Source organism: Anopheles nili, chromosome 2 (assembly GCF_943737925.1).
Source record: "Anopheles nili chromosome 2, idAnoNiliSN_F5_01, whole genome shotgun sequence".
Taxonomy (NCBI): Eukaryota; Metazoa; Arthropoda; class Insecta; order Diptera; family Culicidae; genus Anopheles; species Anopheles nili.
This window is the reverse complement of record NC_071291.1, coordinates 62,375,983-62,445,162: the sequence shown is the minus strand read 5'-3', so window position 1 is coordinate 62,445,162 and position 69,180 is coordinate 62,375,983. Positions and strand designations below refer to the sequence as shown.

Sequence of the window (69,180 nt, the reverse complement as noted above, 5' to 3'; positions counted from 1 at the left end):
GATTATGGAGATTCATCTAAAATCGAACAAATATGCTCAGCATCCCCCCTTCCTCCCTTGCTTGATCCCACCCACGGTAAAAGCGTAAATTAATTCTTTTTCAAGGCAGATTGTAGTCCTGAAAAGGACTGTTACTTGTGGACTGTCGTGTTGCGCATATGGCGCAACTGGTGACCAGGCCAACCCGAGAAGGGGTTCTAGGTGGCTGCAGCTCTTCACTTCTTGGCTGCGGCGGCCTTCTTGGGGGCAGCGGCTTTCTTCGGCGCAGCAGCCTTCTTGGGGGCAGCGGCCTTCTTGGCGGGAGCTGCCGCCTTCTTTGGCTTCGGTGTCTTGGGCTTGGCGGCGGCCGTCTTCGATGGCTTGGTTGACTTCTGCTTGGGCGCCACAGGCTTCTTGGCTGCCTTCTTGGCACCGTCGGCGGCCTTGGGCTTCTTGGCCGCGGCACTCTTTGGCTTCTTGGCTGCACCGGCCTCGGCCTTCTTGGCGGGTTTCTTCGCGCCAGCCGCCTTCTTCTCTCCGGCGGGCTTCTTGGCAGCGGTCTTCTTCTTCTTGTCCGCGGCGGACGCTGACTTTTTCGGGGCAGCTGCCTTCTTCTTCTCTACCGCTGGTTTCTTGGCGGCGGCCGAGAGCTTGAACGATCCCGACGCTCCTACGCCCTTGGTCTGGACCAGCTTGCCACTAGCCACGGCGGTCTTGAGGGCCTTCTTGAAGAAGGTGGCCAGCTTCGTGACGTCGGCCTTGTAGTTGGCCGCCACGTATTTCTTGATCGCCTGCAGCGACGATCCGTTGCGCTCGTTCAGGGCCTTCACAGCGGCCAGGACCATCTCGTTCACCGGAGGATGCGTCGCGGGTTGCTTCGGCTTCTTGGGGCCAGCGGCCGCTTTTGCCTTTTTTGGTGATTTGGCCACGGATGCTGGGGCAGCTGCGGCGGCTGGGGCTTCGGTTGCTACGGTATCGGCCATCCTAGATATTGTTTTGCTGGGTATGTTTATTTCGCGCCTTCACTTGACTATGCTCGAATTCACACACACACTACCGTTATGTTTATGCTTTTGCTGCGTATTGTTATGCTAGCTGTCAAACTGCGAGGAGGGTCCCTCGATTTCTAACTCTCGGATCGAAAATTACGGGAAAGCTTATGTCACTTTTTGTCAGCGAGGCAAAGAAGAATCGTAAAAATACTGCTTTACTTTTACTGCAACAATACCAATTTCTTACTCTACATGCTCATCGATAATGCATTCGTTGTATGCTTGAAATGTTACGCTATCGAAAAAATATCGTCAAAACCACCGCCAGTCCTTGCAGAAATTATAATTTTGACTTAAAGTAGCGATCGTATGTGGCCGCAACTACACTGCGTGCTATTATGCATTCAAATCCCTTTCAAGCGCCCGTTCGCGGCTCGAAACATTTTCTGAGTGATAATTTAACATGTTTTCTACACGATGTAATCCTTAAATCAGTAATAAAAGCTAATAAAGTGCTTCTAAATCGCGATTCAAAAAGGCACTATTGGACGTCAAATGCACCAAAATCGCAATGACATTGGCCAGCAGCGACCTGTCATGTCCAGAAATAAAGCAATGTTTTTACAATTTTGCCACTAATTACCCACTTTAAAAGTGCAGCATGAGATTTAGAATGTATTTCTGATCATAATTTGGAAAGTTTCATGCCTAAATTCGTCCAATTGACGTCGTAATGAGCAAACAAAGTTTGTTCTACGCAGTGACGTATGTCGATGCCTGGCGGGCCACGAGCGGCTCAAGCGATGCTAAGGTATACAACCATTTAGCAATAATTTTACGTTTCTTTTAGCAATATTTCGTACAATCCTCCTCAAACCGATACACTGAACAAGCTACTAGAGGATTCAATAGTATTTCATTAGTTATTTTCAAATTTCCGCCATACTAAATGCAGTCTCGAAAGTCCAGCCTCTCGCGAGGCTATTGGGTGGATACATTTGCTAGGACACGAACATGGGCGACGAAAAGTTGATTCTCTCTGTTCGAAATTTATTGAACAGATCCTAAATTGTCTATAGACATTTTCTTAGATTCCATCAAAAGCCTAGTATCCAATCTACTCCCAAAAATACTTTCTTTCGCCTTTCCAAGGCCATGGTTCGTCACATGGAGATACACAACGATGAAAGAGCCATGTCTATGGTGTTGGTAATCCAGAGGCTTATTAAATTAAAAAACATTGTTCACAATCGCTATCAGTATGCTGTACTCCTTATGGAACATGCAAGGATAGCTCGTTGTTGTTGGAATAATAATCATAATCATAATTGCTCCCATTCCTCGATGGCTACGAACTGCAGGGCTCGTCCAGTATGCTGTTTGTGCATTTTTAGGACCCTTAAAACATACCAAATTAATCCGTTGGCCTGAAAATGCATTCTTCCATTGTTAAGGCACATTCATGCATATTTATCTTGGCCAGTACTCCTAGATAAAACGACGAAAATTGCATTGAGGGCAATTGGAAGGATCAGTCGAATACTGGTCAATTTGAAATATACAAAAGCTCGTGCAGTTGCCGATTCATTCCATAGATGACGCTAATGTTTACATGCGTTTGCTTCACGGAAAGCATGAGAACCGCCAAATCGACTGGTGCATCTGATTGATGCAGTATTTTGTATTTATTTTATTATAATACTTTCTCAAATATATTTTTTTATTTTCACGCACCCAAATAATTTGCTATCTAAACAATATTCCCAATCAATTTGAATGCTATCATTGAAACATGTCAAAAAAAATGGGTGCAACATCTTGTTATGACAATGCAGTACGTATGCAGTAAAGTATTATGATAATTTAATAAATACAATTATCGTAATACTCACCTATCCCCGATCATTTCTGATGGCATCATATAAAAATGTCAAAAACATATATTTGCAGCGTCTTAGAGGATTTGCGAGGCAATTTTCCATTTGCTCCATTTTTAAGACTAACCCCGTTGCTAGGGAAATCCATCAAGTAGCCTGTGGTTAAAAAATGTCCTATGCGTACTGAACAAAGGGTAGTCAGTCACGAGTCAGTAGAGAACATAATCGAGATGGTCAAAGGCATGGGAGAAAAATAAAAGGAACATTACGAAATCAAGGACGAGGTTTACGGTTATAACGTTAGGCAGACAGGTAAGATTAAGCTGTATAGTTAGTCTTTCGCCTCACAGGTAGTAGTTTTCGATTACATGTTGTGCATTAGGGTAAAGTGAACCGTCTAAAAATGTAACAAACATGCCCAGCATCCCTTTTCTTGCATGCTCCCTAGGTAGAGAAGCAGAAATTCATCCTTTTTCAAGCTGGTAGCTAGGTAGCTGTATAGTGAGTCGTCCATCCCAGGAGTGTAGTCATCGATAACATCTGGTGCATCAGATTATGGAGATTCATCTAAAATCGAACAAATATGCTCAGCATCCCCCCTTCCTCCCTTGCTGATCCCACCCACGGTAAAAGCGTAAATGAATTCTTTTTCAAGGCAGATTGTAGTCCTGAAAAGGACTGTTACTTGTGGACTGTTGTGTTGCGCATATGGCGCAACTGGTGACCAGGCCAACCCGAGAAGGGGTTCTAGGTGGCTGCAGCTCTTCACTTCTTGGCTGCGGCGGCCTTCTTGGGGGCAGCGGCTTTCTTCGGCGCAGCAGCCTTCTTGGGGGCAGCGGCCTTCTTGGCGGGAGCTGCCGCCTTCTTTGGCTTCGGTGTCTTGGGCTTGGCGGCGGCCGTCTTCGATGGCTTGGTTGACTTCTGCTTGGGCGCCACAGGCTTCTTGGCGGCCTTCTTGGCACCGTCGGCGGCCTTGGGCTTCTTGGCCGCGGCACTCTTTGGCTTCTTGGCTGCACCGGCCTCGGCCTTCTTGGCGGGTTTCTTCGCGCCAGCCGCCTTCTTCTCTCCGGCGGGCTTCTTGGCAGCGGTCTTCTTCTTCTTGTCCGCGGCGGACGCTGACTTTTTCGGGGCAGCTGCCTTCTTCTTCTCTACCGCTGGTTTCTTGGCGGCGGCCGAGAGCTTGAACGATCCCGACGCTCCTACGCCCTTGGTCTGGACCAGCTTGCCACTAGCCACGGCGGTCTTGAGGGCCTTCTTGAAGAAAGTGGCCAGCTTCGTGACGTCGGCCTTGTAGTTGGCCGCCACGTATTTCTTGATCGCCTGCAGCGACGATCCGTTGCGCTCGTTCAGGGCCTTCACAGCGGCCAGGACCATCTCGTTCACCGGAGGATGCGTCGCGGGTTGCTTCGGCTTCTTGGGGCCAGCGGCCGCTTTTGCCTTTTTTGGCGATTTGGCCACGGATGCTGGGGCAGCTGCGGCGGCTGGGGCTTCGGTTGCTACGGTATCGGCCATCCTAGATATTGTTTTGCTGGGTATGTTTATTTCGCGCCTTCACTTGACTATGCTCGAATTCACACACACACACTACCGTTATGTTTATGCTTTTGCTGCGTATTGTTATGCTAGCTGTCAAACTGCGAGGAGGGTCCCTCGATTTCTAACTCTCGGATCGAAAATTACGGGAAAGCTTATGTCACTTTTTGTCAGCGAGGCAAAGAAGAATCGTAAAAATACTGCTTTACTTTTACTGCAACAATACCAATTTCTTACTCTACATGCTCATCGATAATGCATTCGTTGTATGCTTGAAATGTTACGCTATCGAAAAAATATCGTCAAAACCACCGCCAGTCCTTGCAGAAATTATAATTTTGACTTAAAGTAGCGATCGTATGTTGCCGCAACTACACTGCGTGCTATTATGCATTCAAATCCCTTTCAAGCGCCCGTTCGCGGCTCGAAACATTTTCTGAGTGATAATTTAACATGTTTTCTACACGATGTAATCCTTAAATCAGTAATAAAAGCTAATAAAGTGCTTCTAAATCGCGATTCAAAAAGGCACTATTGGACGTCAAATGCACCAAAATCGCAATGACATTGGCCAGCAGCGACCTGTCATGTCCAGAAATAAAGCAATGTTTTTACAATTTTGCCACTAATTACCCACTTTAAAAGTGCAGCATGAGATTTAGAATGTATTTCTGATCATAATTGGAAAGTTTCATGCCTAAATTCGTCCAATTGACGTCGTAATGAGCAAACAAAGTTTGTTCTACGCAGTGACGTATGTCGATGCCTGGCGGGCCACGAGCGGCTCAAGCGATGCTAAGGTATACAACCATTTAGCAATAATTTTACGTTTCTTTTAGCAATATTTCGTACAATCCTCCTCAAACCGATACACTGAACAAGCTACTAGAGGATTCAATAGTATTTCATTAGTTATTTTCAAATTTCCGCCATACTAAATGCAGTCTCGAAAGTCCAGCCTCTCGCGAGGCTATTGGGTGGATACATTTGCTAGGACACGAACATGGGCGACGAAAAGTTGATTCTCTCTGTTCGAAATTTATTGAACAGATCCTAAATTGTCTATAGACATTTTCTTACATTCCATCAGAAGCCTAGTATCCAATCTACTCCCAAAAATACTTTCTTTCGCCTTTCCAAGGCCATGGTTCGTCACATGGAGATACACAACGATGAAAGAGCCATGTCTATGGTGTTGGTAATCCAGAGGCTTATTAAATTAAAAAAACATTGTTCACAATCGCTATCAGTATGCTGTACTCCTTATGGAACATGCAAGGATAGCTCGTTGTTGTTGGAATAATAATCATAATCATAATTGCTCCCATTCCTCGATGGCTACGAACTGCAGGGCTCGTCCAGTATGCTGTTTGTGCATTTTTAGGACCCTTAAAACATACCAAATTAATCCGTTGGCCTGAAAATGCATTCTTCCATTGTTAAGGCACATTCATGCATATTTATCTTGGCCAGTACTCCTAGATAAAACGACGAAAATTGCATTGAGGGCAATTGGAAGGATCAGTCGAATACTGGTCAATTTGAAATATACAAAAGCTCGTGCAGTTGCCGATTCATTCCATAGATGACGCTAATGTTTACATGCGTTTGCTTCACGGAAAGCATGAGAACCGCCAAATCGACTGGTGCATCTGATTGATGCAGTATTTTGTATTTATTTTATTATAATACTTTCTCAAATATATTTTTTTATTTTCACGCACCCAAATAATTTGCTATCTAAACAATATTCCCAATCAATTTGAATGCTATCATTGAAACATGTCGAAAAAATGGGTGCAACATCTTGTTATGACAATGCAGTACGTATGCAGTAAAGTATTATGATAATTTAATAAATACAATTATCGTAATACTCACCTATCCCCGATCATTTCTGATGGCATCATATAAAAATGTCAAAAACATATATTTGCAGCGTCTTAGAGGATTTGCGAGGCAATTTTCCATTTGCTCCATTTTTAAGACTAACCCCGTTGCTAGGGAAATCCATCAAGTAGCCTGTGGTTAAAAAATGTCCTATGCGTACTGAACAAAGGGTAGTCAGTTACGAGTCAGTAGAGAACATAATCGAGATGGTCAAAGGCATGGGAGAAAAATAAAAGGAACATTACGAAATCAAGGACGAGGTTTACGGTTAAAACGTTAGGCAGACAGGTAAGATTAAGCTGTATAGTTAGTCTTTCGCCTCACAGGTAGTAGTTGTCGATTACATGTTGTGCATTAGGGTAAAGTGAACCGTCTAAAAATGTAACAAACATGCCCAGCATCCCTTTTCTTGCATGCTTCCTAGGTAGAGAAGCAGAAATTCATCCTTTTACAAGCTGCTAGGTAGCTGTATAGTGAGTCGTCCATCCCAGGAGTGTAGTCATCGATAACATCTGGTGCATCAGATTATGGAGATTCATCTAAAATCGAACAAATATGCTCAGCATCCCCCCTTCCTCCCTTGCTTGATCCCACCCACGGTAAAAGCGTAAATGAATTCTTTTTCAAGGCAGATTGTAGTCCTGAAAAGGACCGTTACTTGTGGACTGTCGTGTTGCGCATATGGCGCAACTGGTGACCAGGCCAACCCGAGAAGGGGTTCTAGGTGGCTGCAGCTCTTCACTTCTTGGCTGCGGCGGCCTTCTTGGGGGCAGCGGCTTTCTTCGGCGCAGCAGCCTTCTTGGGGGCAGCGGCCTTCTTGGCGGGAGCTGCCGCCTTCTTTGGCTTCGGTGTCTTGGGCTTGGCGGCGGCCGTCTTCGATGGCTTGGTTGACTTCTGCTTGGGCGCCACAGGCTTCTTGGCGGCCTTCTTGGCACCGTCGGCGGCCTTGGGCTTCTTGGCCGCGGCACTCTTTGGCTTCTTGGCTGCACCGGCCTCGGCCTTCTTGGCGGGTTTCTTCGCGCCAGCCGCCTTCTTCTCTCCGGCGGGCTTCTTGGCAGCGGTCTTCTTCTTCTTGTCCGCGGCGGACGCTGACTTTTTCGGGGCAGCTGCCTTCTTCTCTACCGCTGGTTTCTTGGCGGCGGCCGAGAGCTTGAACGATCCCGACGCTCCTACGCCCTTGGTCTGGACCAGCTTGCCACTAGCCACGGCGCTCTTGAGGGCCTTCTTGAAGAAAGTGGCCAGCTTCGTGACGTCGGCCTTGTAGTTGGCCGCCACGTATTTCTTGATCGCCTGCAGCGACGATCCGTTGCGCTCGTTCAGGGCCTTCACAGCGGCCAGGACCATCTCGTTCACCGGAGGATGCGTCGCGGGTTGCTTCGGCTTCTTGGGGCCAGCGGCCGCTTTTGCCTTTTTTGGCGATTTGGCCACGGATGCTGGGGCAGCTGCGGCGGCTGGGGCTTCGGTTGCTACGGTATCGGCCATCCTAGATATTGTTTTGCTGGGTATGTTTATTTCGCGCCTTCACTAGACTATGCTCGAATTCACACACACACTACCGTTATGTTTATGCTTTTGCTACGTATTGTTATGCTAGCTGTCAAACTGCGAGGAGGGTCCCTCGATTTCTAACTCTCGGATCGAAAATTACGGGAAAGCTTATGTCACTTTTTGTCAGCGAGGCAAAGAAGAATCGTAAAAATACTGCTTTACTTTTACTGCAACAATACCAATTTCTTACTCTACATGCTCATCGATAATGCATTCGTTGTATGCTTGAAATGTTACGCTATCGAAAAAATATCGTCAAAACCACCGCCAGTCCTTGCAGAAATTATAATTTTGACTTAAAGTAGCGATCGTATGTTGCCGCAACTACACTGCGTGCTATTATGCATTCAAATCCCTTTCAAGCGCCCGTTCGCGGCTCGAAACATTTTCTGGGTGATAATTTAACATGTTTTCTACACGATGTAATCCTTAAATCAGTAATAAAAGCTAATAAAGTGCTTCTAAATCGCGATTCAAAAAGGCACTATTGGACGTCAAATGCACCAAAATCGCAATGACATTGGCCAGCAGCGACCTGTCATGTCCAGAAATAAAGCAATGTTTTTACAATTTTGCCACTAATTACCCACTTTAAAAGTGCAGCATGAGATTTAGAATGTATTTCTGATCATAATTGGAAAGTTTCATGCCTAAATTCGTCCAATTGACGTCGTAATGAGCAAACAAAGTTTGTTCTACGCAGTGACGTATGTCGATGCCTGGCGGGCCACGAGCGGCTCAAGCGATGCTAAGGTATACAACCATTTAGCAATAATTTTACGTTTCTTTTAGCAATATTTCGTACAATCCTCCTCAAACCGATACACTGAACAAGCTACTAGAGGATTCAATAGTATTTCATTAGTTATTTTCAAATTTCCGCCATACTAAATGCAGTCTCGAAAGTCCAGCCTCTCGCGAGGCTATTGGGTGGATACATTTGCTAGGACACGAACATGGGCGACGAAAAGTTGATTCTCTCTGTTCGAAATTTATTGAACAGATCCTAAATTGTCTATAGACATTTTCTTACATTCCATCAGAAGCCTAGTATTCAATCTACTCCCAAAAATACTTTCTTTCGCCTTTCCAAGGCCATGGTTCGTCACATGGAGTCACTCGTCCAGTATGCTGTTTGTGCATTTTTAGGACCCTTAAAACATACCAAATGAATCCGTTGGCCTGAAAATGCATTCTTCCATGGTTAAGGCACATTCATGCAGATTAATCGTGGCCAGTTCTCCTAGGTAAAACGACGAAAATTGCATTGAGGGCAATTGGAAGGATCAGTCGAATACTGGTCAATTTGAAATATACAAAAGCTCGTGCAGTTGCCGATTCATTCCATAGATGACGCTAATGTTTACATGCGTTTGCTTCACGGAAAGCATGAGAACCGCCAAATCGACTGGTGCATCTGATTGATGCAGTATTTTGTATTTATTTTATTATCATAATACTCACTCAAATATATTTTTTTATTTTCACGCACGCAAATAATTTGCTATCTAAACAATATTCCCAATCAATTTGAATGCTATCATTGAAACATGTCAAAAAAATGGGTGCAACATCTTGTTATGACAATGCAGTACGTATGCAGTAAAGTATTATGATAATTTAATAAATACAATTATCGTAATACTCACCTATCCCCGATCATTTCTGATGGCATCATATAAAAATGTCAAAAACATATATTTGCAGCGTCTTAGAGGATTTGCGAGGCAATTTTCCATTTGCACCATTTTTAATACTAACCCCGTTGCTAGGGAAATCCATCAAGTAGCCTGTGGTTAAAAAATGTCCTATGCGTACTGAACAAAGGGTAGTCAGTCACGAGTCAGTAGAGAACATAATCGAGATGGTCAAAGGCATAGGAGAAAAATAAAAGGAACATTACGAAATCAAGGACGAGGTTTACGGTTATAACGTTAGGCAGACAGGTAAGATTAAGCTGTATAGTTAGTCTTTCGCCTCACAGGTAGTAGTTGTCGATTACATGTTGTGCATTAGGGTAAAGTGAACCGTCTAAAAATGTAACAAACATGCTCAGCATCCCTTTTCTTGCATGCTCCCTAGGTAGAGAAGCAGAAATTCATCCTTTTTCAAGCTGGTAGCTAGGTAGCTGTATAGTGAGTCGTCCATCCCAGGAGTGTAGTCATCGATAAGATCTGGTGCATCAGATTATGGAGATTCATCTAAAATCGAACAAATATGCTCAGCATCCCCCCTTCCTCCCTTGCTTGATCCCACCCACGGTAAAAGCGTAAATGAATTCTTTTTCAAGGCAGATTGTAGTCCTGAAAAGGACTGTTACTTGTGGACTGTCGTGTTGCGCATATGGCGCAACTGGTGACCAGGCCAACCCGAGAAGGGGTTCTAGGTGGCTGCAGCTCTTCACTTCTTGGCTGCGGCGGCCTTCTTGGGGGCAGCGGCTTTCTTCGGCGCAGCAGCCTTCTTGGGGGCAGCGGCCTTCTTGGCGGGAGCTGCCGCCTTCTTTGGCTTCGGTGTCTTGGGCTTGGCGGCGGCCGTCTTCGATGGCTTGGTTGACTTCTGCTTGGGCGCCACAGGCTTCTTGGCGGCCTTCTTGGCACCGTCGGCGGCCTTGGGCTTCTTGGCCGCGGCACTCTTTGGCTTCTTGGCTGCACCGGCCTCGGCCTTCTTGGCGGGTTTCTTCGCGCCAGCCGCCTTCTTCTCTCCGGCGGGCTTCTTGGCAGCGGTCTTCTTCTTCTTGTCCGCGGCGGACGCTGACTTTTTCGGGGCAGCTGCCTTCTTCTTCTCTACCGCTGGTTTCTTGGCGGCGGCCGAGAGCTTGAACGATCCCGACGCTCCTACGCCCTTGGTCTGGACCAGCTTGCCACTAGCCACGGCGCTCTTGAGGGCCTTCTTGAAGAAAGTGGCCAGCTTCGTGACGTCGGCCTTGTAGTTGGCCGCCACGTATTTCTTGATCGCCTGCAGCGACGATCCGTTGCGCTCGTTCAGGGCCTTCACAGCGGCCAGGACCATCTCGTTCACCGGAGGATGCGTCGCGGGTTGCTTCGGCTTCTTAGGGCCAGCGGCCGCTTTTGCCTTTTTTGGCGATTTGGCCACGGATGCTGGGGCAGCTGCGGCGGCTGGGGCTTCGGTTGCTACGGTATCGGCCATCCTAGATATTGTTTTGCTGGGTATGTTTATTTCGCGCCTTCACTTGACTATGCTCGAATTCACACACACACTACCGTTATGTTTATGCTTTTGCTGCGTATTGTTATGCTAGCTGTCAAACTGCGAGGAGGGTCCCTCGATTTCTAACTCTCGGATCGAAAATTACGGGAAAGCTTATGTCACTTTTTGTCAGCGAGGCAAAGAAGAATCGTAAAAATACTGCTTTACTTTTACTGCAACAATACCAATTTCTTACTCTACATGCTCATCGATAATGCATTCGTTGTATGCTTGAAATGTTACGCTATCGAAAAAATATCGTCAAAACCACCGCCAGTCCTTGCAGAAATTATAATTTTGACTTAAAGTAGCGATCGTATGTGGCCGCAACTACACTGCGTGCTATTATGCATTCAAATCCCTTTCAAGCGCCCGTTCGCGGCTCGAAACATTTTCTGAGTGATAATTTAACATGTTTTCTACACGATGTAATCCTTAAATCAGTAATAAAAGCTAATAAAGTGCTTCTAAATCGCGATTCAAAAAGGCACTATTGGACGTCAAATGCACCAAAATCGCAATGACATTGGCCAGCAGCGACCTGTCATGTCCAGAAATAAAGCAATGTTTTTACAATTTTGCCACTAATTACCCACTTTAAAAGTGCAGCATGAGATTTAGGATGTATTTCTGATCATAATTAGAAAGTTTCATGCCTAAATTCATCCAATTGACGTCGTAATGAGCAAACAAAGTTTGTTCTACGCAGTGACGTATGTCGATGCCTGGCGGGCCACGAGCGGCTCAAGCGATGCTAAGGTATACAACCATTTAGCAATAATTTTACGTTTCTTTTAGCAATATTTCGTACAATCCTCCTCAAACCGATACACTGAACAAGCTACTAGAGGATTCAATAGTATTTCATTAGTTATTTTCAAATTTCCGCCATACTAAATGCAGTCTCGAAAGTCCAGCCTCTCGCGAGGCTATTGGGTGGATACATTTGCTAGGACACGAACATGGGCGACGAAAAGTTGATTCTCTCTGTTCGAAATTTATTGAACAGATCCTAAATTGTCTATAGACATTTTCTTACATTCCATCAGAAGCCTAGTATTCAATCTACTCCCAAAAATACTTTCTTTCGCCTTTCCAAGGCCATGGTTCGTCACATGGAGTCACTCGTCCAGTATGCTGTTTGTGCATTTTTAGGACCCTTAAAACATACCAAATGAATCCGTTGGCCTGAAAATGCATTCTTCCATGGTTAAGGCACATTCATGCAGATTAATCGTGGCCAGTTCTCCTAGGTAAAACGACGAAAATTGCATTGAGGGCAATTGGAAGGATCAGTCGAATACTGGTCAATTTGAAATATACAAAAGCTCGTGCAGTTGCCGATTCATTCCATAGATGACGCTAATGTTTACATGCGTTTGCTTCACGGAAAGCATGAGAACCGCCAAATCGACTGGTGCATCTGATTGATGCAGTATTTTGTATTTATTTTATTATCATAATACTCACTCAAATATATTTTTTTATTTTCACGCACGCAAATAATTTGCTATCTAAACAATATTCCCAATCAATTTGAATGCTATCATTGAAACATGTCAAAAAAATGGGTGCAACATCTTGTTATGACAATGCAGTACGTATGCAGTAAAGTATTATGATAATTTAATAAATACAATTATCGTAATACTCACCTATCCCCGATCATTTCTGATGGCATCATATAAAAATGTCAAAAACATATATTTGCAGCGTCTTAGAGGATTTGCGAGGCAATTTTCCATTTGCACCATTTTTAATACTAACCCCGTTGCTAGGGAAATCCATCAAGTAGCCTGTGGTTAAAAAATGTCCTATGCGTACTGAACAAAGGGTAGTCAGTCACGAGTCAGTAGAGAACATAATCGAGATGGTCAAAGGCATAGGAGAAAAATAAAAGGAACATTACGAAATCAAGGACGAGGTTTACGGTTATAACGTTAGGCAGACAGGTAAGATTAAGCTGTATAGTTAGTCTTTCGCCTCACAGGTAGTAGTTGTCGATTACATGTTGTGCATTAGGGTAAAGTGAACCGTCTAAAAATGTAACAAACATGCTCAGCATCCCTTTTCTTGCATGCTCCCTAGGTAGAGAAGCAGAAATTCATCCTTTTTCAAGCTGGTAGCTAGGTAGCTGTATAGTGAGTCGTCCATCCCAGGAGTGTAGTCATCGATAAGATCTGGTGCATCAGATTATGGAGATTCATCTAAAATCGAACAAATATGCTCAGCATCCCCCCTTCCTCCCTTGCTTGATCCCACCCACGGTAAAAGCGTAAATGAATTCTTTTTCAAGGCAGATTGTAGTCCTGAAAAGGACTGTTACTTGTGGACTGTCGTGTTGCGCATATGGCGCAACTGGTGACCAGGCCAACCCGAGAAGGGGTTCTAGGTGGCTGCAGCTCTTCACTTCTTGGCTGCGGCGGCCTTCTTGGGGGCAGCGGCTTTCTTCGGCGCAGCAGCCTTCTTGGGGGCAGCGGCCTTCTTGGCGGGAGCTGCCGCCTTCTTTGGCTTCGGTGTCTTGGGCTTGGCGGCGGCCGTCTTCGATGGCTTGGTTGACTTCTGCTTGGGCGCCACAGGCTTCTTGGCGGCCTTCTTGGCACCGTCGGCGGCCTTGGGCTTCTTGGCCGCGGCACTCTTTGGCTTCTTGGCTGCACCGGCCTCGGCCTTCTTGGCGGGTTTCTTCGCGCCAGCCGCCTTCTTCTCTCCGGCGGGCTTCTTGGCAGCGGTCTTCTTCTTCTTGTCCGCGGCGGACGCTGACTTTTTCGGGGCAGCTGCCTTCTTCTTCTCTACCGCTGGTTTCTTGGCGGCGGCCGAGAGCTTGAACGATCCCGACGCTCCTACGCCCTTGGTCTGGACCAGCTTGCCACTAGCCACGGCGCTCTTGAGGGCCTTCTTGAAGAAAGTGGCCAGCTTCGTGACGTCGGCCTTGTAGTTGGCCGCCACGTATTTCTTGATCGCCTGCAGCGACGATCCGTTGCGCTCGTTCAGGGCCTTCACAGCGGCCAGGACCATCTCGTTCACCGGAGGATGCGTCGCGGGTTGCTTCGGCTTCTTAGGGCCAGCGGCCGCTTTTGCCTTTTTTGGCGATTTGGCCACGGATGCTGGGGCAGCTGCGGCGGCTGGGGCTTCGGTTGCTACGGTATCGGCCATCCTAGATATTGTTTTGCTGGGTATGTTTATTTCGCGCCTTCACTTGACTATGCTCGAATTCACACACACACTACCGTTATGTTTATGCTTTTGCTGCGTATTGTTATGCTAGCTGTCAAACTGCGAGGAGGGTCCCTCGATTTCTAACTCTCGGATCGAAAATTACGGGAAAGCTTATGTCACTTTTTGTCAGCGAGGCAAAGAAGAATCGTAAAAATACTGCTTTACTTTTACTGCAACAATACCAATTTCTTACTCTACATGCTCATCGATAATGCATTCGTTGTATGCTTGAAATGTTACGCTATCGAAAAAATATCGTCAAAACCACCGCCAGTCCTTGCAGAAATTATAATTTTGACTTAAAGTAGCGATCGTATGTTGCCGCAACTACACTGCGTGCTATTATGCATTCAAATCCCTTTCAAGCGCCCGTTCGCGGCTCGAAACATTTTCTGAGTGATAATTTAACATGTTTTCTACACGATGTAATCCTTAAATCAGTAATAAAAGCTAATAAAGTGCTTCTAAATCGCGATTCAAAAAGGCACTATTGGACGTCAAATGCACCAAAATCGCAATGACATTGGCCAGCAGCGACCTGTCATGTCCAGAAATAAAGCAATGTTTTTACAATTTTGCCACTAATTACCCACTTTAAAAGTACAGCATGAGATTTAGAATGTATTTCTGATCATAATTGGAAAGTTTCATGCCTAAATTCGTCCAATTGACGTCGTAATGAGCAAACAAAGTTTGTTCTACGCAGTAACGTATGTCGATGCCTGGCGGGCCACGAGCGGCTCAAGCGATGCTAAGGTATACAACCATTTAGTAATAATTTTACGTTTCTTTTAGAAATATTTCGTACAATCCTCCTCAAATCGATATACTGAACAAGCTACTAGAGGATTCAGTAGTATTTGATTAGTTATTTTCAAATTTCCGCCATACTAAATGCAGTCTCGAAAGTCCAGCCTCTCACGAGGCTATTGGGTGGATACATTTGCTAGGACACGAACATGGGCGACGAAAAGTTGATTCTCTCTGTTCGAAATTTATTGAACAGATCCTAAATTGTCTATAGACATTTTCTTACATTCCATCAGAAGCCTAGTATCGAATCTACTCCCAAAAATACTTTCTTTCGCCTTTCCAAGGCCATGGTTCGTCACATGGAGATACAAAACGATGAAAGAGCCATGTCTATGGTGTTGGCAATCCAGAGAATGGTACTCACAAATCATGGAAAATTAAAGGACAAATTACTTAAATGTTTTCCCTATTAGCGAGGAAAGTATTATGATAATAAAATAAATACAAAATACTGCATCAGTCAGATGCACCAGTCGATTTGGCGGTTCTCATGCTTTCCGTGAAGTAAACGCATGTAAACATTAGCGCCATCTATGGAATGAATCGACAACTGCACGAGCTTTTGTATATTTCAAATTGACCAGTATTCGACTGATTCTTCCAATTGCCCTCAATGCAATTTTCGTCGTTTTACCTAGGAGAACTGGCCACGATAAATCTGCATGAATGTGCCTTAACAATGGACGAATGCATTTTCAGGCCAACGGATTAATTTGGTATGTTTTAAGGGTCCTAAAAATGCACAAACAGCATACTGGACGAGTGACTCCATGTGACGAACCATGGCCTTGGAAAGGCGAAAGAAAGTATTTTTGGGAGTAGATTCGATACTAGGCTTCTGATGGAATGTAAAAAAATTTCTATAGACAATTTAGGATCTGTTCAATAAATTTCGAACAGAGAGAATCAACTTTTCGTCGCCCATGTTCGTGTCCTAGCAAATGTATCCACCCAATAGCCTCGTGAGAGGCTGGACTTTCGCGGCTGCATTTAGTATGGCGGAAATTTGAAAATAACTAATGAAATACTATTGTATCCTCTAGTAGCTTGTTCAGTGTATCGGTTTGAGGAGGATTGTATGAAATATTGCTAAAAGAAACGTAAAATTATTGCTAAATGGTTGTATACCTTAGCATCGCTTGAGCCGCTCGTGGCCCGCCAGGCATCGACATACGTCACTGCGTAGAACAAACTTTATTTGCTCATTACGACGTCAATTGGACGAATTTAGGCATGAAACTTTCCAATTATGATCAGAAATACATTCTAAATCTCATGCTGTACTTTTAAAGTGGGTAATTAGTGGCAAAATTGTAAAAACATTGCTTTATTTCTGGACATGACAGGTCGCTGCTGGCCAATGTCATTGCGATTTTGGTGCATTTGACGTCCAATAGTGCCTTTTTGAATCGCGATTTAGAAGCACTTTATTAGCTTTTATTACTGATTTAAGGATTACATCGTGTAGAAAACATGTTAAATTATCACCCAGAAAATGTTTCGAGCCGCGAACGGGCGCTTGAAAGGGATTTGAATGCATAATAGCACGCAGTGTAGTTGCGGCAACATACGATCGCTACTTTAAGTCAAAATTATAATTTCTGCAAGGACTGGCGGTGGTTTTGACGATATTTTTTCGATAGCGTAACATTTCAAGCATACAACGAATGCATTATCGATGAGCATGTAGAGTAAGAAATTGGTATTGTTGCAGTAAAAGTAAAGCAGTATTTTTACGATTCTTCTTTGCCTCGCTGACAAAAAGTGACATAAGCTTTCCCGTAATTTTCGATCCGAGAGTTAGAAATCGAGGGACCCTCCTCGCAGTTTGACAGCTAGCATAACAATACGCAGCAAAAGGATAAACATAACGGTAGTGTGTGTGTGAATTCGAGCATAGTCAAGTGAAGGCGCGAAATAAACATACCCAGCAAAACAATATCTAGGATGGCCGATACCGTAGCAACCGAAGCCCCAGCCGCCGCAGCTGCCCCAGCATCCGTGGCCAAATCGCCAAAAAAGGCAAAAGCGGCCGCTGGCCCCAAGAAACCGAAGCAACCCGCGACGCATCCTCCGGTGAACGAGATGGTCCTGGCCGCTGTGAAGGCCCTGAACGAGCGCAACGGATCGTCGCTGCAGGCGATCAAGAAATACGTGGCGGCCAACTACAAGGCCGACGTCACGAAGCTGGCCACCTTCTTCAAGAAGGCCCTCAAGAGCGCCGTGGCTAGTGGCAAGCTGGTCCAGACCAAGGGCGTAGGAGCGTCGGGATCGTTCAAGCTCTCGGCCGCCGCCAAGAAACCAGCGGTAGAGAAGAAGAAGGCAGCTGCCCCGAAAAAGTCAGCGTCCGCCGCGGACAAGAAGAAGAAGACCGCTGCCAAGAAGCCCGCCGGAGAGAAGAAGGCGGCTGGCGCGAAGAAACCCGCCAAGAAGGCCGAGGCCGGTGCAGCCAAGAAGCCAAAGAGTGCCGCGGCCAAGAAGCCCAAGGCCGCCGACGGTGCCAAGAAGGCCGCCGACGGTGCCAAGAAGGCCGCCAAGAAGCCTGTGGCGCCCAAGCAGAAGTCAACCAAGCCATCGAAGACGGCCGCCGCCAAGCCCAAGACACCGAAGCCAAAGAAGGCGGCAGCTCCCGCCAAGAAGGCCGCTGCCCCCAAGAAGGCTGCTGCGCCGAAGAAAGCCGCTGCCCCCAAGAAGGCCGCCGCAGCCAAGAAGTGAAGAGCTGCAGCCACCTAGAACCCCTTCTCGGGTTGGCCTGGTCACCAGTTGCGCCATATGCCCAACACGACAGTCCACAAGTAACAGTCCTTTTCAGGACTACAATCTGCCTTGAAAAAGAATTCATTTACGCTTTTACCGTGGGTGGGATCAAGCAAGGGAGGAAAGGGGGGATGCTGAGCATATTTGTTCGATTTTAGATGAATCTCCATAATCTGATGCACCAGATCTTATCGATGACTACACTCCTGGGATGGACGACTCACTATACAGCTACCTAGCAGCTTGAAAAAGGATGAATTTCTGCTTCTCTACCTAGGGAGCATGCAAGAAAAGGGATGCTGATCATATTTGTTTGATTTTTGAAGGTTTAGTGTTTTTCAGGGCTAGTTTTTGGTTTTGTTGTGTTTTTCTAGTTTGTCATATTTCGCTTTGTGTGCATAATGTTTTTCTTTTCGTGATCGATCGTGAGGGATCTTTTGCCTTTACACGGTGGAACTGGCTATGAAGAAAATTCTCGAAAAGTGTAATACATGCTTCGAACTGGACTAATGTTTACTCTATTCTTTCTTTTTTTTTAGTGAACGGCAATGTTGATGCGGTCAGCTGATCGATGAGATCGTAAACATTCAACCTCTGCGGCATGATCTCCTGGTAGTGTCGTTGACCTTTGCGGTCGCCAAATATTAAGCCATTGCGAGTGCCTCTATGTAACTTATTTGCGTGTATATTTTGGAAATGGTGGCTAGCGCCTGAATCTGAGAGACGTAGTGGAAGAACAAAAAGGAAAGGAAATATGGTGCTTTTGCTTGTGTTGGGCAAACGCCGTGATTGGTTCAATCGATCATTACCTCACTATGGTCCCATGCGTGACGAAAACAGATCGTATTTTTGCAGCGCTTGAAATCCGTTCGTTTTCGTACAATAAAGCTACTCAGTGTTATTGAGAACATTGGTATATATCACAGAAATTTATTGGACACAGCTTTCGTCTTTATTTTGAGTATCAAGATATTTTAAAACCAACCACAATCACGTGAGTAATGGCCACCGAAATCCCATAGTGTGCTTGCGACGATAAGCGATCGAAGCTAAAAGAGAAAGGATGCGGATTATCATGTGCCGGAGAGAACGGCTATATGGATTGATACCGATGGATGCTAGCGGGGATCGGCAATCATATTTCTTAATGCGTGGGAGCGAGATCACTGATCACACAAGGCTTACGATGAGGTACCAGGCTGGTAGCAACCTCTTCGTAGCATGTTCTCTTGTTATTATAGCTGGTTTCTGGATAGCAAAATTTGACGCCGGATTTCTTCGTTTCAACGAGCACGTGACTCGTGGCTCGAGCTGTTTGATAAGCTAGAGGGAGCAATCAAATTTGGCAATGCGTGGGAGTGAGATAACTGATTACATCATGCTTGCGATGAAGGTACCAGGCTGGTAGCAACCTCTTCGGGTCATGTTCTCCTGTTATTATAGCTGGTTTTTGGATAGCAAAATTTGACTCCGGATTTCTTCGTTTAAGCGAGCGCGCACCACGACGGGGTTCTTTCTTTCTGAGACCAGACCCAAATAAAAATCCGCTTTCTTCAGTGCTATTGAAGGGACGTTTTCGAGCGTTTAAAGGGCTCTTGCAATTTTTCTTTCAGACTTTTGGAATGCAGTTTTATGGGAGCCACCTTTGGGATGGTGAAAAAAATGATCAAACTGAACGTTTTCAACTTGCATCAAGATGCATTTCGTAAATGCTTCTTATGCTTAAATTTGTTCACATTTTATTTAACAAAGCTTTACTTTACTATACTGTACATAATTTTGTACAAACATTGCACTTCTTATGCTCTATATATAAATTAATGATCGCTTTAACAAACTGAACACATATCGTCAAACTTATACGTTTCTTCATGCTTTTATCGGCCTATGGATCTTTCTTTTTGACTTTTTCCGCTTAAAACTATTTCCCTTTCCGTTTTTTATTTGCATAATTTTCAACCCTAAACGCCTGCGCACGATAATGCGATGTTTGACAAAAGCTTTTATTATTTCGATCGGCACATTAGGAAGTTGACTTTGTATTTCGGTTGATATTTTTTCCACTTCTTTCTTCGCTTCTACAAAGTAGCCCTTCTTGTGGATTCTAGTGAATATTTTCTCCATTTTATGGCCCGTTTGCATAAACTCTTTGGATGGCCGATAACCACCTGTTGCTGTTATATGTTTCGCAGATGAATCTGGTTGCGCATAGCTATGGTCAATGGACAACATGACTGCTTGTGACTCTAACATCAGCTCTGGATATTTATGATCGAATTTTTTTGCGATATGTCCAACGATATAATCGAGACTACACCTTTCCTGGTCCGCTAACAGCATGTCAGTGTTACTAGCAGTGCTGCTGGCATCGCTAAGATCATGTTCCGTGATGGAGGGTTCATAGGGCAGCACATTTTGTATCTCAAAAAGCGGATCATCTAATTTCGAGTTCAAAAAAAATGTAGAAAATGAGCGATGCTCGCCATTTTCCTCATTGCTAGCTTCTTCAAAAAAGCTGCTTTTGGGGGTAATCTCGCTGCTGGGGGGTACGTTCACACTAAGCATGATATCGTCTAATGTACTATGCTGTCGATACATTTTCCTGGCGTATTTTTGAAGCGATGAAATCGATGGCAGAGGATAATTCAATTCAGTGGCCACGTAGTGGTATACTCTTCTCCCGAAGTATCGCAGCGTAAACGCGGAACAGATTTCGTGCTTACTCCACTTTACACGTGTTTTTTCCTTCAATATTAAATCGATCTGATTGGACGATAACGTGCCCCTCAAAAGGTTCTTCATTTTCGCAATCAACTCGTGCGGCTGAATACTATGCTTGGTGATCTTGTTGATGTCTGTTGTCAAAGCCTTGATTCGCTTCTTCAATTCTCCGTTTTCCACCCTCATGGAATTCAGCGTAGTTTGTAACACTTTATTTGCTTCACGCAAACGTTTGTTCTGTTGTATCATTTTGTGTAACTCGAAGGTAATTTTTAAGATTCTCTCTCTCGTAGTCAAGCCTCTTTTGCACGCAAATACATTTTCCGTGTTTTGTATTTCTTCTGGTGTGCAGATGATCGCACTGCCGGAGTCATCACTATCACAAGTGTCCGAGTCATCTGTCGTAGTTCGTTGTTCTACGTTCAACTTGTACACCCCTTTTATTGTCGGAAACGCTGAAAAAATAAACGGCAAAAGGTTAATAATCATTGTACATCGTGCGATACTTTCGTCTTGCGAAAGAAACAGCAAATATATTCACGCTTGCTTACCGTGTGGGTAAAGTTTTGTTGCTCCGCTTACTTTGCTGTTCCGGGGCAACATTTGATAGTCTTCCATGCGGAAGTGTGCCGAACAAATGACCTCATTCTTCTTCGGATTCCAAATGTTGTTGCGTTCGCAAAATTGTATCCATTTCGACCGCAATTCACCGTGAACAGGAAATTTATGAAATTTCACAGCGGAGCCTCCTCTTTTATTCGTTGCAGGTGAGTTTTTGCAAAATGCCACTGAACAGGAACTCGGCATGTTCGTTTTCCTGTTGATTGGTGAATTCGTGTAGTAGTACTAATTTCTTAACATTAAAAGAGCCACCGAACAGGTTAACATCTGAACTGGTAAACCAATATATCGATTAGCTTTGCGGCTTCCGTGTGTCAGCTCAGCACGTTCAAAACAAAATGCTCTTCATTCTGCATTCTGTGATACGACCTGTCAAACGCCGTTCGTCGACGCCCTTTGGTCGAGGATGTCGATTTTCGCGGCAGCCATCTTGGAAGCTTTATTATTGCTCGTACAATTTTGAATTTAAAAAATTTAAATTCAATTATCGAGAAATAAAGAACTCTTCTATGAATATTAATGATGTTTTTGATTATAGCTGTTTTTTTAAAGTAATTTACCAAAATACTTCACCTCACTCATCGTCATTTTTAAAATGCATTTGCATCCACGATCTAGTTTCTGTAACCGCTGTAAGTTTTATGCTTACTGAAAAATTAGCAATGTTTGCCTCAAAACCTATGGTATCAGAAAAAAAGACATTACCATAACCGCCGAATGTTCCTGAAGCCACAATAATTTAAGGCAGCGATTTGGTCAGCCTACGAGCTTTGAGTTTACGTTACACTTTTGCTTTCCAGAACATTTGATAAAAATTTACAGCACCTGTTAAACGCAAACTTCTAATAGGGATTTACGTAATCAAACGATGTATTCCAGGCAATCGCTGGACGGATAAAAAGCTGTCTGGTAGGAATATTTCTCGAACAGAACGTGATTATAAATTCTCAAACAGATTGTTTGGAATATATCGGAAACCCCTTTCCAGCCACCGCTTATCGGGTATAGTATTACAAATAATTTACCACTCGTTATATTAGGACACCATCCCAGGACACCATCTAGAGCGAAAAGAAAACACAAATAGCACGCCTCGTTAGTGTGATCGTCATATCAATTTCATATATATATTAATATACATTATACCATTTTTGCGTGCCACTTTGTCGCCTATCGTACCTAACGCTAAAAAGAGCTCCTATGCCATTTGCCTTACTCGTTTTAGTAACATGTATCGTAATGTGTATATAAAAAAAAGGAAGGTGAAATTAAATGGGGAACCGTGCCTCGGTATTCTGTAGAGTGAATCAAGGCTTTCCTTCGTCTAATCTTATGCTTTTGTTTTTCGTGATTTTCCTTGTCCGCTTAAATTCTTACTCTCGCCATTAACCGTAATCTGAAATGGTTGCTCGTTTTACATCCTTCAACAGCAAGTATAGTAAAGTGCTTTTTGTATGTGTCTGTTTTGTAACTGCCACGGCAAAGGTTGTGTGGATTCTCCCCCTCGATTTTGCACAATTATTTCATCATCTCATTTTGTTCGATACTATTTTCTTGTATATAGCAAAATATGCTGCTAAAATAATCGTCCGAAAATATATATAGATATATATCTTCTGCACAGACACGTTGTGTGTGTGTGTGTGTGCGCTCGCTGTATATAGTTCATGAGTGTATATACCTTTGATCCTAAACGGTTGCCTGTCTTTAATCGATTCGAGGAAGGTCAAGAAGTATCCGTTAACATGCGTTATGTTTTAACATGGTCATTAAAATAACTGTTTCCCTTCCATTAATTAACTATCACCTTATTGTTCTACTCACTTATCGTATCGTAAATGTTCAGAGTAGCATGGGTTGCCTATTCTATCAACTACACAAATCAATCCTGCCGCTTTCTAAAAGCTGCAAACTTGTCCTATTCCCTTTCCTTTTTTGTTCTACTCCAGTGCTAGCTTCCAGCGTAACTACAAAAAAAAAACAAAACGGGACTCTGCCGTCGCTCATAAAAAATAAATGAAAATGTACACATAGTAAACAGACGCCTGGATGATTCACACATTTACAGTATAACTGATCGTATCGTAATATTGCCGTGCGTAAGGCTCAACACAGAGCACGGTTGCACCACTTTTCTCTTAGAATGTCTTCGAATCGAAATCACGATTTGGTGGGGGCAAAAGGCCCGTCTAAAAAAAGTAATAAAAATAAAAGAACACTACCATCCAATACCTAATACTCGAATTAAACAAAGGACAAATAAAGTCTACCTATGCGAAGAAGAAAGAATGGAGAGGAAGAAAAAAGGAGAACCTATGCACGCACTGAACATGCTGTGTTTTGTCGATTTCCCTACAGCTCGTGTAAATTACGTTCAACTGAAAATGATGACGAGGTAACATGGTACGATGGGTTGCGGGCGACGTACGCACGTACGCCTCGCCCGCAATGTTTGGTTGCGCTATCTGCGCGCCGGCGATTGGAAACCACCGGGACACGAACGCCTCCAGGGCTGCTTTAGTTCATCCATTTCTTGCAGTTGGGCGCCCCACACATGCAGGATATCTTGTGCGCGTCGTCCTCGATGTCGAACTTGTAATCGTAGGACAGCTCCTCGCCGCGGTTGATGCGCCGTTTGGCGAAGATGATGATGCGCAGCTCGCGATCCACCTCGACAGTTTCCGTCACGCAGTTCGGGTTACAGGAGTGGTTGATGTACCGCGCCAAACCGCCACTCAGCGTGGCATCGACGACGCGCTCTTCGTCGAGCCGGAACATGTAGATTCCGCGATTCTGCGAAACAAAAAAAAAGAAACAGGCACCAAATGTAGACGATCGGAGGTCAGATGATCTGGCATTGGGAGGTTCCAGCGCACACTCCACCCTACCTTGGCCTCGTATTGCTTCTCGCGCAGTTCGGACACCTCGGTTCGGATGACCTCACCGATGTACTCGATCACCATGGTGTGCTTCTCGAGGTCACGTGCGGCATACAACCCGAGTCCCTGGATCTTGGAACGGGCCAGGAACACGTTGTTGCGCCACTCCTGCTTCATCTTCTTGTACTGCGAGCTTTTCGAGTGCACGAACTGCTTGCTGTACGGGCAGGCGACCTCGCCGGCAGGTGAACTCGTTGGTACGAACGTTGGCCGCTGGCTAGCGGAACCGGTTCGCTGCGTGTGCGGTTTCTTCCACGAAAGCGTGTGCTTCAGCTTTGGTTCCGTACGGGCCGCTCCGGACGGGTTGATGGCCAGCGGCAGCTCCAGCAGCGGGTTGCGTCCGTATTTGAAGCGATAATCCGTTAGCGTTTCGATGCCGGGCAAGCTTTCCAGGATGCGCACCACGGCCGGTTCTGTCAGCCCGAACAGATCCTCGCCGCTAATGTACCGCGGGAAAAGCTGCACGATGTGACAGTTCTTGCGCAACAGCGCCATCGGCTCAAGGATACGCTGCCAAACGGCTTTCGGTGTCGCATCGCGCAGCTCAATGTCTTCCTCGGACGATTCCTGCACCAGCACACGAAACTCTGGCCGCCCACAAACGTCCGCGATGGAACAAATGTACCGGCAGCGCTTGTTCGGACGACGCATTGACCAGTAGAAACGGATCTGCACGCAAATAAACAAACGAAATAGCAAGAAAAAAAGAAAGAAAATGAGAATGGTGTGTTCCGGAATGCCACTGTGGCCAGCGGCGGTGACAACACTTACAATTTTATAGCCAATTGGGTAGATGTAGTTGGGCGTGTGGAAACTCTGCAACTGGTGCGGCAACAGCTGACCGACGTTCAGGAAGATCAGACTGCCCACCCGCAGCAGATTGTTCGACTCGGAATGGTGCATGACGGACGCCACCTGGCGGCTCTCGTCCCGATCGACGTACACGCGCCGCTGCACGCTCAGTGTGGTCAGCTCCGAATCCTTTTCCGTCTTCGGTGCGTGCGTTTGGCACATGGTGGTTTTGTTCTTGTAAAACACGCAGCTGTCCTTCATCGCGCAGGTCAGGTGGTACACGTTGGCGCACCGCGTCTTGAAGCACTTCACCGTAGCGCCTAGATTGCTGCAAAATGCGCACACCGACGTGAGGCTTTGCTGCAGTGCGTTCTCCAGGTTCATCAGCGCTCCGTTTACGGTTTCGTACACACCGTCCGACCAGAGCGCACAGTTCAGGTGCACCCACTTGTCGACGTCGTAGTTGAGCAAACGGGACGGACCATCGGCCACCCCGTCACCGACCGTGTGGCAGAAGATACAGCGGCGCGTATCATCCGGCATCTTCGGTGCCGGCGTCACGGTGATGCTCATGCGGAACAACGTCTCCGTGATCTCCTTTTCGCTTGGCTTCTTGAACCGCTGCACGCCGAAGCAGTTCGGCGTGTACACCTTGTACCGGATGCCTTTCATCTGCTTCGAGGGTGGTGCACCGGATGCTGGGTCGTCGACGTCGGAGTGTTTCTTCTTCCGGTCACCGCTCTGTGGGGATTCTCGCACGCTGCCGCTGCTGCTAGCCGAGCTGTTCGCCGTGGCGTCCTCCATCTCGACGTCGTCCAATATTTCCTGCTTGATTTCCACGTTTCCAATGCTCGAGGAGTTCGTACTTGGTGCGTTTGCATCTTGCGATTTGCCTCCTTCGGCGGAGTGTGCCGAGTTCGCGGAGGCGCTGTCCGCTCGACCGTCGTCCAGCAGGATGCTTGTCGGGCAGGATTTGAACTGACGGTAGCACTGCTCACCACAGAAATACAGCTCCTCCGATTCCAGGTCTTCAGCACCGCCACTCGACAGCAACGGGAACTCGGAAGCGTTCGCAATGATGATGCTGTGCAGTATGACCACGTCGCAATGTCTGCAGAACCGCGCCGAACCGTTGAGGATGGTTTGTATGTCGATCGGGGCGCCCTCCTTGCCATCGCGGCCCTTCGTGCGATACAAACCGAGTTTCTGGCTTGTGGGTGATACCGTCCGTTCCACAATCTGATACGTCGAGGGTGGCGGAATCTCCAGCATGTGCGCGAGATCACGCAACACCCCGAAAATGTCCTCCACGGCCGATGACGTGAGTGTCAGCGTGACCGTCACATTGCTCGTATCCTTCAACGGTGTTGGTGGACCAAATCGCGACTTGACACCCAGCAACGTTTCCTTGAAACCTTCGTTTTCCTTGTTGCTGCCCGCCACATTCACCGCACCATTCGGACGCAGCGTATCGGCCGACAGGGTGATGCCTTTACGCAACCGGATGGGGATTGGCGCCAGGATCGGTATAACGGGTGACATCCGCTTGTACACGACCGCCTGATCCTCCTCGGCCGGGTCTTCCTTGATCAACCGCAGACCCGGAAAGCTGATGGGTGATTCCCACCGGATGCACTCCGGACTGGACGTGCTGATGATCGTATCCGGTGAGTCCAGGTCGCGATCACGCACGAATTCGTACCGATGCCGGTCTTCCGTTTCGAACTTGATGGGAGCGAACTCTTGATCGTAGAATCCGCGGTGCGTCGAGGTTGGGGCCACCTCCGGTGGGGGATCCTTCACTCCAAACGGTTTCGTGTTGTAGAAATCCGCCACCGAATGTAGCTGCGCGTTGCCATAGCAACCGACCAGATCGCCACTCGCAATCGAGTAACCCTTCAGGTTGGTGAACTTCGCCAGATCACCGGTCCCGAACAGCGAGCATACACCGTAGTTCCGTGGGAGCTGAGGCTCTAGGATCTGCATCGGCGGTAGCTGTCGCAGTTGCGTCATCAGATTGTCGATGCACGTGTCGTAATCCTCCTCGATTTTGGCCGACTTTTTGGGCTTTTTCTTCGCCTGGGTGTGCTGGTTGTCTTTGTTCGATTGAATCTGCATCTGTCGGCGATTCTTCTGATACTCGCGGCGTTTCTTCTTCTTCAGCTCCAGCGCAATCTCGGCCGCCGTCTTGACCGGCAACTCCGGGCTGGCATCGACTGGTTCTTCCTTGATGACGACAGTTGGGGCAATCACGGGCGAAGGACCTCCATCCGGGCGGCTAGCCGCAGCGGCAGGAGCAGCGACATCCCCGGTAGTAGCCAGAGGCGATTTCATCGCAGGAGAAGAACCTTGCGTCAAACCAACCACCGTAACGGAGGTACCGGATGAGGAAGTCGAGATCGCAGACGGTGGACCCATTGTCGAAGGGGATGCTACCACCGCGTTGCCACTGGTGACGGTGACGGTTACGGTGCCGGTAGCTGGACTGACCGCTTGAATGGACTGCTGCTGCTGCTCGTCTTTCCGACCGGCATCAACCGGAGTTTCTGCTCTGGGAGCAGCCGACGGAGGTCTGGACGGTTGTTGCTGCGGACCAGGCGATGGCGTTGGTGTTGGGGTGCGCGAAACCGTGGTCTCACCGTGCACAAAAACAGGACTCGGTGCGAAACGCTTCTGCTCATCCCCAGCGGCCGGTGGTTTCGTCGTAGTGGTGACAGTGACGCTAATTCCCCCCGCTGTGTGCAACACGGGTGTGACGGCTGTTGTGGAGGTTGTCGTTGCATGGGATTCCCGTTTAATGATTGTAACATTCGCTTCACCGACGGTCGGCGGGTTGCTCACGGTTGGCAAGGACGAATTTGGTGCCCGTGCTTGCAACTGGGTGGTATGTTGTTGCACCTGCTGCTGTATGGTGAGTTGCTGCGGCTGCTGTTGTTGCGCTGCGGAATGCTTCACGGATGCCGTGACCGAAGCGGGCAACGGCTGTGACAGGACGGTCACAACTGGCTGTGGTGTTTGAATCTGTGTGACGGTGATGGAACCGGCTTCAATCTTTACCGTCCCCTGGGCGATGGCAGCAGGTCCGCCGCTTGTTGGGAAACCTGCGGCAGCTGCTGCGGCCGCCTGCATCATCTCTTCCTTCTTGATGCTGGCCGCAAGCATGTTAGCAGCGAGGTTAGGTGTCGGATGGCTCGACGATATTGTCGAAGGTTTCGAGACGAAGGAGGTTTCTCTCGAAATGAGCTTCGGTTTCGCGGATTCCGTCGGCGTGCTGCCACCGGTACTGCTGGAACTGCTCGTAGCAACAGCGGTCGTCGCGGTTGATACAACTGCCGTACCACCTACGGAAGATACAGCTGCGGACGAGCTCACCATCGCAACTGTTGAGGCCAACGTGGACGGTGGAGGCGCTGTCACGGGTGTCGTCGTGGATGTCGCGGTTGAAGATATCGACGTGATCGCGGCCGCAATCGCCGGGATGGATTGGGTGGTGATGATCTGTATCGCCGGCGGATTCGCCGACGGAGGAATGATGGGCCGAGCAAGCTGTGCCTCGAGTGAGCTAACTACGCCCAAGCTTGGGGCTCGCTGGCTGGTGATCAAGCTCGGTACAGCTCGACCGATCGGCGAGGGTGCAGGCGATGATACCGTGCTGGAACCGCCGCTGTTTTGCAGCAACTGTTTCAGCAGTACATTCTGCGATTCTTCCGACTTCGTGGCGGTACCGGTTCCGGACATGCTCGAAAACTTACAGCCGCTTCCGCTCGACGTCGGTTCTGTCTTCGGGAGGTTTCCAGCGGCTCCAGACGTCGGACCAGTTGTCGAGGTGGAGGAGCTTACGCTTGTGTCATCGGACGCGCTGTCGACTGGTTCACTTTTGACCACGTGAGTAGCCGCCTCCAGACTGAGCCGTTTGCTCAATATCTGGGAGGAAGTTTCTCGTCCCTGAACGTGTGCAGGTGCTTCATCGGTGGACTTAGAGCGCCGGAAAGATGCAGCACTTTGCAGTTGGTTCTGCAGCAACGTGGAAATGGCCGATGCAGCGCCACTTCCGCTGGTACTTTTCAACAACGGTTGCGACAGCGTAGCGCTCAGTATGCTGGTGGTAGGGTTCGTGGTAACCGATGACACACTTAGGTTCGTAATAGTGGCAGCTCGCGACGTGCTCATCACTATCGATTTGGTTTGACTGCCACCGGTTCCATCTCCGGACGCGACAACAGTGCCTAGGTTCAGAATTCTCGTCTGCCCCGTCGCTTGGTTGGTGCATATGATTTGTTGTTGCGATGACGAACTCTGCAACTGCGATTGATGAGACGGCTGCTGTTGCTGCGCCGGTTGCTGTGATGTGGAAAGTGCTTTGAGCTGTTGCTGCTGCTGCTGGTTAGCGTTGCTAAGGATGGTTGCGATACCACTGGCACTACTCGAGTCAACCGAGGTGACGATCGTTTTACTGATCGTGTCACTCGTGGCTGGCACTATCGTCGGGGCTGCAGAGATCTTCACGAAACTGCCGCCACCACTACCTCCTGGTTGGCTCTGGATTATGACGCTGTTACCACCGGCCGTGAGCTGTTGCATCTGCTGCGACTGGTGGGGTTGAATTTTAATCTGCTGTCCACCCTGTCCTTGCTGCGTCAACACCACAAGCTGCTTCTGGGTGTGATTTTGACCCGCCTGCTTGTTCGGTGTACGCAGCTGCTTGACGACGAGAAAGTTGCTGTTTCCGGTACTGATCGTTTGACCGGCAGGCAACCGGCTCAGCTGCAACTGTTGCGTAATCAGCTTCGTGCCCGGTATTTGCGTTATGGTGGTCGATGAAAGTGACGGTCCGCCACCGCTTTGGTCCGACTGCTTGAGGAGGTTGGAGTTGCTGGCGATCGCGGCCGCTGGCAGGATCGTTTTCCCCGACACCGTCTTCAGGATGCTGGCGATGGTTTCCGTTTTGCTCATGTTATCCCCCTTGGACGGAATGATCGTGTCGAACGTGATGGTGGAGATGTTGCTGGAAGCCACAGTTGCGGCGTTCGAAGTTGCCGTACCGGATGGTGCGGACGAACCGGATGGGGCCATGGATATGACGACACTCGGTGCTCCGGTGGTACTGCTAGTGGAAACCGTGGTGGCGTTCGCAACGCTTATTGAGGACATGATGGAACGGACCTGCTGCGATACGTTCATTGCGTTCAGCGTCAGCTCGTTGGGTTGGGACAATGGGGACAACTGCGGTATGGAGGAAATTATCCGCTGACCCGAAGCCCCCGTGAGTATGGGACTGCGAGAATTTTCGCGTGATTTCGCAATCACATGCACCGGTATGATGTTCTGCTTGCTCTTGATGGTCGGTTCCGGAGGTTGCTGGTTGGAATCCGTCGTCGCCGATGGTCCAGCGTCTTGACTTGCCAGCACCTCAGGAGTGGTCGTTGAAACGCCACCCACTTTTATGGTACCTTCCTCTAGTGAAACCCCAGCAGGGTCGGATTTTTCCAGTGGCAGCTGCTCGGCATCCTCCTGGCTAATCGAGCTGTCTGGAGAGATGGAGTCGTCTTCGAATATCTTTGTCGGAAGCGACGTATCTTGCGTCACGGTGAGCGAAGACAGTTTAGCATAACTCAGGCTGGGTGTGACCGGAGCTTTCGCTTTGGCCGTCTTAACCATCATTATGCTTTCGACCGGTGGTTGGGCACTGTTTTGTGAAACACTAAACCCACCGCCACCAACCGTACCACCGGTGGTCGAGATCGTCAAGGTGTTGCTTGCAGCGGAAACCGCGACGGCTGCTGGTTGCGTTTGCTGTTGCAAAGCTGCCACGGTTGCGGTCCCAGATGCAGCGGCCTGTTGTATTTTAATCTGCGAACCGACGGTGATTTGCTTCTGCTGCTGTATCGTGACAGCGGTTCCTGGACGAGCGAACGTTTTCGTGATGAACGGTGCCGATTGGTTCAGATTCAACGAGGACAACGTAACGATGCTGGTGGTGTTAATTTTTTGTCCCGCAACGGCTATCACCGTCCCACCGGAGGGGTTCTTCGAGATGTTGCTGATCGACAACGCACCCGACGCGTTGATGATCTTTTTCGAATGAGTTGCAAGTGTTGCCGTCTTGCTGACAGCGTTCTGGTCGGCGCCGGTACCAGTCTTGGCCGGTCCGGCCGTCATCGGGAAGCTCTTTAGGATCGGCACTGAAATGGTAGTGTTTCCGATCGACAACTTTGCCGTCGATTCCGTCGCATCCTTCACCAGCCGCTGGTGAGCTGCGGAAACGATCGGGCGATTCTGCATCAACGACTGCTGTATGGCGATGCGGGCCGTCGGATATGAGATGGGTTTCGGGTTTTGCTGCTGCTGAACCGTAACCACCGTCAATTCCTTCTTGGGTGTGGCTGCTTTTTCGATCATTTTGTCTTCCTTCCTAGCAGCTACAACTTCGATCTTCGTCTGAGAGCTTTCCGGTTGCTTTACAGGAGCTGCACCGACACCATCCTTCGGTCGGCTGTCTATCATGGCTTCGAAATCTTCTGCCGTTGTGCCAATGCTGCTTTCATCCACACACTCCACAATTTCGATTTCCGAGCTTCCCAGTAACGGTTTGTCTTTGGAGGCGCTGTCGTCCATCAACAGCTCCACCGTAACACGAGTGTCCTTTTTCGAACCACCACTACCGGTCACGGTGCCTCCATCCTCGCTGTCGACGCACTCGACCACATCATCCGAGAACAGGTTGTACTCCCCAGACGCCATCTGTGAGTCGAGCGGGCTTCCAACGATCTCATAGCCGGACGGGGCAGAACCGAACGGTTCAATAATCGCCTCATCACCATCGGCAGCATGCTGTGCGACGGAATTTAGCGACACTTCCGTGCCCACGAGTGCCTTATCGTTGTCGTCGTCGTAATCGAGCAACCGTTGCTGCTTCTCGTCCGGGCTGCTGTCGATCACCACGATCTCTTCGACACTGGTTGTGCCGGCGCTGCTGCTACTGCTGCTGCCACCGCTGGCGTTGCTGTTGGTCACGAAAATTCCCGCCGATTTGAGGCCAGACGCGCTAGTTCCGCCCGCCGCCGCCTTTTGGACGATCGTGATTCGATTTCGGTGGTGGATGAATGTCGCATTAGCGGCGTTCAACGTCGTTTGCTGCTTGCGTGACGCCTCCGCAGACGCTACCGTCTGGGGCGTTCGTGATCCCGAGGCTCCGGCAGCGTTAGATCCAGCGCTGTTTTGCTGCTGCTGTTGTTTCTGTAATTGCTGTTGCTTTTGCAGTTGCTGTTGCTGAAATGGGGCGACTGGATTAGCGCGCTTGTTCCCTCGCGCATTACCCCACATAGGCGAGCCACCGCGAAGTCCCAGCTTGATGTAGCCAAATTTACCGAACGGTAGCGGAATCGGGTTGGATGGATGATTCATTCCACCGCCACCGCCAACACCGGCATTGCCGTAACCTTCCCCACCAGGCATGGATTGCTGGCGTAGTAGCTGCTGCTGCATTTGCTGACCTTGTTGCTGCTGTTGCGGTTGCTGCTGCTGGCCATAATACATCATAGGGCTTTGCGGCATGGGAGACGAGTTGGGGGTGCTACCATGGCTTAAAAGCGGCGACGGTGGTTGCTGGTGGATGGGACTTTGCTTTGCGAAGTTCATTTGCTGCTGTTGCTGCATCTGGTGCATCTGCATTTGCTGTTGTTGTTGCTGCTGCTGCTGTTGCATTAGCTGCATCTGCTGGTTTGATTGCTGCTGTTGCTGCATCATCGTTGGAGTGGTAGCTCCCGAATGTTGCGGTGATTGCTGTTGTTGTTGCTGCTGCTGCTGCTGCATCATCTGTTGCTGCCGTTGCTGCTGAATTTGCTGCATACGTTGCTGTTGAATGAACTGCATAGTGCGCGGGTCCATTGTTTGTTGCGATTGCTGCATCGATTGTTGCGGATTATTGCCACCACCCGGGGACATAATCGGTTGCGGGCTTCCCAACGGTGAGTTGTACCCGGAACCCGCCGCCCCCGGTTGCATTTGACGAATGTTCGGGTTTTGCGACATCAGCTGTTGTTGTTGCTGCTGCTGTTGCTGCATTTGCATGCTGTTTGCAACGCGCATACGCACATTCGGATCATTCGGAATCGTTTGTGGCCGCACGAAGCGCGTTTGATGTTGTTGCTGTTGCTGCATTTGCTGTTGTTGCAGCTGGGGGTTCATCATCGCGTTCGGCATCATCATGCCCTGCTGCTGGTTGAATTGATTTCCTGGGCTAGGTATCATCCGACCGGGTCCACCAACAACGAGTTGCTGACCGGCAACACGATGCTGCGGTGATGTCATTCTAGGAGCAGGGGATGTCAACCGCCCGGGCAAGGACGGCGATGGCGAAGGACCTCCGGGACCTGGACTGAACGGATTTTCGTCAATCTGCGAATGAGGTGTCCCGATGCGCGGTGAAGGTTGCATCGTACTGTACGGCGACATTGCGCTATTCGAATTGGTGTGGTTACCACCGGGACTTTGCAGCACGGAAGAGTTCACGCTGGCCGGACCAGGACTGTGCGATAGCAGCGGGCTGGGAGAGTGTAGCGGGCTCTGGTTGGGTTGCAAAATAGGATTGCTCAGAGGCGACTGCACCGGTGGTTGGTAAAGCGATCCCGGTTGGGAGCTTGGCGATGGTGACATCAATGGTGACGGTGGCGCGATCAAGGAATGGGCCGGCGAACTGCCCGGATTGCCGACGGCAGACGTCGAGCCGGGTGTTTGCGGTTTGTTCGACTGGTGTTTTGTTTTGTACTCTTGCAGTATAACCGTATGCTGGCGCTGTTGGCGACGAGCGTTTTCCAGCTGCTTCTGAACAACCGTATGATCGGCCGTTATCTTCTGCAGCTCCTTCGCATCGTTGTCGGCCAACTCGTTGCCCTGCTTGCGCAGGTGGCGCTGCTTCGTGTTCAATTGCTTCTTCACCTTACGCAGCTTTACGATTTCCGTCTCGTAGTACTTCAGCTGATTCGACAGGGTCGTGTTCTGTTGGTTCAGCCAGTTCTCATAGTTTAGCTGCAGCATGCGATCCTGCTCGGTCGCGATCGTTTCTGGTGGTTGCGGTGGCTGGGGTTGCAAATTCGCCTGGAACAGCGGGATCGGTTTGTTGGCAGACGGGTCAACCTGCGGTGTAGGCACACCCGTCGCTGTTGCCACCTGCATACCCGGCTGTGTGTTCGTCATTACAACCTGGTTAGTTTTTGGCATTTGGTTGACGAGCCCACCGCCTGCAATGGACGGTTGTTGCTGTTGCTGGCCAATCACATTCATGCCACCCGTCGGTGCTGACTGCGTCGCTGTCTGAGCACGCCATTGAGTGGCCATTCTTTGTTGCTGTTGTTGTTGCTGCTGTTGTTGCATTATGAACTGACCACCGTTAGGCGATTGCATCTGCAACTGATGCATGACTGTGGGCGATTGCAGCTGTTGTGGCTGGTTTGTGTGTGTAGAGGTGGTCATGATGCCTTGCTGTGGTTGTTGACGACCCACACCCTGCTGATTAAGTAGCAAACGTTCATAGTCCTGAAATGTACGGCCACCATTACAAAAACCGTTTTATTTATACAATACCGATTGGAATTTCTCCATATTCCAAACCATCGTACCTGATCATTTATCATGCCTTGGTTGGGTGGCATGTCGCTGGTTTGCTGAAGTTGATTCGCTTGCTCGCGCTTTTCCTGTTCGACCATGTCCTCCAAGAGTAACCGCTGTTCCTGCACATGAACAACAAGACGACACGGTTATTAACATGATTAATTGCAACTGGTTCACGTAATTCCCGACCACGCGGGCTCTCTAAACACACGATAACGCTACATTACATATCAACACACGGTATCGAGATATGTTTCGGGTGAAGACAACTATTAGCATCTAAAAAGTATTACCAAGATAGCGTGAAGATGTAAACTTCCAAGCTCAGCTACGGTAACTCTACACGACAAATAAACGTGCGCCATTCATGGTACACATGGCGCTGGAATGCCACCCAAGTCCACAGGCGGGAAGAAGGAAGGATATCACGCATCTGGCATTACGCGCGTTTCGGAACACGCAACAAACCAAAGAAACAACCAGAACACGGCTCCCTCAAGGAAAACGATAAAGACCTACTGGCGGTATAGATCGAAGCACGGCACTAGGAAAGAAAATGAACTAAATTCCTATTCGCATTCCAATTCAATCGGTGAAAAAGAGGAAAATAAGAACAAAAACAAGGCTGCATACGATGGCCACTTCGACTTCGTGAGCGCGTGCACAATCTACGCTACACACCCCTTTTTTTAGTTTCCGCCTGGGTTCGACGGAAAATGCATGAAAAAAATCCCCCATCCCAATACGGCCCGGTTACTAAAAAACAAAACCAAAACTAGCGAGCGAGCGAACTAGCGGGTGTCGTTGTTTGGTGTGTTTTCGGAACAGAGATCCAAAGGTGAAGGTGGTGTCCCCTGTTACGCTTTTGCCAGAAGGCTAGTGCAGATAGTTAGTTAATTTGATTCGGTGTGGTAATGAAGGGTGCGCTTTGCCGGAACCGGGTGTTCTGGTGGATCTCTCACCTTAAGCAATAGCGATCGTCGCGAAGAAGTATTTGGTACGCAGTACTGATTGTAATATTTCGCGTACGGCTGATGCTAGCGTTCAAGGAGGGGGAAGAAGAAAAGGTAAATTTGATAATCTCTCATGATTTGTATGATGCATGGGCAAACGGAAATCGATTATCTTTTTGCGCGTTATTTCGTGCTGTGTGCAACCAGTGCACAAAACTGTCAAAAACTGGTGTATCATTCATGTTTTTTATTCATTTTGCATCGAATGAAATACCGCCCAAAGCCGGTGTAAAGGAAAAGTTGAAGAAAACAAAAAAACAACACAAAAGCATAAAACGCAAATGTTCACACATTTACAAAACAAAAATCATTAACATTATGAAGCAGATTGGGGACAAGAATGGCGAGGTTGAGAAGAGCTTTACATTGCTTTTCTTAAAGCGTTAAAAAAGGTACGGCTTTAGAAACCACCCCTGAAAGTCTTGAAGTTACAGGTCACTTCTTGGTTCAAACGATTCAGAATTTCGTTTGTTGAATTACAAAACGTTTACAAAAGAAATCAATTGAAAAATAGTTCACGTGTGTCGACGCAATTGTATACACCTTTGAATGGCGTGTATTTGGGTACAGCGTTCAGCTAAAGTTCAACAAAACAACGTTTGCCAAAAGCTCACCTGCATGGAATTGCCACCAGCTTGCACGTTGGGTCCGGTTTGATTGCCAGGATACGGTGGCGGTGGTTCAGGATATGGCGGTGGTGGTGGTTGTCCAACGGCCACTGGGACGTTTTGGGTTTGTTGCTGCACACCTTGCACCTGTTGCTGATTTAGCTGCTGCTGTTGTTGTTGCTGTAGCATCGGCTGCGACTGATTGCCAATCTGCTGCGGTTGTTGTGACTGGCCCGGATGGTTGCCGGTCGTTTGTATAATCCGATTGCCCGCAATTTGCTGCACCATTCGGGGTTGGTTAGGGCCGGTGGGAAAGATGTTTTGCATCAATCCGCCACTGGTGGCTCCCAACTGCTTCAACTGCTGCATGCGTTGTTGGTTCATAAAGCTATCGGAATAAACAAAAAAACCAAATTTCAATGTAAGTCAAAATGATCAAATTTATATTCCGCAAACACAATTAGCCCAATCCTTACCTCGCTTTCATACTAGAAGGTCCGGCAACACCGCTCGCCGTTGCATCCTTCGTCATCATCCTGGGTCCCACGCCTGCCATCGTATTTTGGCCCATTACGGTCCCAGACTGAAGCTGCGGAAAAGCCGAAATTTTTGAATTAGCATCTGTGAGAGTAGATTTTCTTTTTTCGCTTCAAACGATCATCGATTCAACGTACCTGCTGCTGTTGCATTTGAGGCTGCAATTGCTGGACCGACGTCTGCCCGATCATATTCGGGCGCACTGCCTTCATATGACCAGCAGCGCCAGACATTTGCTGTTGCGATCCACCCGCAACCGAATTCAGCAGCTGCTGTTGTGTGCTGAATTGTTGTTGCGGCTGCAGCTGCTGAGATTGCTGTTGCATCATTTGGTTCTGAACCGACACAAAGCCACCTGTTTGCATCGTGTTTACAACAACCGTTCCCTGATGTGTCATATCCTGCTGCTGCATCATACCACCCGGTGCGCCATGTCTTACAACGGCTACACCGACCTGCTTGTTCGCATCGAAAGGCGCATCAACCGTGTCGCTCTGCTTCTGTCGGTTCTTGGCATCGGCATCCTTTGCTTCGTCGTCCAGCTCTAAGCTATCGAGCAGGTTCGACTTCTCGCCGTCGGTTGTATCGAGTTCTGGATCAGCGTACTCCAGTATATTGAAGTGATCTCCCATCTCGGCTGTCAACGAGTCCAGCAGCTCGGCATCGTCGTCTCCCAGTTCGCCCAGCAGATCACCAACTCCTTCCACCTCACCCATACCGGTGTTGTCTTCCTGCTCCAACTTTTCCAGCTCGGCGCTTACACTGTCCGGGATTTCAGATTGTCCACTCGCCGACGGTGCCTGCTGTTGATGCTGAGTTTGTTGCTGTTGCTGCTGTTGCAGCGCTTGAGGACCACGGGCCATGCCTTGTGTAGGAACGTGAGCTTCCCCTTCTCCAGCTAGGCGCTGTGCGAGCAGAGCAATATTTTGTTGGTCGGTTTGAGACGACGTCATAGCCTGTGGTTGCTGCTGCTGCTGGTTCATCATTTGCTGCTGCTGCTGCTGCTGTTGGGAATGCATCAGCTGGCCATTGGGTGCCACAAATTGCGTCCCATCGGAAGCGTTGGGTCCGTTTTGTCCAACCAGTTGCATTCGTTGGCGAAGGATTTGTCCTGGCTGCTGTTGGTGTTGCTGCTGCTGTTGCTGCATGATACCTTGTTGTGTTATGACCATTTGATTCGTACCAGTAGTTCGAACGATTTGCTGTCGCACCAGTATCTGATTGTTGGCTCCGATCACGATGTTTCCTGTTGGACGAATCATTGTTCCGGGCATGCGCGGGCGAGCCATCATGTTGGGGGGCAGTGGTTGTCTGAACGTTCCCATATCGGTAGGGCTTGACGGCATAACCGTACCTTGAGCTGGCATCATGCCTTGCTGCTGCTGCTGTTGTTGTTGCTGCATTTGGCCAGGCTGTTGTTGTTGCTGTTGCATAGGTTGCTGCTGTAAAAGTTGTTGTTGTTGTTGCTGCTGTTGCTGTTGTTGGTCATCCAAAAATCCTCCGGGAGATTGTACTGACTGGGGCGACTGCTGCGAAACGGTCTGTTGAATCATACCAACACCTCCTCCGATCGTACCACCGCCTACGTTGGATACTGTGGACGGATTATTCGGTGCCGGTAGCTGCTGCCTTTGCAGTAGATCACGAAGCTGCCGATTTCCTTCCTGAGGCGATTGCGTGAAGCCCTCCGAACGGGGAGAAGTGAAGGGCGAATTTTGCATCATATTGAAAAGATCGCCCGGCCGTGCGTATACCATCGGTCGCATTGTTCCCGATGAAAACTGTGGCCTCGGTGTACCCGGCGCTCCACCAGGATAGCCGGAATCCATCGTGTTTATGCGTATACCTCCCGGTGGAGGAACCGAGTTCGTTACCATCTGTGTGCCGGAGTATGCCGGGCTCTGGTTCGCGCTCGCTACCGGACTCTGGTGGCCCAAGGAGCGGGGCGTTTGAGGAGAATGGTGCACGGCATACGTATCTGCCATCCCTTCCGATGGTGGCCGAACGAACGGATCCATCCCTGAGTGCTGACTTGCGGGTGATTCTGGCATTATATCATGCGGTGATTGGGGTTGTTGCGATTGCGGCGAAAAAGGACTTAATGGCATTCGCACTTGCTGGCCTGCGATTTGACGCTGTTGTTGCATCTGAACCGGAAGTCCCCTAGAGGGCATACCCATGGGATGCTGGAAGTTCCCGGAGACCGGACTCGAGGGCGCATTCATTCCCATGCCACCGATCGACAGTGGCATCCGATTTTTGCTGACTGGCGAAATGAATGAACCTCTCGAGTTGGGAGATGGGCTAGCCATTGGTCCTACGCCACCAGGTCCCATCTCGGTAGAAACTTGTAGCTGCATCGTAGGATCTGTAAGTACACAGAAACCATTCGCTCACCGTCAGTAAACCGTCCAACTGTGCAAGAGTCCTCGTATAAACGTACCTTGCTGCATCCTTTGCTCCGGAAGTAACAAATGTTGTTGCGATTGTTGCTCACGGGCACGCTGTTGCTGCAACTGCTTCCATTGGCGCTCTTGTTCCGCTTCGCGCATGCTTTTTTGCTGTGCGTTCAATTTGTCCTGATCCTAGAATCGGGGGTAAACAATTCACACAACAGAAAGTCACTTTTTTATGTGTTGCTCTTTGTTCAAACGCGGTTTTAGTGCCAAGTATTGTTTTCGAATATAAGCAAATAAAAGTAACAACTAGCTATAGTTACAACCATCGATATAAGGTATCTGCAGCAGACGGATAAGAAAACAATGCCATTGATACATATAAAATAGAGCTGAAGTTTGGTTGAAAGGTAAATAAAGAAGAAAAACGATCTACCATCATTGAAAGATGTTTTCATTAACTATGCAATAATTTAAGAATATAGATCAGTTTACATAATTTGTGTTATCCTAATCATGGGCTCTAATAGTTTGCCATTCAAACGGAATCGAATACCGCATGGTAAAGCAGCAATAACCATCTAAATATTACCGAAATATCCACAGACATAGGAATAGACCCTAATCACATCCAGAAGTGTGCAATTTTGTGCGCATTTAGATCATGATCATTTTAAACAAAACAAAACAAAAGTAATAAGATCTAAATTTTTCGTACGCCTAAACAATATAAAATTCATTGTGGCGAAGCAAACGTTCTTGCTAATGTCGAATTTTTTTTTCAAATAAAACCAAACGAGAACAAGAAGATTAGAGATGCATGAAAACAGTCAATAGATAATGAATGCAGGGAATAAACTAATAAGATACCAACGAACAAACACTACGGATATAATGTGTAAGCAGATATGAAGAAGCTAGTATAATATACATAGGATGTTAGTAGAACAAACCAAAATACAAATATAACAAAACGATGAACACAGGTGATAACACACAACAACAAAATAAATTAGTAGCCAGCACATCCGCACGCATACCATCATGCATACAATTTTACACATTAGGGGATTTTTTGTTTCGAAAAAAAAAAATGAAAATTTAAGTTCGAAGATACGTTGAAAGCATTTCTCTCGATAGTTAATGAAGAAGATATACAGAGCAATACAAACTTCAAATAAACGTCCCTAAAAACCGAATTTAAGAATTTAAGAAAAAGTAAAAATTTTCAGCTCAATAAAAAATAGTTATTGTTATCATATTCCATAAAATGCTTTAAGAGGAATAAAAAAAGGATACACACCCATTAAAAAAATGAGCTACGAGTTGAGAATAAAATAGAAAACGAAACAAAGAAACAAACTAAAAAAACAGTTCCCCGTCAGATAATCGGGAAAGTATGAACAAAATCAAACTTAGCAGCTGGCAAGTTTCTAGCAAAAACCAAAAAACTAGGTATATGCACCAAAAATATGTTTTTACATTTTCTATCGTTTAAGATTCTCACCGTTTCGGGTGCGGTAGTAGTAGTAGTGGTAGTAGTAGGAGCAGAATGGATACTAGCATTACTAGTTGTGGTAGTACTTGTGATGGTAGTAGTAGTAGTAGTGATGGTGGAGGTAGAAACAATAGCTGTCACAGTACTATTTGCGCTTAACATACAGGAAGTGGTGATGGTGTTGGTAGTGGTGGTTGTTATATTGGTGGGATTGGTGACGATGGTGTTATTGGCCCTATCTGACAATGAAGGTGTGACGGCGCTAAAGGCATGATCGCTATGGGACACGTTTGCGGCACAATTGCTAACAACACTGGTGTCCTTGGCGATCGCATCGCAACTACTGCTGGTGCTGCTGGCTGTTTGGCTATTCGCCATGCTTCCGCCGATTGTTGCCGATAGAGAGGAAAAGGGCGCACCAGTGGCACAAGGACTTGCACTGACGGCAATCGTGCCCGTAGTTGCCGGACGATGACCAGAGGAGTCGCACTGATCGCGACCGATGGGCGGTTCGTTCGAAACCGTTGCCGACGAGAGCACCGTATAGTGGGGGGATTGTGACTGCGAGGTGGTGATCGATTTACTTCCGGCGGCGACAACCTCGTATCCTGCCGAACCACCGTCTAACGAAGGCAACGTGCGCATTATTTCACCCGGTGTTAGTACCCGGATCTGTTGATCGTTGATGTTCATCACCGCTACGGAAGCCGGACCACCGATGTGGCCTGCTGTCATCGAGGACGTAGCGCTACCAGGAGTACGTGGTCGCTGTGGACTGCAGGCAGTCGGTCGGGTGCCGGGACTTGATGTTTGGCCAAACAACTGTTGCCCCCCGGTCGAGATGAGGATCTGCTGCGACCCATCCTGGCATACGTTTATGATTTTGTTCACATTAGCCGGCCGTGATTGTGCGATCATATGTTGGGCGGCGCTTCCGTGCTGCTGTTGGGCCGCAATTTTATTGATTGTCTGCAAGGATGCCGCTAGGATCGGTGACTGTACGGCACCAGTTCCGCCACCGGCACTGGTGTTGCCAGCAGTTTGCACTACGTTGAACGTTTGGGGCAGAAATGCTGGACGGATATGCGCGTACCCAGGCCGCAGAACGGCGCTAGAATTCGTGTTAAAGTTCCCGTTCGGATTGACCGTCACATTCGGTGCCGGACCGTTGCGCAACCCAAACTGGTGGTGGTGGTGATGCACGGTAAAATTAGGCGCCGCGATCGCTCCTGGCGATGCGATTACGTTCGGGACGAAGATGTTCGTCCTGCTGTTACCGATCGCGAGCGTCTTCATGACGTGAGTTGGTGGCATCGATTGGTTGACTAGTACATTCACCGGACCCGGACCGGGTTCGGGCGGATTTCCGGGTGGGAATTGCTGCCGTTGCTGCTGTTGCATTTGTATCTGCGGTGGAGGTTGTGGTTGCGCGATCGCCGAACCCGACTGGCCCATGGCGGTTAGGCTGGAGAGATTAATGAACGTGTTCGCAATGTTGGCCGCCACGACCAGGTTTGCCTTCGAGCCGCCTCCGGTCACGCCGGAAGAGGAAGTTGCGACCGCACTGGTGGGTTGTGACTCTACTGGCGACGGTTGGTCCGCCAAATTGGCACTCGATGGTCGCACGATCAAATTTGACGTTGCGTTATCGTTAAGCGAAAGCAGAGACGTGGTTTGGGAACGCTGAACGCCTACCGGTTCGCTGCAGGAGCCGTTCATAGCGCCTGCTACTTGTGTGGAGGAGGTGTTACCATTGTTGGGGATTGTTGTGCTCTTGGGTAGTGTTCCGTTATGGTTATTGTGAGTGGATTGCGACTTACTACCGTCACCATTAACTGAATCTAGTGATGCGTTCGTGTTAGTATCGTTAGGAGAGGGAGGCGTGGTATTACTATCGCGAATGGCACTAAAAACATGAGTATTATTGGAAGCAGCGGCACCGAGCTCGTCTAAGCTATTGTTGCCATCATCCAAAGAATTTCCTTGCACCTCGATTAGCTGCGACTGTAGCGGCGTGTTGCTGTGCAGCAGCTGCTGATGTTGCAGTTGTTGTCCCATCGGTGCCTGCTGCAGCAACGGTTGGTTTTGTCCACCTTGCGACTGCTGCTGGTGTGGCTGTTGTTGCTGCTGCTGGTGCTGGTGCTGCTGCTGGTGTTGCTGCTGCTGCATGCCGATTGGATGCTGCTGTACCAAACCGCCAGCCACCGTTTGGTCCGAACCAATTAAGATGGAACCCGATTCCGTTGTTAGCGATCCCGATATGTTCGATGATGAGGAACAAGAGGGAGAAGATGCAGACGATGGACCAACAATGTTCATCGTACCAGAACTATTGCTATTGCCATCTTTGGGTGATAATTGTGGTACCTGAATCGAATTTGGGATGGGGAAGTGTTGCAAATATATGAACCATAACCATATTGTTTATGTTTTTTTTTGGGGGGAAAGGACAAAACAAACATACAAACGAACGAACGTGCGAACGTACGAACGTACGAGCGAACGGACGAACGAACGAACAATTAAACAAACAACAAAAGAAACAAAAAAAAATACATAGTGCAATCGAGTAAACAGAGAGTGACGAAGAAGAAAACGGACATATGAAAACGCGATCTTGTGAGGGATTCGTTGTTCACGCGCACCGAAAGCTACACTGGAGCAGCTTCATGATCCTTGGGTTTTGCGACTCGAACGTGCAACGAATGCAGAGGGAAAAACTGCGGAAAACGTAATCCACCCAAGGGGCAACCCTGAAGAACAAGCTGCCGAAAGTGTTTTGCGGACATTTGGGAGCTAAAATTAACCATCCATTAATATGCACAAAAACGTGATCGCGGTGTACTCAAAAATGGTGCCATTCCGGCCAAACGAATGAACGATTATACACGGGAAAAAAACGGTGAAACTTGTCTCAACGTTCTACCCTCTATTGTGGTTGAGGCGCGATTCTAATGAGGCGGGACATGTACAACTATCTAAATTCTAGTTTGGCCGATGGAAGGAGGGAAAAACAATGTTCAATTGCAATTGTTAGTCACACAACACGTATGGACCTAAGCTATGTATGAAACGGGGTGTATGTAATAATGAGATTATGAAGATCAAATGATGTGCGCCCAACAAAGTCGAACGGAAACGAAGATTGGATTTGAACAGTAAAGTGTTCGTTTCTGTACGGCTTTGTGGGGAAGTGGGACTTGTGAACAAAAATGAAGGTTACCATAAATTATAGAGAAAAAAAATATATATATATAATCCGATAGTGTAACAGGAAATAGTATAGTGCCCAGGTGCTTCAGTTTCTCGACTGGATATGGTTCCTACATACTAACGTGGAGAACGTTGCTTTGCAAATGTTGTTAGCTGCACGAGGCAGTCTCAACTATGTAAACTCTCATGTAAACTCTCTGATCAACCGCATTGGCAAACGAGGTAGTAATTAGACATTGTTGTTTGAATGATATTCGGTCAATTTGTTTTAAATCATATGTTATGAATAACAAAACGAATATATATGTATGTATAAATAGAAAAGAGAAGAAAGTAGTTTCGTTATGGGTATAAATACCTGCTGAGTTTTCTTCATCTTGCTGGCCGACCGGTTATCGCGGGCGTGCTGTAGGAATGGCTGCTTCTCCTCATTTGACAGCAGTCTCCAGCGTTTGCTGATTTGCTTCCAGCGATCGTTCCAGTTTGGGAACTCGGCCTTCAGCTCCGGATGGCGCATGTTACAGTACAGCACGGCGGAAATGGTTGCCATATCGCCCAACACTTTAAAAAAACGAACGAAAGACATACAGTTAAGATACCGAATACCGCTTCCCAACGAACAGGTGCATGAAATAGAAAAAACCCCAACTCACTTTCGTCCTTGCGCATTTTTTCGGACAGCTTCTGGGCACTCTTGACGTTCGTGTCATCCAGCGTGCCGATGATTTCGCCTACCCCACCCGCGACCGCAGCTCCCACCGTGCGGACACCCGTCGGTGGCTGAGACGTGTCCATAGGTGTTCCTCCGGCAGCACCCGGCACCATCTGCACACTCTGATTTGGCCACTGCCCCGTTTGCTGAATTTGCGTTTGAGGAGCTACCGTTCCGGTTGGCTGAATTTGTGACGGATCCGAAAATCCGCTCATTAAGGCTCTGTGGCCGGGGATAAAGGGTTGAGATGGGCTATTATTAGTACGGTATACGCAAAAGCCTCTACACACTAAAAAGTACTACTTATGCCACGAAAGGGGTACAGTAGTGGTGCTGTTGCATCAGGTTAGGAATGGAGGTGAGAATGACTGCTAGAGGACACATATTTTCCATCGTGCACAAGTGATGCAGGGTACGTAAAGCGTGCAATTTAAACTGATCATTTGATCTGGCTCTTTCAATCGAACTCTATCTTTTCGATATTGCAGATGATTTTTTTAGGGTACTTGCTACGCTAGAACAAAAAGGATTTTCTTTCGCAGTGCGAAAGCAGACTAATGAAAAGCCAGTAAGTAGTGCCTACACAAAATGCGGGAGGTAAATGTGTTGTAACGATGTTTTAGCACATGTCTCGTAAAAATCTCCATTCCTACCTGTTGGGCGGAAGGAAGTCATTAGAATAGTACCCTCGATTTAGCTGCTGTTGCTGCTGCGGCGACTGATTTGCATCAGTCACCGAACCAATGGGGTAAGGCATTTGTTGTTGCTGCTGCTGTTGCGGTTGCTGCAAGGGCATCATTGACAGGGAACCGGTAATCGTTTGCGGTTGCTGTTGTTGCTGCGCTCCGGCAGGACCCAAGCTCGTTGTTTGCATCATACTCGGCTGCATAACACCGATCCCTGCTTGTTGATGCTGCTGCTGTTGCTGTTGTTGCTGGAGTAGCAACATCTGACCACCCATTGGTGTCGACGGACCATGTCCGGGTTGGGATATGTGCGATGGATTCATAACCATTGAGTTTGGAAGCTGCTGAGACGGTTGGTTCGTTTGTACGCCTCGCATCGCACCAACAACAGACGATTGTTCGGAGAGCATGCCCTGCTGGTTGCCGACCTGTATCGTTTGGGACAAAACTACCTGTTGCATGGGGCGTTGCTGCTGCTGCAGCTGTTGAGCCTGTTGCTGCTGCTGCTGCGGTTGCTGTTGATGAACCACTGGCAGCTGAGGTTGCTGTGATGTGTGCAGCTCTTGCATTGGCTGCTGTTGCTGCGAAGGAGGATGCAGGATCGCTTGTCCGCCCGCTGCTAGATACCTCGTAGTTACAGCCTTTTTCGTTACATCGGTGCTGTGCGACGGTGTCGACGTGTTGGACGTGTAAGGCGTCATCGAGCTTGCAAGCATTGATTCCTGAGATTCCTGCACCAGGAAGAAAAAAAAATTAAAACCTGTAAATGATACACCACAATCGGGATCGTGGTGCGGCTTTTACTTACCTGCGACTCGTCTGTGAGAACGGTTTTAAAGATCTCCTCCACCACCTTGCTGTCCATCTGGCCAATGTTTGTGAGGTCAAAGTGTGGGCTCAACATGTCCACCAGCTCGTCCTTGGACGCTTTCCCTATCGTGTCCTGCAGCTCCGTATCGCCCGCGAGATCATCGAAGGCGGCTGAATGTTTGATAAGCTCATCTTCCGTCATGATTTGGCTCACGAAATCTTCCTCGATCAGATCGTTCGGCAGTCCAAGCACATCGTTCAACGCTTCCGTGTCGCTGTTATCGTCCTCCTCCATCTTGGTCGTTCCAGCCGGAGCACCATTGGGTGTGGCGCTTGTTGGACCGAAAGTCGCCACACCACCACTGCCACTGGCACCCGCACTAGCCGTCGTGGTTGCGGTCACAGATGCACCACCGGAAGTCATCAAACCCGCGGAAGGTGATGCGCTATTGGTAGCACCACCTGGCGCCGTTGGCAGTGTGGCAGGAGGAGCTGTTCCGGATCCGGACGCCCCAACCGGCATTGGCCGTTGACCGAGTTTAACGGGCAGCAGTGAACCGCCAGCAGCGTTCGGTTGCGACTGCTGCCCACTGGTTGGCGTTGGTTCACGCTGCTCTTTGGACTGGTTGGCCACTTCCTCCTCCTTACTTTTCACAGCCTCGAATAGCTTTAGCTCCTCGGCCGATAGCTTCACCGTTTTATCATCCGAAACGTCACTCTTCACGTCGTCGTCGCTGGGCGGATTCTCGAACGTGGGCATGACACTCGAGCTGAGCAACGATCGACCAAAGAACGCATCCTGCAGTATGTTCGGGTAGATCTCGATGAGCTTGTTCTTCGGCTTCCGTCGGATAGGCTTCTTCTTTGGTTTTGGCCCCCCGGCTCCCGAGGCCTCCGTGCCATCCTCCAGCAGCCCATCCGCCAGATCGTCGTCGTCCTTGCCACCACCACCACCATCCTTGGTCCGGATACCGCGGTTCCGCACGAAGAACCCCCCGATGCCTAGTTTTTGCAGATTTCGCTGCCGCTTCTTCCGCAACACCACGGTGCCGTTTTCCGTGGTGAACAGCGCGAACCCTTCCGGCGGTGTCGGATCGTTCCACACCATGCCGTCTTTGTAGATCTCGGCTTCCTCCTTCGGATCGAGCGGCTCCAGGCGCATGTCCTCGAGCGAGTTGTCGTGGCTGCTTCCCGCTACCACTGACTCGATCGCGGCCAGTATGCCGGCGTCCTTCTCCGTCGGTGGTGGTTCTAGCGGAAGTTTCGGTTTCCGCTTGCCGCGCTTTCCAAACTCTGCCTGCAGCGCCTTAATTTGGTGCAACCCGTGTTCGCTCAAACACACGCCGTCCAGGTAGTGGTTGCCCTCTAGCGCAAGCGGTGCCACCTTCTCTTCGGGTTTCGCATTTATCCTCCCAGAAGCCACTGAAACGCCTGCGATCGCTAAGGGTGCCGCCGATGAGGCCTTCCGCTTCGGCACCAAATGAGGCGGGGGCTGATCGGCTGGACGGCAGGACAAACAGGTGTAGCCCTCCTCGGCACACCGCTCGGCATCGGATTCGCTTTTGATCTGATCACAGGCACAATGGAGCCACCGTTCGCACTGATGGCATTGGATGATCAGTTCGCCTTCCGCGTAACCCTCGCTGCACGACGGGCAGTTCGATTGACTAGCACACGGACCGCACTCGGTGTAGCTGTTCATCCAGGCACAATTGAACCCTGGACTGTTTGCGCCACACTTCAGGCACATGGCGCACCACTTGCACTTCCACGTGCCCTGCGGCACATGCTCCAGAGGCGGATCCATGCAGTAGATGTGGTACGAAATGTCACAATCATCGCACAGGATGAGCCGAGCCTCGTCGTGCCGCTGTCCGCATCCCTCACAGATCGTGCAATCCAGACACCGCCAGCCCTTCTGCAGGATCACCTTCGTCACCTTCACGTTGGTGCAGTACGGATGGTAGCACTGGCCGCACTGGGTGCACGAAATCAAGCACCCTTCCTGATCCGTTCCGATCGCGCCGCACATCACACAGATGTCCTGCGTCAGGACGAACTTGTCCTTCGCTGAGCACAGCACGAGCCGGTTCTCTCCGCCGGGTTCCTCCTCGCACGTTTTGCTAACCGCCGCCATCGTCAGGTCGACTGTAGGCCGTTGCAGACCCAGTCCGGGCACACCAAAGATGCCGCGCATTTTCGCCTTCGAGCCGCGTTTTCGTGTGATGTCGGCCAGTCGTGACTTCTTTTGGAATCCCTTCCCGAGGCCCTTCGGTCGGCTGCCAGCGAGACCTCCGGTAAGCGATAATCCAAGCCGTTTTTTAGCGATCTTACTCGCCACGTACGGTTTACCCTTACCGAGACCAATGTCCGCGGATCCACCCGATCGATCAAGCCGATCCCGAAATGGCACCTCACGGCCATCTGCACCATCCACCTCCATCGCATCGTCATTAAGCAGACTGTCCTGCGACAAGGACATACTGTCCTCATCCGCACTGCTGCTACGTCGCAACGCCGCCGCCAACCTCCCATTGTGTATGACCGTTTTGCACGGACTGCACAGATACTCGTACTCCGGATTGGACTCCTTTCGCGCGTGGTACACCGACAGATCAGCATCCGGATCGCAGCTACTGTGCACAAACTTTGAGCACACGCTGCACTTCACCATCTCCCGGTAAGCGGCCGCCCGATACGCCCGGTGACAAATCGGACACGAGAAGCCCTTATTCCGCTGCTGATAGCACGAATCACACACCGTGTAATGCGAGTGCCATCGCGAGGACGCACCGGCACCAGGCGTACGTGCACCGCAATCGGAACACACGCGGCAACAGCGACACTTCCAGCCCAGCTTCGGTATCGACGTCATGATCGGCCGCAAACAGCTCGCGTGGTAGATCTTGTCGCACAGCTCGCACGCCACCGAGCGGCCCTCGGATGAGTCAGGTACACGACAGATTTGGCACTTTTTACACGAGTTGCACTGCCACCCGGTGCGGACGCCGGGCAGCTGCGCCAACCCAACGCACGTGCCGTGGTAATGATCGCCGCAGATCGAACACATCACCAGGTTGCCGACGTCACCCAGCGCCGAACACTGGCGGCAGTTGATGTCCTCCGCACACACTAAAGGCACTTGTCCCAGATGCTCCTTGCAGAATATGTTGTACGTTTGGATCACCTGAAATCCGCCGGACGCGGCCACACACGGAAAATGGTACCACTTCGGACAGGACATCTGTAACGAAACACACGAGCGATCGATCAGCAAGTTGCCAGCAAAAAAGAGTGTCCTTTTTGGAAGGGCGGCACCTACCTTGCACGATAAGCTGGCTCCGTAGTGCGAACAAAAGTGGCACCGTCGGCTAAGGCTTTGCACCACAACCAGCTCAAGGTTACTGAGTGTCCCGCTAACAGGATCTCGGCCAACACCGTACGACCAGAGTGCGCAACACCGATGCACGTAGAAGTATCCGCCATCGCTTATCGAACTTTCGAGGATCTCCAGGTGACCGATCTTTTCCAACTCATCCGTATACTCAGCATTCGCGATCGGGTTTCTACAACAGACAATACGTTTGAAAAAGAGGTAAAATATGCATACATACACCCATCCCACGATCACTTACTTGCACTTATTGGAGCCCTTCTGTCGCTTGCTGCTACCCAACTGCGGCGGCCCCAGGCTAGACGCTTTCGGGCTCTTGTCACCAAAGCTATCCCCGGGCGCATCCGGTCCGGATGACGATGAGGACGCCTTGTCCTCGAGCGCCGACGCGATCTGATCAGCAGCCAGTGTCATCTCGATGCGCAGCATCTCACCCTGACCGAGTTGGCTCCGTTCGCCCAGGTTACACAGCGCGCACAACTTTCCCGGGTATTTCTCCGGAAAGTACGGCATCTCGTCCGGAGCGGGCATGAGTAGGGCCGCCGGATCAACGGACTCCATCTCGGCGGTCGGTGTCGATGCGACGGAACTGTTTGCCGTACTGGCACCTCCACCGCCACCTAACGACGGACCATCATCGCTCGGGGACGAAAGGAGCGGACCAAACCCGCTGCCGGCCGTTGTCGGAGAGCCCGCAAGGGATGTTCCCGTTCCTGTCGAGGGGCTTCTGTTAGCTGTACCGGTGGCCACTAGAATACCGGCGGTGCTGCTACTCGAACTGGTGATGGTGGTGGTGGTGGTATCGTGCAGGGTGCTGGTGGTAATGGCAGTTAGCTCCGCTTTCCTTTTAGGGATACCACCACGAACAACATTAGTACTTTTATATCTAAAAAGCAGTGGAAACGGGGTTCTTGGACTAGAGTTAGGAGGTAACACGATCGACCGGCTTCGGTATGGCGGTGAAAGAATTGAAAGATGGAGGGCGGGGATCTCGCTCGAGGGGGGCGGACCAACCCGTGTCCGTTCTACGTTACCTTTTAACGATCTTGCTGCCATCCGCGGACGAGGGTGACGAACCGCCCAGCGCTGTGACCGCAGCGATCGTGGCACCGCTCAGCTTGATCATCGTCGAACCGCCGGATGTACCGGTGAGACCACTGCCGGATGTGGCCGCATTCGTTGCTCCCCCACCGGCCGACATCTTGAGCAGGGGGATGAAATCTTTCTTCGGCCGTCCGGGGCCTCGTCGCAGGGCCGCAGCCGATGGTTTTCCACCACCGAGTCCGTACCGGATCGCAGGAGACCCACCGGTGCCTGTTCCGATTGGAACTGGCGAGGATACGGATGAAGGCGAGGATGACGATGGTGATGATGCGGTCGAGGACGAGGACGAAGTTGTCCCGCTGTTGGTGGCTAAGGACACACCACTACTAACGGTGGTTGTGCTGGTGTTAGTACCACCGATCGATGATGATGCCGACGATCCGAGGATGATCGTCTTGATCGTTAGCTTCTGATGCTTTTGATGGTGTTGCTGGGTTACGGTGCGGATCGTTTCCGGTGGTGCTCGGACGTTGTTCGCACTCCCTTCACTCCCACCGCCGGTCACCGCCGGTTGCTCCCCGAGGTTCTGTGACGGTACCAACACCAGCGAAGCGGTCTCTTCTACCGGCGAGGATTGACACGACGAGATCGGTGCGGTCGTTGGGTCCAGAATCGATTCTGCCACGTGATGATGGTGCCGGCGTGGTGATGATAGTTCGACGGAATACGTTACGAAATAGTGGTACGAGTGGGGCGTTGTGGGAGGGGTGGATAAATATACACGATCAAACACAAGGTACGGGATGATGGCGCAAGTCACCTCTTATTAGGGTGCTATCGGGGGCTGTTTTTTTTTGAGTATACTCAATAGACAAACAACAATCCCGTATCACCCGGGAATGCACTACTACGGCGAGAATGGCCTTTTAAAAAAACCGATATGTTGCGCGCGCCCGTCTGAGTATGCTATGGGCCTACTACGATTGCTAGCTTTTAATCGGCGTTTTTCGTTTTCTTTTATCGCTAGTACACTACTGAAGAAGGAGGCGATGGTACGGAAGGATGAATGGCGACATAATGTTGTGTGCGTGTGTGAGTGTGTAGGTGTAGATTTTTTGTGTGTCTATTTCCTGTACGTAATTTCCGTCTTAAATATATTTTCTTTAGGTGCGTGCGTGCGTGAGTAGTTTTCGATAGGGAAAAGGGTATTACTTTCTAGTACTAAAAACAAAAGTATAGTATACAGGTGTAATGAAACAGTACGTTTGCGTAGAAGTAGCAGGTAGTAGGGGGGCACACCGTCTAGAGTTCTGGGTTCTACTGGTGGTCTGTAAAAATTTGGCAGAAAAGCGTGTAAATTTAGAAATTATAAAATAATGAACGAACAACGCAAATGACGGCAAAAGGGTTGGTGTTAGAAACAAACAAACAAAATATAACATGGAAACACGCCTGCTCGAGGCAGGCTGACGCAGGACGCGTACAAGGATTATTTGGACGATGTTTAGACACAAAAGATTAAGAAAAACATAAAAAAATATAAATACGCTTATGTTGTGTGTTATGTTGGCTCCGTACTTCAAGGACACGAACAGAGTTGCGTTTTAATCACAGTTCCAGCTAGCGCTATTGAAACATAAAATTACATACAAATCGTTGTTGTCGTCGGTATTTTTTTTTCATTCTACGCTGTAAAGCCGATGAATGCTTGTACAAGAAAATGATGCTACAAAAATGGGTTAGTGTAGCTTGAGACCCAACAGACAGACCCCGGCTAGCCATGGGGGGGGACATTATTTTAGTGACAAACGGCCCTTTAACCAAGCATTCCTCCCACGCTTCTACTATCAAAACTACCTTCTCTCGGGGGTTTTCTATTCGCATGCTACGAGAAAAGATAAGCGTGTTACCACCACCAGCACCACACGGACACAGGTAGGATGACGGGCACGGGCATGCAGGACGAGAGTTACTCACCGAGCGGTGCATTCAGCGATAGCGCATCCTGATCCTGCATGAACTCGTAATCACCGTAATCCGAGCCGTCCTCGAACTCGTTGCTATCGAGAAGAATTTGCTCCGGATCCATGCTCGGTCCGTTTTGTAATGGCCAGATCCTTGGCTTTCGCTAATGTGACTCAACTGCTCTGTTATCTTCCGCGTACGATGGCTGGGCAAACATCCTGTGTTCTCTGCCCGATTACTACGACGCCGATACACCAATAACACTTTCGGGCCAAACCGCTTGTGAGTGCGTCGTGTGGAAACGTGCACACGTGTGCGCGCGCGCGCGCGTCTGTCTGTCTGCCTTAGAAATTATACACCACCCACTTTGATGCTTACTTTTGATCGAACAACTAAAAAACCACACAAAACATCAACGCAAGTTTCTTATGCTCTGCAGCTTTCCGTCGCTGTTTCGCGGTACACAGGTCACTACCGGTTTTTCTGCGCCTACTGCTCCTGCTTCTGCTGCTGCCAGTGACGGTTGCGTTACTTTTTCCGTCTTCTTTTCCATGAATACATGCGTCAAAATTCTAGCAGCTGCTGAATTACACGACACTAACACAATTGCTGCTGGCTACCCTGTTGGGAGGTTAGAATAATACACGTTTGGTTACATCAAGCGAGGCTCACCCGTCCCGGTTAGAGCACGGGTGTGCCGCGGGGTGGAGGGGGGAGGGGCGCGGACAAGAAACTACACCTAGAGGCCCCGCAGGAACGCGGGTGGATCGGTTGCGCCCCCGGGGTAAGGGGTTGATTTATGGGCTAGATAACCGAACCCGGACGGGCCCGAAAAGAACCTGACACCGTCACTTCGCTGTCGTCGTCGAGGTTACTTTGCAAGGAAACCACCGCACACAGGGGGGGGAGGGGGGCATCGTCCCACACACAGGTACGGAAGCTCGAAATAATACGCGCGGAGTGAAATTGCAATCCGCTACATCCGACGACGGTTTTGGTACACTTCCGGTTAGAACGTGCTCTCGGTTGGCCACGGCTATTTGCAAACACTGGTGCGATGGGTGGAGTGCGCTTTTCCACCACCACTCAAACACGCCAGTAGCGCCGTTCGCACGGTACGAGCGCAGCTAATTGGCATGGTGCGGTAGTGGACCCGTCGGAACACACTGGGCGTTCGTACCGTCACTCTGGCCGCATTGTCACCGACGTTCCGGGCCACATGCGGGTTTCGATAAACGAGCGAACTGGCGGGGTGTGTCCGCACTGCTAGTACCACTGGGCGCTATCACTGCTTGCGGGAATGCTTCCGATGCGGACCGTGCTCGTCATCGTTCGCGGTGGTCGCCATTGTTGGGAAAGCCAACGGGTCGATTTTTGGACGCCACCTTTACACCGATCGAAGACCGCTGCCCAACCGTAAACGAGTTACCCACGTACTGTTGTGCGGGTGGCTTTCGGGTGCGACGCGTTTGCTACATAATTTCAACGTTTTTCACACGAAAATCGGCTGGAAAAACGCCTGATGACAACACGAGCTGATTACACTTTTCGGGCTGTAGCTTTGTTATACTGTTATACGGTAGGGGCTGTAGCTTTGTTTCGTGATACCGCACAACCGCAGCGCTAGTGTGCGCTGGCATTTTGACAGTAGCTGGCGTTGTTTGGTTTGATTGAAGCAAATTTCTACCAGCGCTAGACGTAATCAAGCAAGCACCCGAATACGTTCGATGATTTATGGTTTACAGCTAACAGTTAAGAAGTCGCACAGCTCGTAAACCGTTGCTATTAGCATAGGTGTGGTAATTGTTCCATTGATTTTGATTGGAATTTAATAAAGTGTGCAGTTTTCAAGGCTTTTAATTGCCTTTCTGAATGATCATTATCGAAATATTGCAATACAAAACATCGCAAACAAACGTCGTCGGTTGTAGTTGTTTTGACATTTCTAAACCCTAACGGTTGTTCTTCAGTGGTTGTTTATGCAGTTGCTGTTTTCCCCCCCAAAAATTGTAAGTTTGATTGCCTCGTTCAACTGAATTTTCTATGTGTTACTGGCATTTTATCTATTTTCCATAGTATACCGTATACAGTATCAAAAATGAGTGTTACAAGGAGATCACGGGCAAGGACGAACAAACCAATACCGCCTAGCGTTTTCGACGATCAAATCTCGGTTATGAAAAATAATATCTCACGTGCAACGATAAATGGAAACGTAACGACACGTGTTCCGACCGGGATATCGTATGTAGACAGTAATGCTACGATAGAAAACACTATCTTTTTGAAACCAGGCAAATGGCGAAAGTCGATGGCTAAAAAGAGCACCACGCTGAGGGGTAGTTCCATCGTGGAAGGGCGTCGGATGACCATGCAACTAGCAGACTACCAGGCATCGCAAACATTGGTCGACGTAACAAACAAAACGATTGCGGATGATGATGGGCCCCAGTCGGAGATGCACAACGTGTCTTTGCAGCAGTTCCATACGCCAGTAGTTTCCATGAAAACCGTAACCGATCAGTGTTATTTACGCTTGAAAAGTGCGAGAAACGAAGTATTTCAACGCTGTGGGCAGCAGGAACCAATATCATTCGAGCAAATGGTCGACAAACTGCAGATAACCATAAAACGTAAGATCGGGGAAGGAGTTTACGGTGAAGTATTTCTCTGCATCAAAGCAAATGGCGAGCAGTGCGTGCTGAAGTTGATTCCCATCGAAGGCAGCATGCTTATCAATGGCGAGAGGCAGAAAACGTTCGAAGAAATACTATCCGAGGTGATAATCACCGCGGAGCTGAGCAATTTGCGTCAACGAAATGTCCAGTTCAGCACGGACGGGTTCGTGGAGTTGCGCAATGTAAGCTGCGTGATGGGCCAGTACCCCAGCCAGTTGGTAGACCTATGGCGGGATTACAATAAAAAGCATGGTTCGGAAAACGACAGCCCAGAGGAGTTTTCGCAGGATCAGCAGTACATAGTATTCGAGACAGCGTACGGCGGGACCGATTTGGATAGTTTTCGTTTTAAAAATGCCAACGAAATGTTTTCCATATTCACGCAAATCGTACTGACCTTAGCTATCGCTGAACAGCGTTACGATTTCGAACATCGTGATCTGCACACCGGCAATATACTGATCGAGAGAACGAAGGAGAAGCAGCGTAACTTCTATCTTCTGGGTGAAGAAATTGTAATTCAAACGCACAAACTCAAGGCGACCATAATTGATTACACCCTGTCACGTGTCGTGTACAACGGCCTGTGCCTGTTTAACGATCTCTCCACTGAGGAAGAGCTTTTCACCGCGGAAGGCGACTACCAGTTTGAGATCTATCGCAGCATGAAGACGGTACTGAAAAACGAATGGAACGTATATTCGCCGAAAACGAATGTGCACTGGTTGCACTATTTGCTAGATAAGCTAATCTGCAACAGGAGCTCAGGGAAAGTAACGCAAGACCATAAAGCTGTACTGCAATCGATGAAGGATTTACGCGACGTGCTGCTAGAGTTTAACAGCGCACATGAAATTGTACAGAACTACATTACATCTCCTGCGGGTGATGCGCACAAGGAGAACTCCAAACCGATTCCACCGTCATAGAAATGCAATATAAATATGTTTTATTAATGAAATTATTTTAAATAAATGCTTTTAATCACTAACAGTAATGCTATGTGAGATTTTAAAATGTATAATGGTTTAATTAAATAATGTAAATGTTATTTAAACTTTGTGAATGCAATTCAAGTGATAAAGTTTTTAAATATTCTTTAGTCAGATTCGTGCATGAAATAGACAACCCAAAATAGTATTAATAATTAAAGTGCGTTAAAAAATGTCAAACAAACTTATGTTAATGCAAATTTTCATATCAAATGGTGAAAATAGAGAAAAAACGAGCATTTTGAGTTTGACATTTGTTGTGAACAAAATTTGTCAGTCTCAATGGCACTTCAGCGCAGTTGTTTTCTGTCCCTCTTCGTCGCTGTCAGTTCAGGCGTTTGCCACATGTGAAATTGCATCAGCGTTTTTGAACCAGTTTTTCGTAGTAAAAAGTTAGTATTTTCAATTAAGACCTGGTGCCAGTTATTCCGCTACCCCCGGGTTAAGTGGTGTAATTTAGATGCACCGTAACCAGGCCACTTCCGGGCGGTAGCGCGCGTTTTAAGGTGCCTTCCAGAGAGAGAGCAGACTGTGGCGCTGCTTACCAACACCACTAAACGCGCGGCTCGTTCGCGACCGGCATGTCGTCCGGCGGTCCAGCGATGTCGATACGGCGGCATTGCACCGAAACGTCCCAGAACCACGTTTAACCGTTTCGTTTTCCGTTCCAGGGCTCGAAAGCAATCACGGCAAGATGACGTTATCGTGTCGGTTTTATAAACAGAAGTACCCGGAGGTGGAGGACGTAGTGATGGTGAACGTGCGGTCGATCGCCGAGATGGGCGCGTACGTTTACCTGCTCGAGTACAACAACATCGAGGGCATGATTCTGCTCTCGGAGCTGTCCCGCCGGCGCATTCGCTCGATTAACAAATTGATCCGCGTCGGCAAAACGGAACCCGTTGTCGTGATCCGTGTGGACAAAAACAAAGGCTACATCGATCTGTCCAAGCGGCGCGTCTCGCCCGAGGACGTTGAGAAGTGTACGGAGCGGTTCTCGAAGGCGAAAGCGGTCAACTCGATCCTGCGCCACGTCGCTGACATCATGGGTTTCGACAACCAGAAGCTGGAGGAGCTGTACGAGAAAACGGCGTGGTACTTCGAGGAGAAGCACAACTTCAAAGTGACCGCGTTCGACGTGTTCAAGCAGTGCGCCGTGTACGTATATTCCCTGCGAAGGTTCACGAGAGAACGGTAGTGACTTATGTGCGCGTTTTTTTTTTGACATCCACTTCCATTTCAGCGATCCGACGTTGCTAGACGAGTGTGGCCTGGATGCGGAACTGAAGGAACTGCTGCTCAGCAACATCCAGCGGAAGTTGGTGTCACAGGCGGTTAAAATTCGAGCCGACATTGAGTGTGCCTGCTACGGGTACGAGGGTATCGATGCGGTAAAAACGGCCCTCCGTGCCGGGTTGGATCTGTCCACCGAGGAGCTGCCCATTAAGATAAACCTCATCGCGCCCCCGCTGTATGGTAGGTATTCCGACGTGCTGGCGTACTGACGATGGTGCTTTAATCCCCCGCTTTACGCTCCTAGTCATGACCACGTCCACTCCGGAGAAAGCCGAAGGACTGAAAGCGCTCGAGGTGGCCATCGAGAAGATCAGGGAAACGATCGAGGGGCTGGGCGGTGTGTTCAAGGTGCAGATGGCACCGAAGGTGGTGACCGCGACCGATGAGGCCGATCTGGCGCGGAAGATGGAGCGCGCGGAGGCAGAGAACGCAGAGGTGTCCGGGGATGAGGAGGACGACAATGAGGTTGGCATCAAGTATAAGATGGAGGACATGGGTGACGATAAGCTGGACAAGGATATCGAGTTCGAGGGCAGCGGCGATGAGGAGGAGCAGGACGAGAAGCAGGAAGAGTAGTAGCAGCTAAGGACGACACAATGCACCTGCGGGCAATGGCCATCCGCAACTCAAAGATACCGCGGGATCGGCGCGCGTGGAAGAGCGTACGGCGGAAAGAAAAGTGAGCGAGGCGTAGCTTTCTTCTTTCAACTCCCCTCCCAAATTCAGCTAATGATTGCTCTCCCTTTACTTTGTAAAACGGATTATTTGTATTAAATGGTATAATAACATTCTAACTTCCGAAGTATCTGATCGAACGTGCCCTTTATTCCACGTTACTCGGGCGCGGGAAAAGAGAGAGAAAAAAAACAAATATCGCGTTCGATCGATCGTTTTGCGTTTAACCGGTGGGACGTGTCGGAGATATCGTTTAAGCCCGCAAACCCGGAACCGTGCTCGTCAATGTTTAGGGAGGAAGGGAAAAAAATTAAATTAGTTAGGAACAGAAAAAGAAACTAACAAAAAGAATATCGCGTCGAGCGGGGACACAAAAGCAAAACCATAAGCCACCTATTCTACTACTGTTCGAAACAAAAGGTATATAAAAATAACGAAATCTAGCTAACTCAGCAACATCACCCACCGACAGCGTCCAACGGAAAACAGACAACTAAGCTGGCGGATCTCTTCATCCTCGTGCGGTCGTGAGTCCGTTGTCGGATTACCGGCCCTTCCAAGCGGAAATCCTAATGGCAGCGGTCCTGCAGCTCTACCGGAACGTGATGATCGTGCTGCCGATGCTCTTTTCGCTGCAAATGTGTTCGAGCGCCCGTTCCACCTCGTTCGGAGTGTACACCTGGTTCGCGGCAGAGAAAAGGGACATTTGTTAAGCGTTGCAGAACCATCGAAAGATCCGGCACTCAACCGCTTTACCCGATCGACGACGGTTTTCAACGTTTCATCGTTCACGAAGCCGGCCAACCGTCTCAGCACCAGATGGCAGAGATGCGGTCCACCCCAGTCGACGGTGGTGCGGAAGAGACACGCGAACGCCTTCCGGCAGCGGACGTATGTGCCGAGGAAGAACCGCCCGATCACACCGTAGTCGTCCGTCGAGATCTCCGGTTCGACCGCGTCCACTATCACGCCGTCTTTGGTGAGGAACTTTTCGAGAAACTTATAATCGTACCCGAGCCGCGTCGTGAGAAAGATGAAGTGGAACTTTTCCCTCGACGTTAGCTCGTTGATGAAGTTGGACTTGTCGACGTTGACGTCGATAAAGTTCGACCGGAAGTGCTCGTTCGCGAAGGTTATAATGTCCGCAGCGCCTACGGGGGGCAAGAAAAAAAAAGCAAGCAGAACATTAGCTGGGATGTCTGCCACAAATGTAAGATTTTATTTAATTTATTTTATGAGACCGATTTGTGGGAATGGAGTAAACTGATGTACATTTACCTCTCTCCTCTAGCAGATTGAAATCGAAAAGAAACAAAAGCATTAGACCTCGCCTACACTACAATCACGCGGAGCGCTTCATCATCTTACCGAGGTTGTTGATCACAGGAACCGATCGTGTATGGCAGGTGGCGGCGACATGTGCGCCCCATTTGTGGACGAGCTGGGTAATCACGCAACCGACCGGTGAGCAGGAATCCTGCACCAAAATACGCCGGCCCTTGCACGTGTGCTCATTCAGTCGGTGCACGTCGAGCAGGTTCAGTGCGATCGAGCCACTGTACGGAAGGCTTGCGGCCCCCTCGAACCCAATTAGGAACGGTTTGCGTGCAACGCGTGTCTCCGGTACGACGACAAACTCGGAGGCTACCCCAGGTTCGTACCAGTTTGTCGCTAGCCACACTTCGTCCCCAATTTCAAGCCCACTTTTCGTGCCCGTGCCAACGGCTTCGACGATGCCGGCACACGATCTTCCTAGGACGAGTGGGAGCTCCGGATCGTACGTGCTATTGTACGAGCGGATCATCCGCCGCAGGGTTCGGCCGTATCCGAACGCGATCCGGCGATCGATGCGGTTCAGTGAAGCGGCTCGCACGCGCACCAGTATGTCGGAAGATGACTGGAACTGTGGGACAGCCGTTTGGCATACGACCACATTGTCTGGATCACGGAACGACGTGGATGCGATCGATTTCATGATCGGTGTTGGAAGGTGGGGTCGAGCTAGCCAAACCCCCAGCATGAAACCTCCCGTCGTACCGAAACCCAGCCCGATCAGTATCGCAAAAGCGTTGTTCCGAGCGACTGAAAAGGATAAGGGTGCAAGAGTTACATGGGTTGTACGTTTCCCCCCGTGTATGGGTGCTTACTTTCATCGCGGAAAAACACGCGCAACTCCTCGTACAACACGGATGGGTCGAGAACTTCGCGTGCGGAGCTTTTCAAACGCTGCACAAGCGCGATGAAGTTGGTCCACGCGTTACGTAGCACTGTTCCCGCTTCACTGTTAGCTTCATTGAGTGTCTGAAAGAAGGGCACGTTTGGTGGGAGCAAAAGGATATTATTGATCGGTTGTCCTGAGTGGTGATCCGCAGCGCAGAGGCAAGAAGGAAAGGCAGGCATGCTTACTCGCAACGCTAAAGCACGTCCCTCGTCGGAGTACTGACGCACCACGCGTAGACCGCTTTCGGTTGCCATGGTTAGGTTGTTCTTTGATCAACGAAATAGCAAAGAGGACGTTTTAGACACAAGCCGGACAGCGTAGGGCTTAGCGTTTTTCGAGCCCAATGACGCACGGATATGCTCGCGGTTACGTTAGTAGTATGGAGAGTATTTACATGAGGATCTGATAGCGAGTTCCCGTTTCCGTGAAAGCCGTGTAAACGCACAGACACGCAGCACACAATGATAGAAATAGAAAACACCGATTACATAAGAGCGCGATATCGCGGGTTTTAGGGAATGCAAAAAAAGCCGGCAAAGTTAGTAGAGGTTAGGGCTTGGCGTACGAAACGGGCTTACAACTGGCGCGGTTGACAGATTCCACACGCCGAAACCAATGTAAACCGCTGGATGAAGCATGGCGTAAACAATGTACTTGTCGTTTTTTTTTACCTTCACAGTTCCGACAACATCTCCGACTCGTTGCTTGGCGTCGTCCATGGATGTTCCTGATCGGATACTTTTACGCTATTGGATGGTGTTTCCCGTGCGGCCAGCTTGACTAGAACGTGCCCGATAACCTAGGCTAGGGTAAGTCGTTTTCTTTGGTTTCAAATTCAAGTGCTTTTATCGTAATATCAAAGGCGATCATTGCACTTATCTGGCAATCGATGTAGTCATACTTGTTTCGATACAAGCACTCGATTTTATCATACTTTATTCATTCTTATTTTCTATAACGAAACAAACCACATATATTAGATTAGCGATAAGGATCAATGTTGTATGCTTTCTTGCGTTACGAGAAAGGAAATGCTGTACGTTACATTCAGAAGCATACTTTCACTTCGTTCGTTCGTAGATTTTCTCTCTTTGTTCCGGTGTTCGGTGTATGACGGCCGTGGCAATTTTCTACAAACAAACTGTTTAAGGATTCATATTAAACGAAATTTAGACACATCACTTTTTGAAGTCAGCAAATGCGCAAAGAAACATGGGACCGAATTTACGAAACACAAAAATCTTCGTTCACAAAGTAGTGAGCAAAACAATCCTCTTTACTCACATCTTCCCATGCCCAAACGCTATTGTCAAAAGTACACGTCACGAATGGCAATTCTGTTTTGTTTGAAAGTTAACTACCGTCAAAATTACGGCCGTTGGCATAATTTCATTCACAATCACAATGAAATGCACTCTTCACAAAATGAATTCATGCCCAAATGTTAGAAACATTGTACTTTTGTTTACCCATGCAGTTTCATTGCATTTGTTTTTCTTTTACACGCACAATTATGTGCACGAACGAGAAAGGGCATGATTTTGTTTACTTTTCTATCTCGTTTACCCACGATTGTGCGAATGCCATCTCATTCCCTCTGCATCTTGTACAAAAAGCAGTTGTCATGGCAATGTCAAGCTACCGTTCCACGGTGTTGCACTTACTACTTTAGAGCTGTATGACAATTTAGGAACAAAATTTCAAAATTAAATGCTGTTACACCATGTAACTTCCACAATATCTTCCGATATTGCCCTAAATAGTGTTTTTATCAGAGATATTTGATTTTATTCTTACAGTAATTACAAAATTTGACTAGAAAAAAAAATCAAAGTATCGTACTTCCAAACCTCTGCGCTTAAAAACTATGATATTTATAGTTGGTGGTATACCGACACCAACTATATTGATATATAGTTATGAACTATAATTTAAATAATTTTAAATTATAGACGCAAACAATTTACGGAGAGTACGATTTACTTTGCTTTCGCTAGCTGCATCGTTACGTTCTTTTACGTACTTATTTTTAAACTAACGTGATAACTTGTTAAACTAAATAATGTGGCATTTATTATTTCTACAGTTAAACTGAACCTGATAAAAATATCGTCCGATTGCTTTCTTTACGAAGATATTTGATCCTCGTTACACCCTTTTACTGTTCTGTATCTGTTTTTTGTTATGTAAACGCATCGCTAGCGCAAACGATAAGCGCAATCGTGATGGTGCACTCATTATTTGGCCGCGAACCAAGGAAACACGTGGCAAATGTTCCGCTGACCGATCCGATGATAAACGGCCGTGCGGAACATAATAATTTTTACTTCGATTCGCCATTTTTTGTGTGTCTGCTGTCGTTCCGTAGGAAACCTTGACAAACTGTGTGCTTTGTGTCAAACTTTACACGGTGCGGAGTACTGTAAAGCGTTATTAATTATAAATTTATAGACAACCACAAAACCGCCGGCGGGAGGTGCATTCCGACCGCCATAGTGCGGAGAGTGTGAATAAATTATTCCACCAGCCAGGACATCGATCCGTTCGGTCGGGTGGTGCAGTGGGCTTAATAAAAAATACATTTCCGAGCCACCAATGGTGTGACACCACCAACGATGATTTACATGCGCCAGGGGGTGGGTTTCGTGTACCACCGAGTGGTTGGGGCCTTTTGGACGCCATTTTTTCATTTCTTCGCACGCGAGCCATTGGTAAATTTTGCAGCTAATTGTTTCGCATGTACGGTTGCAAAAGTTGATGTCACCAGAAAAACAACCGTAGTGTAAGTGTAAAGGACACAAACGGAGGAGGATGATGATTTACAACCATCCACGTTGAATGAACGAACAGGTTTGATAAACTTCTGCTCTAACGTGTAATTATTGCCAGCTTATCAAAAGCTGTTGGCAGGAAACTATTAGCTAAAAGCGTGCAAAAGAGGTAGACAGTGCCGCTTTGTGGGTCAATTGGGTTAGTCACACCGCCCAAGAAAGCTCACTAAAAGTCAGCTAGCAAACCGGGAAGATAGATAACAGCACTCCCCGTTGGCCAGGCACCCAGCTTTATTATGCGTGCTTTGTGTGCAGAATGAAAAAAAAAAACAAAACCAACCCTCCCAAGCAGGGCATAGACCTCCCAGCACAGAGACCAAGGACCCCCGGCCAAAAAGAACATAAGGTACGGGAAGCGGACCGTGAAAAACCAGTCCCTGAGAGAGTGTGAGTGAGAGAGAGAGAGAGAGAGAGAGAGAGAGAGAGAGAGAGGTTAAAAAGAGACAGACCGGGGTATCGGATTTTCCGAGACGCCCGGTTGGGGAGAAGAAAAATCGAAGAAAAAAAAGCTCGCAAGAGAGAGAGAGAGAGATGAAGAAAATCGGCCGAAAAAGAGGACAAGAGAAGAAGCAAATAAAAAAGAAGCAAGACTCACGCGTTAGTACGGCCCAAGGCGCAATCTTCAAAAGCCACGCCTTTTTAAAGTTAAATTGAAGTGGCCGTGTGGATTTTTTTTTGTTGTTTCCATGCGCTCCTCTTGTTTCTTTCTATTTCTTCTATCGTGGCAAAGTGCTGTTCGCGGAAAGCTTCGAAACTTTGTCAGGACGAGTTCTCGGCTTGTGCGTTCGGGACGTTCGGTGGTGAGTCGGTTATATGGAAAATTGGTTGAAACCAGCATCCCTGTTGGAGGGATCGTACATAGGCGCTAAATGTGTACAAGACGTTCGCTATGATTTAATATAGTACAGCACCAGGTTCAGGCGCTGTTTGTAAGCCCACTCTAATCCATAAGAAACTGCTCCACTAACGGCATAATAGTCACATTGCCTGGATTCGCTAGAATGAGCCATCGCGCTAGAGCGAATTTGCCTTCTCGCCTTCCTTTTCGGGTTGCACGAAACAACGAAAAAGCTCCACTTTAAACAAGTTCTAATACACACGCCCCACCACGGGTGTCACTTAATCATGTGCCACTGGGACGGGACGGCACACGAGCGGACGTTTCAACCCCAAAAAAAAGGCCAATCACCACCGAGAGGAACCAGAAATCGAAAAACCTCCATTTTGCATCATTAATTAGTACATCGCCGTCGAAAGTCATTAGGTTCCGGATCGTCGAAGGCGCTTCTCTTCCCCCGTGGAAGCTGTCGCCGAAGAATATTAGTGGCCTTCCGATTGTTTATGACCTCCTTCCCCTCCTTTTTTTATCGAGGAGGGATAGAAGGGTGGTAAAGAAACTGCCGACTCATGGCACGAAGCTGCAGGATCGATCACAGGATCACGCCACACGTCCGCTGTGAGTCCTTGCCGTCGGTGAGAAGTACGCTGGAAGCTAATTTTTCACAAAACACCAAACACCCGTTTGGGAGGACACGTTTGATACGACGTGTCTCTCCCCTCTCCCCCGCCCGCGGGACGACCTAAATATGGTGGAAAACTCCCCCCCCCCACTCAACTCAACCACCCCCGCAAAAACCCAAAAGCGTTGCAGAAATAATGCAATGTTGAGTATGACAAATCGTCATCCTCCTGGTGGGCGAAGGAACACAGTCCTGTTCCCGGTGGCTGCATCGGACCGGGTTGGGTTGGTTTTTCGGGCAAGTTTAGCCTTCGACCAGCTGTGCCGCCAGCCGATGCTTGTTGTCCGTTGCTTCTTGTGCCCCTCGTTGCCCACCCACCCGCGCAAGGGTGGTGGCCGGTGAAAATTTGTAAATATATTTATCCTAATCAAGTATGCACACATTATAGACGTCCTGGGCTGGGGTCCGGGACTGGTCTCCGGTGCGAGCCAGACTGGCGTGGATGTGGACGAATGGATGAATAATATCCTCCCGGTTTGGTCAACATAAAACAGTGCCCCCAGGTTGGAGGCTTCGAAGTCAACTCGCCGAAGCTGGTCCCGACGGTGCCGTTTGGCGCACAGTGGTTGGCGTACTGCAAATCTTGGTGTGGTGTTCATTTTGTGTGATTTAGATTTACGGTTTCTTGAATTTCAAGGTCTTACTGTTTTAAGGATGTCACTGTGAGAGTGTTTTATCACCCTTTTTTCTGCTGAAACAATTGTTTTCTTCATTTTTTCGACTCAAATAATAATTATAATTGATTAAAGTTCGTTTCTCTTTACTACATCTCATTGTCTAGTTCGTTTAATAGTTTGTAGAATCTTTTTATGTTATTGTTTTCAAGAGAACTTATTATTTTTGCTCATTTTTCATTTTCTTGGAGTGAGTAGTTTTTTCCATTTTCATTTTTAACTTTATTTATGTTTCGATAATGAATTCCTTCACTTATGATTTTGATAGTGTTAATTGTCGCATTTTTGAACACGACTCAAGTATTTATTAATTGGCTGTTTTGTGTCTACAATAGATAATTGAGAAATCTAATTAGAAACAAAAATGCTTTTCATTTTTTGGGGGTAATTAAACCAATATTCTTTTTTTGCTGTTTTTTTTTGAACACTGGAATGAGTTTAACAAATTCCTTGAATATGCTCAGAATAAAGCAATTTTGACATTTAGTGACATTATCCTAGTTAGCCTTGACTTTGGTGTATTTCACATTTATGAATCGGGCGGCTCGATGGATTGAAACCACCGGTGAATATTGACCACTAGCACACGCTTGTTACAGCAAAACGGTGACCAACCCGGCGTACGTGCGACAAAATCCCTCTAGGACGTTCGATCAATTCGGATTATTTCGCGCACAAGGTTCACCCACAGCACCTGCAACCGTGCGGAAATGTTCGACTCCGTTCCCGGACATATCGACCGCTTCTGGCTGTGACAAAGCTGACCACCGGCACCGGCGAGTCCTGCTGACGGAAAATCACTAGCAAACAAAAGCAAGCAAGCAGAAAAACAACAACACACACACACGCAGCAGCAACGGGCTATCATTTCGACATCAATCTTATTACCGCAGTTTGACATCTTTATTTACATTAAATCAATACTGCCCCCGGGTGGGGAACGAGTTCACAGCCCTTCGGTAGGGGCCCTGGGTAAAGGACCGTTTCGCCATGCTTGTGCCGCCATTTTTCACCCCACCCCCTATCCATCCACTTCCGTTTCCTCCCCGTCAAATACACGCACGGAAGGAGAGGGACCACATGAGCGCGGACACGCCAGTCGGTGGTCCCGAATTGACCGGCTGATGGATGTGCGTTGGTGCACAGTCTACCAAAAATTGTTAATTAATGTGTAATATTTTTTCATACAGTGCCCACCGCCACCGTTTTAATATCGTAAAAATGAAGTTAGGCCACACGCCCGAACGCCGACCACAACACCCGGGCGGGGTTTTGGTTGGTTGCGGGGACAAATATTAGCATAAGTTTTTAGCCCTTTTGCGGGTGGAGGCCATGTTGGTTGACTCCCTTTTTTTTTTGCTTTTGTATTGGCCACATTTGTATTTGCCAGTTTGTGAGTGCAATTTTTGCCGTCATCGATCGGTTGGCGTGCGTTATTTTTCAATCACGTCACCACGCGGATGTGGTTGCGTGATGTTTTAGATGCTAGAATATTCTCGGCACACCTACTCTTTCTGGGAAAGCGCAAAGCTTTAACGTTAGCTATCTTCCACAAGTTTTCGCGTTATTCGTCCTGTTAGTGAGCTTTCCGAGCGTTGAAAGAGCCAACATTAGCGCACTTGAGGGTAGCAAAAGCAGCTGCACTCGTACTGAATTTCGCAACAGTACACAATGCTGCTGAAGTACTCACTCAGCGGTGTTCTGTCTTCCATGTAGCAGCATGTCGCACGCTCTTTGGTGAGGAACTCAAGAGGCACTGCTACCGCGAAAGAGGAGCTAATTAGCTCGCACGGTAGCGTGAAACGTGTTTTTTGATGTTTTTTTTTTCTTCTGAACCCACGAAGCCCATCACTCACCAAGATTTTCAAGCTTCAGCTCGAAGGACATCGTGAAGCGTTTCAGGATCTGGCCCCAGGAGTGTGGTTCAGCTAGGTTCAAAGCGTTACGTGCATGTAAGGCGATATGCTGGCACGTGAAAGGGGGCAAACATCAATAAAAATTCGCCTCCGTTTCGCATTTCCGCCATCGAGGAATCGACCTGGCGGAAAGATGCTTATCACTCCCGACATCGTCGTCCTTCGTCCTTCGCCGTCGACCGACCGTGCAATGTTCCGAAGGTTCCCATCGACATGCGGGGGTCCTGTTGGTGGCCGTAGGTCGTTTTTCATTTCGCTGCGACTCGCAAATGCGGTAGGAGGGTGCGCGCGATGCCATTTTTCGCAAATCAGCCCCGGCATATTAAAAACATTAAAATGAATACCCCCTGGGTCTACACGGTCGCGCACACGTTTACTTCGGTGAAGGCGGAACCCGGTCACATGCCGGCCACGAGGTTTTTCGCAATATTAAATCTCTTAGCTAGCCATCCGCCTCTGCTGTGCTGGCGGCTTTTCGCACAACTTTTCCACCGCCTACTCGGTCCAAACAGCACTGGATTTGCATAATGCGAATATCGAAAGGAAAGGCGCTCGTGCGGTATTGCACGGTCAAAACAGAAAACCCTCCGTTTGTGGCTTCGATTATCGAAGTCCACGGTTGATTAGGTTGTCAACGGGGCGGGTGCAATTGAATAAGAATTATTAATAATAGCTGGGCGTCGCTTGTTCGTAGGTGTGTCACTGGAAGACGCACACTGACACTCGGTTAAGGGAAACGGTTCTCTCTAAATGGGCCCATAATGAAAGGTATGCAATATAAGCATGGCCTACTGAGATCGACATTGCTTTGGTTTTTTTTTTCTCTTTACCCACGGTGCGTTATGTCAGACGTCTGGTTCTGTTGCGTTGACTTAATCCAATTATAAGGGTCACCCATCTGACGACAGTGCCGAAAAGACGCGGCCCAAACGTCGACCCGGCCAGGACTACTCCAGCTGCTGTGCCGGGTGCGGTCAAACGAAGCGTAGCTGCTAATCTGCGATGCATGAATTCTTTTTATCTGATTTTTGGGACGGTTCTGGGTGATTTTTTTTTCAGCTTCTGTCACTTCACTCGCTTCAGCCCCGCGTACGCAGGAGTGTTGGCAAAGTGCTCACTTGAGAAGCTGTTCACATTTACTTCCCACTTGGATGTACTTTTTTTTTTTGGACGTATCTTGTTGCTCCGTACGTCCGTGCGCTGTGCGTGGCTAAACGATGCGTGAGAAAGATTTAATTAACTGAAATTACACCTTATTCTTCCCTGCGAGAGTGGCCTTTGATGTCCGCGGGACATCGCGAGGACATTCGCGTCCCAATTGGGGTAATTGAATTTGGGCAGTGTTTGTCATTAGTTAAAATTTACGTGTAAAAACACAAACACACCCACACAAAACACGCGCCTAACAAACGCGTTAATTTGAACCATCCCGGTTGGCACGAGGAACTTGAAATGGAAAGAAAAAAAATACGCTCAAAATTGGAGATATTCTATCGGAAAAAGAAAATTTATATTTGAAATGCCATTCACTCTACAGCATCAGGAGACTGGGGTGAGGGAATATGGAACTGTGAGCGTCTTATCATTTAATTACTTTCTCTCGAATTTCACCCATCCTTTCACGCAGATTTTTGACCGTGTTCGAGGAATCGCCCGAAGAAAGACGTGCCCAAAAAAAAAAATTAGACTATCTTTTTCCGCTCGACCTCGAAAAGGAACACACTCAAAAAAAAAGACATCGAAAAGAATTTCAAGTTGTTTTAACTGTTCCTTAATTAAATTATGTGACAAGTTTAAATCCGGTCGGAATGTTCCGTTTTCGTACGGTCAGCCTCCCACGCCACCCGAAAACCCCCCTCCTTGCAGACAAAAAAGCCAATTGAAACGGCTGAGATGCAAAGGAAAAAAGAAAAACCGGCAGGATTTGGATGGAAAATGGCGTGAAAAAATATGTTTAATAAGCACGCCCGCCTTGCGACCCATTCCGTACATACTGGGGGTGAAAAT

General features: G+C 48.4%; 10 protein-coding genes across 10 annotated transcripts; 3 read left to right on the top strand and 7 right to left on the bottom strand.

Annotated features, from left to right (window-relative positions):
* Window positions 1–215: 215 nt before the first annotated feature.
* On the bottom strand, window positions 216–962 carry LOC128727650 (histone H1-like). Its single transcript, XM_053821585.1, has one exon. The coding sequence runs from the start codon at window positions 960–962 to the stop codon at window positions 216–218; it is 747 nt and encodes a 248-aa protein (XP_053677560.1).
* Window positions 963–3,613: 2,651 nt separating this feature from the next.
* LOC128727639 (histone H1-like) lies at window positions 3,614–4,360 on the bottom strand. Its single transcript, XM_053821573.1, has one exon. It carries the CDS (start codon window positions 4,358–4,360, stop codon window positions 3,614–3,616), a length of 747 nt encoding a protein of 248 aa, XP_053677548.1.
* Window positions 4,361–6,960: 2,600 nt separating this feature from the next.
* On the bottom strand, window positions 6,961–7,753 carry LOC128731018 (histone H1-like). Its single transcript, XM_053824113.1, has one exon. It carries the CDS (start codon window positions 7,751–7,753, stop codon window positions 7,010–7,012), a length of 744 nt encoding a protein of 247 aa, XP_053680088.1. The 3' UTR covers window positions 6,961–7,009.
* A 2,417-nt stretch (window positions 7,754–10,170) lies between these two features.
* LOC128731195 (histone H1-like) lies at window positions 10,171–10,966 on the bottom strand. Its single transcript, XM_053824300.1, has one exon. It carries the CDS (start codon window positions 10,964–10,966, stop codon window positions 10,220–10,222), a length of 747 nt encoding a protein of 248 aa, XP_053680275.1. The 3' UTR covers window positions 10,171–10,219.
* Window positions 10,967–13,383: 2,417 nt separating this feature from the next.
* Window positions 13,384–14,179, bottom strand: LOC128731194 (histone H1-like). Its single transcript, XM_053824299.1, has one exon. The coding sequence runs from the start codon at window positions 14,177–14,179 to the stop codon at window positions 13,433–13,435; it is 747 nt and encodes a 248-aa protein (XP_053680274.1). The 3' UTR covers window positions 13,384–13,432.
* Window positions 14,180–17,002: 2,823 nt separating this feature from the next.
* LOC128727629 (histone H1-like) lies at window positions 17,003–17,770 on the top strand. The gene has a single exon (XM_053821561.1). It carries the CDS (start codon window positions 17,003–17,005, stop codon window positions 17,768–17,770), a length of 768 nt encoding a protein of 255 aa, XP_053677536.1.
* Window positions 17,771–23,671: 5,901 nt separating this feature from the next.
* LOC128731202 (uncharacterized) lies at window positions 23,672–52,494 on the bottom strand. The gene is made up of 17 exons (XM_053824307.1): window positions 52,383–52,494; window positions 50,396–51,083; window positions 49,603–50,277; window positions 49,290–49,533; window positions 45,966–49,211; window positions 45,125–45,888; window positions 44,413–44,693; window positions 44,118–44,320; window positions 42,536–42,913; window positions 39,096–39,237; window positions 36,790–39,020; window positions 36,592–36,704; window positions 36,122–36,503; window positions 34,503–34,613; window positions 24,865–34,419; window positions 24,043–24,762; window positions 23,672–23,947 (listed from the first exon to the last, which is right to left on the bottom strand). Exons 1-17 carry the CDS (start codon window positions 52,492–52,494, stop codon window positions 23,672–23,674), a joined length of 20,121 nt encoding a protein of 6,706 aa, XP_053680282.1.
* A 2,052-nt stretch (window positions 52,495–54,546) lies between these two features.
* LOC128727618 (serine/threonine-protein kinase haspin homolog) lies at window positions 54,547–55,977 on the top strand. The gene has a single exon (XM_053821550.1). The coding sequence runs from the start codon at window positions 54,547–54,549 to the stop codon at window positions 55,975–55,977; it is 1,431 nt and encodes a 476-aa protein (XP_053677525.1).
* Window positions 55,978–56,373: 396 nt separating this feature from the next.
* LOC128721420 (eukaryotic translation initiation factor 2 subunit 1) lies at window positions 56,374–58,132 on the top strand. Its single transcript, XM_053815173.1, has 4 exons — window positions 56,374–56,432; window positions 56,712–57,198; window positions 57,284–57,516; window positions 57,581–58,132. The coding sequence occupies exons 2-4, from the start codon at window positions 56,735–56,737 to the stop codon at window positions 57,910–57,912; spliced, it is 1,029 nt and encodes a 342-aa protein (XP_053671148.1). The 5' UTR covers window positions 56,374–56,432; window positions 56,712–56,734; the 3' UTR covers window positions 57,913–58,132.
* On the bottom strand, window positions 58,112–60,997 carry LOC128721419 (reticulon-4-interacting protein 1, mitochondrial-like). The gene is made up of 7 exons (XM_053815172.1): window positions 60,904–60,997; window positions 60,418–60,498; window positions 60,159–60,312; window positions 59,380–60,093; window positions 59,290–59,298; window positions 58,768–59,162; window positions 58,112–58,690 (listed from the first exon to the last, which is right to left on the bottom strand). The coding sequence occupies exons 1-7, from the start codon at window positions 60,949–60,951 to the stop codon at window positions 58,604–58,606; spliced, it is 1,488 nt and encodes a 495-aa protein (XP_053671147.1). The 5' UTR covers window positions 60,952–60,997; the 3' UTR covers window positions 58,112–58,603.
* Window positions 60,998–69,180: the final 8,183 nt, after the last annotated feature.

Bases quoted from the DNA above. Each gene is read 5' to 3' on its own strand.
- LOC128721420 (XM_053815173.1), top strand. From the start codon at position 56,735: ATGACGTTATCGTGTCGGTTTTATAAACAGAAGTACCCGGAGGTGGAG. The intron at 57,199-57,283 runs GTACGTATATTC...CTTCCATTTCAG, and splicing joins GTGTTCAAGCAGTGCGCCGT to CGATCCGACGTTGCTAGACG. The intron at 57,517-57,580 runs GTAGGTATTCCG...TTACGCTCCTAG, and splicing joins CATCGCGCCCCCGCTGTATG to TCATGACCACGTCCACTCCG.
- LOC128727650 (XM_053821585.1), bottom strand. From the start codon at position 962: ATGGCCGATACCGTAGCAACCGAAGCCCCAGCCGCCGCAGCTGCCCCA.
- LOC128727618 (XM_053821550.1), top strand. From the start codon at position 54,547: ATGAAAAATAATATCTCACGTGCAACGATAAATGGAAACGTAACGACA.
- LOC128727629 (XM_053821561.1), top strand. From the start codon at position 17,003: ATGGCCGATACCGTAGCAACCGAAGCCCCAGCCGCCGCAGCTGCCCCA.
- LOC128727639 (XM_053821573.1), bottom strand. From the start codon at position 4,360: ATGGCCGATACCGTAGCAACCGAAGCCCCAGCCGCCGCAGCTGCCCCA.
- LOC128731018 (XM_053824113.1), bottom strand. From the start codon at position 7,753: ATGGCCGATACCGTAGCAACCGAAGCCCCAGCCGCCGCAGCTGCCCCA.
- LOC128731202 (XM_053824307.1), bottom strand. From the start codon at position 52,494: ATGGATCCGGAGCAAATTCTTCTCGATAGCAACGAGTTCGAGGACGGC. The intron at 49,534-49,602 runs GTAAGTGATCGT...TGTCTGTTGTAG, and splicing joins AAGGGCTCCAATAAGTGCAA to AAACCCGATCGCGAATGCTG. The intron at 23,948-24,042 runs GTAGGGTGGAGT...TTTGTTTCGCAG, and splicing joins AGAAGCAATACGAGGCCAAG to AATCGCGGAATCTACATGTT.
- LOC128731194 (XM_053824299.1), bottom strand. From the start codon at position 14,179: ATGGCCGATACCGTAGCAACCGAAGCCCCAGCCGCCGCAGCTGCCCCA.
- LOC128721419 (XM_053815172.1), bottom strand. From the start codon at position 60,951: ATGGACGACGCCAAGCAACGAGTCGGAGATGTTGTCGGAACTGTGAAG. The intron at 60,499-60,903 runs GTAAAAAAAAAC...CGTTGATCAAAG, and splicing joins ATGTTGTCGGAACTGTGAAG to AACAACCTAACCATGGCAAC. The intron at 58,691-58,767 runs GTAAAGCGGTTG...GCCGCGAACCAG, and splicing joins TGAAAACCGTCGTCGATCGG to GTGTACACTCCGAACGAGGT.
- LOC128731195 (XM_053824300.1), bottom strand. From the start codon at position 10,966: ATGGCCGATACCGTAGCAACCGAAGCCCCAGCCGCCGCAGCTGCCCCA.